General features: G+C 42.5%; 2 protein-coding genes across 2 annotated transcripts; both read left to right on the top strand.

Moving 5' to 3' along the window:
* The first annotated feature begins 4,745 nt into the window (after positions 1-4,745).
* Positions 4,746-15,602, top strand: LOC146609197 (cell division control protein 42 homolog). The gene is made up of 5 exons (XM_085346474.1): positions 4,746-4,850; positions 10,768-10,840; positions 11,374-11,483; positions 11,659-11,835; positions 15,513-15,602. The coding sequence occupies exons 1-5, from the start codon at positions 4,746-4,748 to the stop codon at positions 15,600-15,602; spliced, it is 555 nt and encodes a 184-aa protein (XP_085202600.1).
* A 17,719-nt stretch (positions 15,603-33,321) lies between these two features.
* On the top strand, positions 33,322-60,066 carry chd4a (chromodomain helicase DNA binding protein 4a). Its single transcript, XM_085346948.1, has 41 exons — positions 33,322-33,498; positions 33,916-34,067; positions 37,412-37,521; positions 37,715-37,957; positions 41,750-41,868; positions 42,449-42,714; positions 42,825-42,955; positions 43,381-43,519; positions 45,223-45,392; positions 45,759-45,992; positions 46,664-46,867; positions 46,949-47,157; positions 47,951-48,082; positions 48,159-48,258; positions 50,181-50,372; positions 51,086-51,286; positions 51,403-51,540; positions 51,823-51,944; positions 52,047-52,220; positions 52,308-52,449; positions 52,578-52,709; positions 52,804-52,921; positions 53,221-53,345; positions 53,423-53,515; positions 53,607-53,745; positions 53,829-53,998; positions 54,087-54,264; positions 55,094-55,183; positions 55,574-55,665; positions 55,851-55,984; positions 56,119-56,263; positions 57,296-57,449; positions 57,571-57,662; positions 57,745-57,991; positions 58,126-58,191; positions 58,279-58,458; positions 58,535-58,643; positions 58,752-58,884; positions 59,078-59,273; positions 59,433-59,602; positions 59,727-60,066. The coding sequence occupies exons 2-41, from the start codon at positions 34,007-34,009 to the stop codon at positions 59,739-59,741; spliced, it is 5,865 nt and encodes a 1,954-aa protein (XP_085203074.1). The 5' UTR covers positions 33,322-33,498; positions 33,916-34,006; the 3' UTR covers positions 59,742-60,066.
* Positions 60,067-60,948: the final 882 nt, after the last annotated feature.

Genomic DNA, 60,948 nt, shown 5'->3' on the forward strand with positions numbered 1-60,948 from the left:
AGCCTCCAGAACATGAGGAAAACGGCTGGACGGGCTCACCTGCTGGGTCCATGTAATGGCCGTGATCTTCTGTCATGTGAAGGCTGTGTGCAAGTAGGACAGGGCCCAAAGTGCAGACACACAGCTGCAGCTTTAATGCTAACTCAAAAAGTAACAAAACTGAAAATGCAAAATAAACTTACGCAATACAGACAGTGAGAACACACAGCAGAGGATGAGGGTAGACTGCAACGCAGACCAAAGAAAACACAGGGCTTAATACACAGGAAGCAATCAGGGAATGAGAGACAGGAGGGAAACACAGCTGGGACCAGGAGCGATTCAAGGATCAGAGCTTTGGGGATGTTGAGCACCCAGAGAGCTGCCCAGCCAGGCAACATAACCTTTACTCATCACGATGAGACTTCTTCCCTGTCTCTGTCAGTCCCTGCATCCTTAAATGTCTCCAGTTGTCCCGAGTTCCCTCTGACTGTCTCCTTGGTGCATTTAAACCCCTGTTCCTCCCTGTCCTCATCGTCTGTTATCTTCGTCTCCGTTATCAGTCGTCATAAATTTACCCTCTCTGTGCAAGTCTGCAAATTTCTTTATTAAATCATAAGATTCTTAAATGCATCAAGTCTCTCTGTGCCTGGGTCCTCATCACTGACATCACTGTCTTGTACATTTTAACACAATTTAATCCCCACATTTGTGAAAGAAAAGCAAAACACTTTTTTGAAAAGTCTGTAACAGAACCATTAAATCTGATAAAGGTTATTTAAATGCTGAATGGATTGGAATAAAAAAAATACATATCCTAACCTTAATTACTGGCAGAGAATAATGAGTGATGCTCATAATGGGTAAAAAGTAAACGGGCACTTGTCTGAGAGAATCGTTTGTATAATAATCAACAAACTAAAATGTGAAATTCTTCTCCTCAGTTCAAAGACTCGTCCAAAAATACACTCAGCTTGCTTTTAAATTCAAATTTGGTCTTGACAAACTCAAAGTTAATTTTGTTTGGTTTCTAACTTCAGAGATATTCGCGCACACACAGAGCTACAGGTCAGTTGTTGCAGTAAAAGCCCATCAAACCTGACCTTGATTTTTCCACAGTGGGTGCCAGAGATTTCACACCACTGCCCGGGGACGCCCTTCCTGTTGGTCGGGACTCAGGTGCATTTAAGAGATGACAGCCACACCCTGGAGAAGCTGGCCCAGAGAAACCAACACGCTGTGACCTTCACGAGTGGAAAGGAACTGACTCGTAAGCTTAAGACTGTTGCACAAAGCCAGCGTACAGCTGGTAAATCCTAGCTGCCTTGATGTGCCCTTTCATTCATTTTTATTGCCCACACTCAATTGTCCAGTCAGATCTCCTAATGCAACCAGCCCCTCGTATACCTTCGCTGAGTGCTCATGCAGCTGAAGGAAAAGGTCAAAAGCTGAAGAAAATGTTAGCTGAATTGAATTTAATCGAATCAAATCGAATTGAATTGAGCAGCACGGTGGTTAGCACTGTTGCCGCACAGCAAGAAGGTCCTGAGTTCAATTCCACCATCAGGCCGGGGTCTTTCTGTGTGGAGTTTGCATGTTCTCCCCGTGTCTGCGTGGGTTCCCTCCGGGTACTCTGGCTTCCTCCCCATATGGAAAAGAAATAGTAAAAACTTATATGTGATTACTCATGAAAGTGGCCACTTTCTCATTACTTTCATACATTGTTTTAGTAAGTATCCAAAACATACAAGTTTCATTATATAATTTTTCAAGGGATCTTATATCTGTTTTCATTCTTATATGCTTTTCATACAAATTTCACACAAGACAGATACAAACTTTATAAGATTTATATACATCTTTTCCATATGGGTCCCACCGTCCAAAGACATACAACTTGTGGGGATAGGTTAATTGGATAATCCAAATTGCCACTAGGTGTGAATGTGAGTGTGAATGGTTGTCTGTCTCTGTGTGTTGGCCCTGCGACAGACTGGCGACCTGTCCAGGGTGTACCCCGCCTCTCGCCCTATGACAGCTGGGATGGGCTCCAGCGCCCCCCGCGACCCTGAAAAGGATAAGCGGAAGCGAATGGATGGATGGATTTAATTGAATTGAATTGAACAGGCGAACCTAATAAAGTGGCTGCTGAATGTATGTGGTGTGACTTAAGTGAACTGCACAGTAGTTGGTTACGCATTGTCTTTGTCGTTATTATGATTTGAAATAAATCTTTCACACTTCATTTTTGTGTCTGAACACTTTTACTGTACATTAGGCCAATATTTTTGCAGTTTTCTGTCCAAGGTCAGGACGTTTTCAATAAAATTAAAAAAACAACAACATTTTAACCACTTGAGAGCTGAGTTAAGAGTGGTGAGAATGACATTCCTGCTGTGAGATTTGCACAGCGACTGAGGAAGCAGGGCTGCAGATACCATCCACTGGGAGTCACCGGGATGGACAGAATTAGAAATGAGTATAATAGAGGGAGACAAAGTTAGAGAGGCAAGGATGAAGTGGTTTGAACATGTCCAGAGGAGGGATAGTGGATATACTGGGCAAAGGATGTTGAAGATAGAGCTGCCAGGCAGGAGATGGTCTTGGTTTCCTTTCTTAAAAGCAAAATTAAAACCTTATGTACACATTTCACAAAAATGAAGAGAAACTTTTATAGATCAAAAGCACTAAAATGTTTATACCTCATGCAATAAGGGAGGAAGGGAACTTGAATGCGTCACACTCCAGCAGGTGTGAACAGGTAGAACATAAGGTGACACTGACTCAAGGTCAGTGTCACCATGGCAAACAAAGAACCTGAGCTCTGTGACAATGATTGTAATTTAACCCAAAACCATAATCTAAATAATATCGATCAGTTTTCACTTCCTGAATGTTTTTTTCTTTTCTTTTCTTTTCTTTTCTTTTTTTTTTTTTTTTACAAAATTCTTCCTACAAAGTATAAAAGAAAACAGAAAGTAAGTAAGTAAACAAAATGTAGATTAGATTATGCGTTGTTGGTTTGATCCACGTGAGATAAAACTGGAATGAACTGAAATAGTTTCGTTTTTGAAAAGAGTGCAGAACAGGACCGACTGGATGATCAAACAGTAGCACACTCAGAAGATTTCCTCTGAGTCATTATTATTACTGAGAGTATATTCTGACCCGGAGAAGATACTGAGGTAGGCCACAAATCTCCTCTGTGAATATATCAGGCAAGCATTTGTTTATTTTGTATTATTTGAATTCTGCATATTGTATTTTATAACCAGTTACATCTTGTGTAGACTTTTATCTAACACTGTGCAGTCAGTCATCAGTTTTTGACTGACACAAGAAGAGTTAGAGAAGAGAGGGAGACTTAAGTTAACTGGAAACCCAAAATCTTTACAAGCTTGTTTGATCTTTTTTTTCATATGCTTTACAATCATTTTACTTTAAAAGTAAAATGTATTTAAAACTAGCAATAAATTCAATGACCTCTCATTTAATGTCGTGTTTTGTTGTTTTATGTTATTTGTTAGAACAGAAGTAATGCTAACTCCCAAAAGGTTGATTCTGTTCATCTGGACGTAGAAACGTTTCGTCACTCATCCAACTGACTTCTTCGGTCTCAGCTGACTGCAGGTTTCCCCAAACCTTATTAACAGTACATTTACACAGTGACTGAAACTAGCACCACTGAATGACCAATGGGCTGTGAAGTCAGTTCCTTGATCTGATCAATGGCCATGAGTACCATTCACAGAGAATTGCTGCAATCACAGCATTGTAAGATGAAGAAAGATGTAGCCTCCCCATGATGAGGATTTACACATCCTGGACAGGGAAGAACGCTGGTATGAGCAGGGAGTCAAGAAGGCCATTTACATAAATCTCTGAATCGAGGAGGGGGCCTAAGGGTACATTTTTGTTGATTAGAGAATATTAACTCAAATAGGACTAGAGCGTTAAGTCTAGTGATTTAACTTGGGTTACTCACATCTTGAGACTGTTGCAGAAACCCAGAGTACCCAGAGAGCAAATAAGTCAGTGGATAAGATAAGTCAAAGCTAATGTCGATCACAGAGGACATAAATGAAAAGGCTGTTATTCTCGGGAGGATATGACAAACTAATCCTCTGCTTGCTGTTGACACTGTTTCCGTGAATCGCTCAACAGCGACATCTGCTCGGTTTAAAAAGTAATTGCAGGAAACCTGGAGACAGACTGAAGTTCGTTCACTTTGACATGTGGACAGCAAACGAGTGATGAGTAATCCTGTTTAGTTAACCAAGTGATGATAGAGTTCTAACTGGACAAAATAGAATAACACGGAGCAGAACAAAAATAATAGGAATGACTAATACGTGCTTGTAAAAGTGGGAGTTCATGTGTATCTGTGTGTGAGGGGAGAAGACAGGCTTTACGGTTTATTATTAATAAGAAAGAAGACGAATGTCGCATTTTGCGGCCAAGGTGACATCCTACAGATATCGCTGGAATTCATTCATGACGAGTGAAACCCGTAAACACACAAACGGCACTGTTAACGCGCTCCTATCGTCCTCCTAGCTTCAGTCACGTGGTTTTTCTTAAAGCCATACACGCACCGGTGCGAGGTGTGTGTTTGACACATGCACCGATGCTTCGGTATTGTTTGATCCATCACTGTCGAGTCGAGGCGAGTCGCGCCGAGCCGAGTAAGTGCTAGTGGAAAAGAGGTGTTATTTCCTCATATTGTCCTTTTTATTTCTTTAATTCTGTGTCTTCCTTCTCCTCAGATGAAAGACATTAAATGTGTGGTGGTGGGTGACTATGAAGCAGGAAAGACCTGCCTGCTCAATTCCTACACAACTGACAAGCTTCCCATTGGAGATTTCCCCACGGTGAGTATCCGAAAACAGCACAGAGTCAAGTGGCTTCCATTCACCAGCTGTGAAACGGCTCAAAAGCCAGCTTGTTATTAACTTAAGAGTGTTCTCTGGAATACTCGGTGTTTGGCTCCATGCTGTCACACAGGAAGTGGTAAATGGTTGTAACTATCTAATCTCTGCAGGTAGAAGAGTGAAAGCAAGGCTCTGTGCAGTCATTGTAATGCTGACAAAGGGCTGGACTGGGGATCATTTCTGTTGATTGACGGATATAATACACTTGACAATAACTTAAAGTTACACTTTCGCTATTAGCGATGGCTCATGGTCAGAGTAGCCATTGGTTTTACCTGAAATCTCTCCCTTCCTAATTGTCCCTCCATCTATTTTCTTAACACATGAATTCATCTTCCTCTGTCTCTTCCTCACTTCTCCACAGCTGGTGCCAGCAGCAGCCTCCTGTGACTGTGAGGTCTGTTTTCTAGTTGTTACTGGTAATAAAGTTCATCAGCACCCTGACAGCTAACATTGTCTCTCAGCTTTTCACCACTTCTTCAACACTGAAACTTAAGCAGCGTGAGCGCACAGGTGGGCGAAGGGACAGTGTAGTGCCAAAAAGTGATCGCCTGCCAAAAACTGATTTCCAATGTTTCCGTGTGTTTTTTATGTGTGATATCTTTACGTATGTTGGTAAATAGAGTTTGGTGAACAGAGTTTACAAAGGGGTTATATATACAATTTAAAAATTACCTGTTTTTTAAGTATCTTTATAACTCTGTGTTATTGTACTTACATTATAACCAATTCAGTCCTTTTTGTCCACTTAAAATATGTTTACAGAACTAATATTTGTTGCACTTTCTGCTGTCGTCTTGGCCAGATTACTCTTACAAAAGACATTTTTAATGTCAACAGGATTTTTTTTAACTGCATAAATAAATGATATATAACAATCACTGCCAAAAACTGATCGTGGCTTCTACCTTGTTACAGGAATGTTGTTTGTGGCTCAAGATGACTTGGTATCATTCATGTGGGATATGTTTGACATATGTTTCACATATTATAGACCAACAAGTTATTTATAGCAGTTTAAATACGAGCAATCTTTTTTTGGCAAATACCAGAAATCAGTTTTTGGCAGACAATCACTTTTTGGCACAACACCGCTCGCATTAGGAGATTTGATTGGGCAATCCAGTGTCAGCAATGAAAATGAACGAATGGGCGAATAGGTCAGTCTGTGTTTAGTTTAACTTCCATCAAGGTTCACTGTGTGGTGGACGGCAATGGGACCAAAAGTGAAGGACACTGAAGATATAAAACTCAAAAACCTGTTTTATTATTTATAAGCGCTTACAAAAATGCATCAAAAAGGCAGGTCAGGGGTGCCGGTTTAGATCACTGGGATGAGCAGGTGACCATGTGCTGAGTGGCAGGAAGTGGCCAGCCTGGGTTGGAGTCTGACCCACAGCTCTTCGGTGCATTTATTTCCTTTCTCTTTGTCGCTATTTACTGAAAGGGCCAAAAAGATTTTTATTTTTTATATTTTAAAGCAAAAAATGCTTCTTAGAAAATGCGTGACAATGGAGGGCAAAACAAAGAACAGAAACAAAATGAGGGGTTAAATACACAAGAGGAGATGAGGGCAGAGTGGAGACGACTCGGGCAAAACTGAACATAACGCACATGAGACGAAAGACTATCAAAATAAAACGAGATGTTATCGAACACGGAAACAGAAGAACGCAAAGACAGAAGGGAAACCAACACGGAGAGAAGACTGACATCATACATGAGGCACAAAACACAGAGAAGAAACTAGGACAGACTGGAAGAGAAAGGAAACTGCTGTCATCTGAAGACCATAGAAAACAAAACTGAAAAGCACTAGGAAATAATATAATACTCACAAGCACGAAGCAGAGCTTGAACACAGATCACATCATGAGCACACAAAAACTCAAGACACTGGGTCAAAGATGCAGGACCATGACGACTTCCTCCCAAATCATGATGTTAGTTTCCCTCAGCTGTGTTCCTACTTGTTTCCTCTCCCCTCGTTATCTTGTAAGTATTTTTTGTCTCCCCCTGTCCTTTGTCACATCCTCATTCATGGTCCTGTGTCTCCCTGCTCTGTGTTTCAGAGTTTTCAGTTTCCCCTTTCCTGCCCTGCTTCTGTGTTGGCCTTTTGTATTCTGTTAAAACAGCAGCATTAAAGCTCTTTTTCCATTAGTACCTATTTGGATCGGCTCGAAGCGGCACAACTCGTTTTCCATTACAGTGGGATACCACCTAATGCGCGTGGGGTTATTAAAGCAGCGCGGCCGACAGTCTCACGATGTGATTAGTATGTGACACGAACGCCACAACAAAGGCGGACGTCGAGGCAACGATCTACCTGCCGCACAGTCTGTGGCTTTTTTTCAGACTCGAGAACCACAATGTTGTTTTTTGGTGACATGAAGTCTTCTGACGTCACATTTTCAGGTCGCCTTGGATCGCTCAAAACCCCATGGAGTAGGTATTTAAAAAGTAGCTGGTACCAGGTACTATGACCTACAGGAAAAACCCTGAAAACACAAGTAGGTACTAATGGAAAAGGGGCTTAAGAATGATTTTGAGTTCTTTCTTCCTGCCACACAGCCGTACCTGGACAAAAACAAACACGGTGTTCACCTTACGGCTCTTCACCTAAATTGTGCTCAGTGTCAAGGTCACATTCGTTTCCTGGGCAATAACCTGTGAATTGTGATGGGCTGTGACTACATCACTGCCACTCTTAATTGCTTATTGTCTCATTGATTGTATAAATATTAACCTTCTTGTTCCTGCCTATATTTTCCTGTTGTTATTAACTATCTAACAACTCGTTGTCAGTGCTGTAGTTGTATCTTAAACCTTTAAGTCATCAGGCCTTAAGTTGAATAACCAGAGTGTCCTCTCTAATCTCCCAGCTGTGCCCTGCATACTTTCTTTAATCTTTGCTTTGTGTTGAGCTGTTTCATGCCAGTGCTGGCTCTTGTGGTGGTGTTTCCTGTCACTCATCTAACAAATAACCACCGCAGTAAGAAAACAGGTCACCTGTAACATTGTTTTTCCAGAGTATTTCTGACTCTTGTTTCACGCCATAACTAAAACATAGCATACAGTTGAGAATGAGTACATATAAATACATTTAAAAACATGCTCTAGGGTATACGTCTGTTTTCCTCCAGTTCTTTTCGATGCGCCTGCAAGATAACCAAAAATGTGGACGACATATTGAAATGCCCTAAAACTAGAAGTGCTACCATTTGGAAGTCAAAGCCAGAATCACAGTGCTGTACTCTGGTTTCTGTGCTTGTTTTGTTAGTGTTAGCAACCATAATAAGTGAAAATCGTCGCTGCAGACAAACCCGTTTGATCTGCTGGCCGTTATCTTGAAAACAAGATGATCACGATCAAAGGATTGGTCACTGGAATTCATTTCACTGCAAAGCTTTTGTTTTGGTAACACAAAACATCTCTTTAGTTGACAGTGGTGCATTTTTACCTCTCACTAAAAAATCTAACTCACTCGATGTTCAGTTCAGTTCCCACCAAAACCACTAAAGAGAGCCTTTCAGCCAAGGATGTCAATCTAAAGGAAGCAGCAGTCACAACATTTAGTCTGTGCGTGACCACGGTGTTGGCATGTGACCAATATATGATTTGACTTTATGTCTATTGCTATCATATTTTTATGCCATCGCCTTCTGATGGGTTGCCCTACGCAGACAGAAGTTTTGAGCACAGGCAGAAGGTTTCCTTTTCTTTTTTGCAAATGGTATAGTTTGGGCTGGAGCCAGTGACCTTGAAACCTCCTTCAGTAGATCTGTGATAGATCTCATCATGCACCGAGTTGTCCTTTAGTCAGCTTTTCACCCACTATGTGTTTTTGCACCACTCTGCATTTAACCTCTTAAGCACCCATGCATAACCGTAAATGTGATCTCCTCCCCTTTGCCCCGTATCTGGGGACATAGGTGCTTAAGAGGGTAATCGATAGTTATTATTAATCTCTGCATCCCACTGAGCCTGGTTCCGCCTGAGGTTTCTACCTATTTAAACAGAGTATTTCCTTCCCAGTGTCTCCAAAGCTCTTGCTCATAGGTCATCAGATTTTGTTTTGTTTTCTTTTTTTTGGGGGGGGGGGGGGGGGGGGGGGGGTTTGGTAGTGGGTTCAGTTTTCTCTGTAGTGTTGCAGGGCCTCTTGCAGTATAAAGTGTAGTGATGATGTGATGAAGCTCTGTGAATGTGTCAAATCTTTCTCCTAGAGCAGGGCTGTCCAACTCCAGTCCTCGAGAGCTACCGTCCTGCAGCTTTTAGATGCATCTTTGTTCTGACACACCTGAATCAGATGAATGGCTTGTTATCAGGCCTTTGCCAAACTTGATGGCATGCTGAAGAGGTAATCCAACCGTTTGTTTCATCTGTGTTGGAGTAGGGATGGATCTAAAAGGTGCAGGACAATAGCTCTCGAGGAGTGGGATTGGGCACCCCGTCACACCATTCAACGGCTTATTTGGAAGTACTACTACTCCGCATTTGTTGTACAGCAGCCCTGCTGTGATAATACATTCATTTATTTATTTATTTAGAAAGAGGGACAATACATATTAATGAATATTTTAACAAATAGCCTTGGGCTAATTTCCATCTGCAGACTCTCTGGCAGGTTGGTGTTAAACACAAGTTAGTAATAACATACAGAGACAATATTTACAGGTCATGTGACAAGGACAAAAACAGTGATCACATTATACTAGAACAAACAATGACAAGAACTTTGTATATTAGACAGGCAGATTTAAATAATTTGAAATTAGTAAAATTTTGAAACTTGTATTTATCTAAAATTTGACAATGGTGATATGAAAAAGGTTCCTTATCTAATATTTTCAATGATCTTTGTAGCACACTTCGATTGGCCCGATAGCAGCAAAGCTTGTATAGGACCAACTTGTAATACAGTATTCAATATGAGCCGGTATCATAGAGCGCAGGAATGTAATCGCTGCTGTCTGTTAATGATGTGCGGATATGTCTAAAGTTCTGTGTATTAACATTTACAGTTTTCACTACATATGGTCTACGTAACAGTTGATATATAAACGTATTGATGTATCAATTGCAGAATACCCATACGAGGTCCTGTATAATATAAATATATACATGCACACTCACCCCTCACTAACCATCCCCTTTGAGACTGATTTAAGACTTAAGACTTGAACAGAAGAGCAGGTATAACGTAACAGCTATAGCTTTGAATTTAGAGGATCTGCTGGGGATCAGTATGAGCCGGAGTGCTGCCAAGCTTGTTATACAGAGGGAGAACCCTGCTGCTCCCTCTCGACAGCTATGTCCTCACACAATATGCTCAGGTGTTATAGTGACTTTGTGCTAAAGACCTGGCAGGTTGCAGACCACTGAGTATCTGATCCAACACTGCTCAAGATCTACTTACAGTTCTGTGAAAACGAAAGGTCAGGGATTCAATCTCTGGCTGCTCTAGTTCATGGGTGTCCTTTGTCAAGATGATGAACCTCCAACTCGTTGACGCATTTATGTGAGTGTGTGGAACGTATGAGCACCTTTAAGGTTTAATAAGAGTGGGAAACTTTTCGTGTATTTATGGCACTTAAACAAAACTTGGTCAGATTTCACCAGTTTATTCTGTCAGCATCCACAAACATGTTTTGTTTCAGCAGTGTAATCTTTGTTTAACACTGGAACTACGTGGCTTTGGTTCAGCTCCACAGACTAACTGAGACGACACTCGTTCAGAGGTTTAACTAGTCCAGAAGTCTACTTCCAGTTTTGTTTGGAGTACATCTGCAATCAAGGTTTTTCACAGGTTTACTGTCTTTTTCTTTGTTTCCTCACTCCTTGCCTTCTGTCCCCCCAGTCGTTTGCTACCTGTGTGAAGACAGTGAAGATCAATGACGAGGAGTACAATCTGCAACTGTGTGACACTTCAGGTAAAAAATACACATAAACTGAAACAAAACAGATACTAATAGCAACAGCTGTAGCATATTTATATTAGTAGCAGTATTTCCTGTAATGTTCGGAGCTGCTGGTGATGGATAGGATCCTATAGCAATTTGAAATCTTACTACACTGTCCTTATGAAGTTCCTTATGAAATCTTTATTTTTGGGTTGCGGCACTTATGAAACACGAACAGTTATCTGGCAACAGCTGTCAATCAAAGCAGCCATGCCACTGACTTTAAGCCTCACCAGTATCTTGATGGGTGATTTAGAAAAACATTACCCACCATACAGTTTCTATGAGGGAATAAATCAGTCCAGAGATGACAAAACTGTGTTTTGTATCAGGTTGAGAATGTAATTATTTCTGCTGTAAAGTTTTAGCCCCAAGTGGATATTAAAGGAACTGCAGTGTTTCTTTTTTCACATTTTTCAGCCTCGGAGATAACTGCTTAAATTTGCCTTGCTTTGGTTGCACTGTTTGTTGCGGATCTTTTTCGTGTGTGTCTGCCTCTGCAGGTCAGGAGAACTACGAAAACATCCGACTTAACACGTACACTGACACTGACGTCTTCCTTGTCTGTTTCTCTGTCGTATCGCCCTCAACCTTTGAGAACGTCACAGACAAGGTTCGTTTAGATGGTTTGTGTGTTTTATTTCTAATTTGATGCTCATGTCCTTCACTTTAATTACTTCCATAACTAGAAATATAATGAGCCAAACTCTAAGGATAAACACACACAGAGCAGAGATCGTTAGGGTTGCAGTGAAACTGCATCAAACCTTTAGCTTGTCTTTTTACAGTGGGTGCCAGAGATTTTACGCTTCTCTCCAAAGACGCCATTCCTGCTGGTTGGGACTCAGGTGGATCTGAGAGATAACGAGAACACCCTGGAACAAGCCCTGACCTTTACGAGTGGCGAGGAACTGGCTCATGAGCTGAAGGCCGTTAAATACATGGAGTGTTCGGCTCGGACTCAGGTACAGAGAGAGAAAAATAAGTCTGCTGGTGGGATTCTCTGTTGAGAAAGAAGCCTTGGTATCTATACGTTTTGGGCAATAAGAATAAAAGAAATATGAACATCATCATTACTCACAGAGTCACAGGAAGTCTTTACACTTAATAAAAAGGCATCAAAAGCCATTTGTCAGAACCTAGTGGAAGTAAAAAATAACTACAAAACATCTCAGGTCGGGGTCCTGGTTACATACTCCTGATATATCTAAAACAATCACCACCACGGGGGGTCGTGGTCTGGTCCCGCCTTCGCCATTGTGGTTAATGTGGAGGTAGGGACGGGCTTACGGGGTCTGGAGAATCCCTAGGGACGTTATCCCTGGAGGACTTAACCCAGGGGTTGTGGTCATAACCTGGTTAGTGCCCCCCCCCCCCCCCCCCCCTTTTTGGCCACTTGTGCCTCAATTTTATTCCACAACTTAGACATCCACATTACTCACACTCTCATAACACATACATATAGGGCCTTGAAGGTGGGCACATTAACAGCGTCTAGTGGACGGTCTGTGTATTCAACCCCACCTCTGGCGCCGGTGCCCACCTCTCAGTTTTAAATCCATGTAGACATGGAGGGTTCTCAGGAGGGGCCGTGCTAACACCTGCTGCTCTCTGGCAGCAGCACCATGCTCTCCCGTGTTTTAAATGCACCTTCGAACAACACGCAGCAACACTACACATGAGCGAGAGGAGGGAGGTGTGGGGTCTTCACACACTCCTGTTCTCTGCTGGCCATTGGGGCGGGGGGGCTGGGAGGAGGTGTTGGCCGTCCAATTGGGATCTAGGATGCGGGGCCTCCCTGCTGCTGCGGAGCCTGGAGCGGTCTGCTTGCCTCCACCCCGGGGGAAAGGGTAACTGGTCTAGGTGCCGTTTCCACCTCTAGGGGCGAGGGTACCTGGACCTGGGGTATAGAGTTTGTTTGGGGAGTGGCCTCTGGGCCTGCGGCTCGGTTCACTCTGGCACAGCTGGCTGCCGGCAGAGCCGGCGGGCACGCCACTGCAGCCCCCTCTGGCTTCTGCTCCGTGGCTACTGGGTGACCCCTCATCTGGGCTCTCCTCAGCTCTTCCCAGGAGGGTGACACGGATGCCCCTCCGGTGGTCCTCCTTGGGCTCTCGCACTCTGGGGCCTCTGGATGTCTGGGGCCTGGATCTCTTCTATGCCTGCTTCATGCCCTGGGGGACGGGGCTATGGCTCGCTACATCCTCTAGCAGACCATTGCATGGAGAAACCTTTTGAATACAAGCGCGCTGATCCACACAGGTGTGCACACGGGTGTTCACTGTTCATAGACATAAACTACACCTTCATTGGCTGCTATTTCCAAGCACATTGTGCGCTGTCGGTCCTGCTTGCTACACAACAACATTCAATATTTAGTATTTACTGCTGTTTACACTTAGCTAGATTAAAGTGATGGTGTTGTGTTTAGTATGTTGCTCTGGTTTTTTTTGGTTTTTTTTTTGTTGCTTGTTTTCTATTCTCTCTCTCAACAGGTGATCCAGGAGATTTTTATTTTTTTTCTCCCCCCCTTTCTCACTGTCCCTCTCCCCTTCTGTTTTTCTTTTCCTTCCTCTTTCTTTCTCCCTTTCCTATCCCTCACTCATGTCTCTCCTGTCTGTAACAACTGAAAATAAAATAAAATAAATAATAACAACAAAGGTCGATCAAAAGGACCAATACGGCAAGGCCGTGATGATCCATTTGGCAAAGTAAATCCATTGGCGATCCTTGTTGGTCTTCAGACAACAATTCTGACGGCTAAAGAACCAAATGGGACAGGCAAAAAAACAAAACAAAACAAAAAAACAATCACCACATGGAGGCTCAACGTGCACCCGTTTTACGACATCTACCAACTTAAAACAGAATAGATCAGCAAAGCATGGTGAATTTACCGATGATACTGTTTAAAATTGCAACATAAACTAAATAATTAAGATAAAAAAAATTACAATTCACAAAAATTAAAGATCATAACAAAATTTTTAAGTATGGCTCAACATATTTGAGTAAAATACTGGCCTCTATGACTCTAATACCCGCAGCACCTCACCCAGAAGGCTTCGGCATCCCCTCTCTGTGGGTGAGCCCAGACCCCACAGGGGAAGCTCATTTCCACTGCTTGTATCTGCAGCCACTGCCCTACAAATCAGTCTGCCAACCTCCTGCTCCACTCTCACCTCACACCTGTTCTTAGGCAGCAGCTCCTCTCCCATTTCTAACTGAGAACAGTGGCCTTAGTTGCGAGCTGCAGTTCATCACGCAGTGAAGCCAAAATAACCAAAGCATCCTCAGCAGGGAAAGAGGAAACCCTCTGTGCCTAAAAATTAATAACAATTATGAACAGAACCTTTCTCAGAGTGACACTAAAAACTAGTTCATGCATGTATTACTTCTAGGCTAGACTACAGTAATTCGTTACTATCAGGATGTCCTGAAAACTCCCTGAGACGGCTTCAGTACTCTTGCTGCAGGGACTAGAAAGAGAGCATATTTCTCCTGTTTTGGCTTCCCTTCAATGGCTTCCTGTTAAATCCAGAATTGAATTCAAAGTCCTGCTCCTCACATACAAGGTCTTAAATAATCAGGCCCCACCTTATCTTAATGACCTTGTAGTACCATATCACCCTATTAGAGCACTTGGCTCTCGCTCTGCAGGCCTACTTGTTGTTCCTAGAGTATTTAAAAGTAGAATGGGAGGCAGAGCTTTCAGTTTTCAGGCCCCTCTTCTGTGGAACCAGCTTCCAGTTTGGATTCAGGAGACAGACACTATCTCTACTTTCAAGATTAGGCTTCAAACTTTCCTTTTATTAAAGCATATAGTTAGTGCTGGAACAGGTGACCTTGAATCCCCCCTTAGTTACACTACAATAGGTCGAGGGTGCTGGGGGATTCCCATGATGCATTTAGTGTTTCTTCTTCACTCACTATGCCTCTCTGGATTGAATCATTAGTTATTATTAATCTCTGGTTCTCTTTCACAGCATGTCTTTTGTCCTGTCTTCCTTCTCTCACCCCAATTGGCCACGGCAGATGGCCCCGCCCCTCCCTGACCCTGGTTCTGCTGAAGGTTTCTTCCTGTTAAAAGGGAGTTTTTCCTTCTGTCATCAAAGTGCTTGCTCATAGGGGCTCATATGACTGTTGGGGTTTTCTTTGTATTTCTCTGTTTTCTTTGTATTATTGTCAGGTCTCTACCTTACAATATAAAACTGCCACGCACCTTTGAATATGTTCAGAGGATAAATACTTGATGCAGTGTGTTCAAGGACCAGGATAAAAACTGCCTTTCTCTTCCTGAATCTGAGGTTTGATCAGTGCCTTTCAAGGAAGGAACAGTCTGTGGCAAACAGGGGAGCCACCTCCCCAGTGTGCCAGCACAGAGGCGCTGTACTCAACGTCCATGCAATGTTTCAGAGGCACGTCAGCAGGACTGCAGAGACCATCATGATTTCTCACATCTTAGATTTTTCCTTGTAGAGTATCAAAATAAACAGTTTATATTCACAATATTTCCTGTTTATCTTGATACTCTGCTAGGAAATAGATCTTTATTTTGATCTGATAACTCCTCCACCTCTCTCTGAAGTAGAAATCTTTTTTTCCTCTTGTTAAATTTGAGTGTCTCTTTCTGTCTCGTTTTCAGGAAGGAGTGAGGGAGGTGTTTGAAGAGGCCATCCTGGCAACTCGAAATCCTACAGATAAAAAATCCACTTACTTCTGTGTTCTGCTATAAACGGAAAAGGAGAAGGAGAAGTAGAAGAGGAAAAGAGGGTTTAGGAGGAAGAAGGGGAGGTGGACCCGGAATCATTAGCCCATATGAGTGTTCAGCCATAATGGCATAGGCTGGAGTCTGTGAATCGACATCATAATTTATTAATTAATTTTAAATTTAAAATGTTTTACATTTTAAAATAGATGTGTGTGTGTGTGTGGGGGGGGGGGGGGGGTTAAGTTAGGAAGAGAATTAAACAGTTTTACAGCAGTAATCTTTTGCCTGCTATGGACCGTTTTCCCTCCTCCATTTGGGATGGAGGCTGCACAGCATCCTGGTGAGGCCGAAGAATTGCTGCTTTTCTGGATACTGTGACAATGTTAAACTGTGCTAAACCTCCACATCTCTGAAATGATTTAATAGGTAATATATTTATTTACTTGTTTATTTCATATATAAATGATTATATTTTTAGTTGGCTGTTTACTATTTTTGATTGTTAGTCAGAGAACTGAGTAACTGCACTGTCGTGTTTTCTTTGTGGTGAATGACAATAAAGAATCCTTGAATCCTTTAAACTGTACATTGTAAAGCTTCTCTTAAATTATCTGAATTCATTTCCTGGTTAGAGCTAAACATTTAAAAGTGCTTAATACATTTGACACATTTAGTACTCGATACATGAGAGAGCACACATCCCTGCTGTGTCTCTGTTAAATCAGGGTTCTGGAACTTTTTCCTCCCTAAATAAGAGTCAGGCAAGGTTATTTTTTTAAAGTTCCTCTCTAATAATGTCTGAATTCATTTACTGATTATAAGTAAACATTTGAAATGTGTTTAATTCAATCTGCAGATCAAATGCTCCCTACATGAGAGTGGACACGTGGTTTACGTCTGCAGAGCAGATGCAGTGTCCACTCACAGAACTCTAGGGGGAGCTGCTCCACAGGTTTTCAGTGGGCCCTGGTGGATCTGGTATGTAAATGACCTGGGTTCATTTTGATTGGCAGACTAAAATGGATCCTTCAGACCAACATGGCATGGAGGCTGAGACCCGTTCACTCCTTTGTCTGACTAACAGCAGCAGCCAGGCGTGAACCAGACGGAAAAGAAAAAATGAATTAGCCCTTCATTCACAGCACAGCCCGATCTCTCTCTCCTACTCCCATCCTCTTCTTCAATGCCTTCTCCCATCAGCCTTTTCTCCGTGCGTCTTTGTGTCTTTTGTCTGAGCCTTTGAGGTCTTTGTGTTTGAGTCCTCTCAGCTCATCTAAAAACTTGAGTCATCATCCTTTCGCAACAGTTTCTAACCACAGTGATCACTGATACAAACTGCAGGAGCAACATGTTTACAGTTGTCTTATGTGGAGCTCTACCCTCATCATGTTCGAGACATAAACCACTCAAATGAGCTTAAAGGCCATTTATCAGATCTCATTTAATACACTGTTATATGCAGTTACACCTCTGGATAAAAATAACCTGAACACAATCCCATCCACATAAACATGCAGATTTTTATCCACCGAAAAACTTTCAAGTGAGACTTCCCAGAGGTGAGGAAATAGAAAAAGTAGAAAATCAGTGTATAAAATGTTGGTTTTCAGGCTTATATGCAGAAATGTGTCCTTGTTGTGCAGATGATAATAAATTAAAGGTCATTCCACACCAGGTAGTTTGCAAGGAGGTAAAAGATGCATTAATGCTCATTTAAATCCATTTAAAGTATCTGGAGCAAAAGTACTTATCATGCAGAATAATGTACATGATATTAATGACTTTATATGATACAGGGACTAAATACAGCCTGAGGGTCAGAGATGGCCTGCAAACCAACATCAATAAGATGTAGCAATATGTCAAGAGGAGTGACAACAGTGAGTCTGCACTGCTTTGACTCAGCGAACTTTGCTCTGGCTCATATCAGTCCTTTGGCGAGAGGGAGCTGTATTGCGGTTGTAAATAAATGTAAGGGACAGAGACTGGTGAAAAAACTGTCATTTACAGGAAAGTATTACAACGATGAGACTTCATGTGGAAGCTGCAACAATGTGTGGAAACTAAGTTTGGTATCTTTCTTTGTCTGTAGTTAATAAGGACAAAGTTAATACATTTGCAAACATGCAGTAAGATTACAGAGAGGCAGAGCGATCTCAGTGTATCACCTGATGAATATGAGTGGCTGCCAGCATGGAGGTGAAGGGGACCACCTTTGCAGACTTCTAATGCTGGAGATTTTTTATCCCCTCTAGTGCATGGCCCTTTTCTCACCTTAAAGCTGGTGCCACCTCATTTTCCCCTTTGTGCACTCACCTGTGCACCAAAGTGCTTTACAGAAGACAAAGTTATTATTTGGTGTTTTTTTTTTTTAATTATGTTGTTTAGAATTTTTACACTGCAATGTGAGTGCACCACTTTAATCTACAATAAGTCTACAATAAACTGCCTTTTTGAGTTGATTCCCGTGTTGCGAGTGCTGCATCTGTTGCCTGCACACAGCGATTCATGACAGAATCCGCCAGTATGAATTTTTCATGTGTAATGGCGATACATGACTTTGATCTTCTCTGGGATAGCACAGCATTGCAGTGGTTTCTGTGCAGCGTTTGCATGTTTTCCTTGTATCTGCCTGGATATTCTCCAAAGTAGATGTATTTGCATTTATATAGTCACATTTAGTCACATTTTAACCACACATTCATGCCGCGTGTTTTTCTGTACACTTCCAGCACTTTATCTACATCACATTCATGGCCACCTTAGAATGAGCAACTAACCTAACCCGTGCATGTCCTTGGACTGTGGGGGGAAGCCAAAATACCCACACAAGCATGGGGAGAACATGCAAACTCCACACAGAAAGCCCAGGAACCAGAAACGTGTGGTTAAATGCAGCTTGTGATGTAGAGCACCTTGTTTGGCCAGTAAGACTGGAAAAGTACTTTGCAATTGTGCAGATATCACAAAATAAACCAGAACTGAACTGAATAGATCAGCAAACTGTGACCAGTATCGGACTCGAACATTAGATAGAACCCTCTGTTTGTAAATAGCAACCATTCATAAGAGATTTAGCTTCTGCAACAGCTTGTTTCATACAACAAAACAGATGAACTGAGAAGATAAATAAGGATTATTTTTGTAGGCCATGCAAAGCTACTCTAATACAAACAGAGCTGAAAAAATTAGTAGACTTTAAATTTACTGACAGTTGATCGTTTGATTAATCTTTTTAACTTTGATAACTAAAAACAAGTTTTTGTGAGTGGAATAACTGCAGCTCAGTATCGTTGTAGGTAAAATAAAATCAAATATTTTTTAAATGAATAATTTTCACATCATGTCTGTGAAGGTTCTCAGTCATCCAGGTCATCGTAGTCAAAGGAGCTTGCAAAGAAAAGCGTCTGGACTTCTTTAAGTTACTTGAAGACGTTTCACCTCTCATCCGAGAAGCTTCTTCAGTTCTAAGGACTTTTGACTTTAGTTGCCTTTTACAGCGAGCGCTGCCTTTCTTCTTCAGGTATTCTGAAGTTTTTGTTCATATTTTGTAAACACAGCAACATCTCATCCAAACTTTTTTTTTTCCATTTTCAGAGAATTTAAGTCCCGATCAACGTGAAAACCCACATCAAACTGTTTCCAGATCAGTTTCACTTTTACTTTGAGGAACTTGATGATTTATTACATTTGTGTGGCGGCCATCTTGCCTCTGACACTTTGACTGCTGTCTGTCCCAAAGTGCCTCTCTCACTGCCGCTACTGCTTGGTAGTGTGGCTGGTGAATATTATTGGATGTCCATCTGACCTCATTATAAGTGTGTTGCTATGGGCAACCAGCATGGAGAACAAGGAGGGGAGAGAGAGAGAGAGAGAGTTGCATCATGGGATAGAAACCTGACCTCTGCCTGTTTTTTTGTTTTTTTCTTCTTCTTCTCTCTGTGGACGCACATGTGCAGCCATGCACACACGCGCACACAAACACACACACACACACACGGTTTGTTTGAACATAGATACATAAAAGAGGAGGAGGAAAAACATAATATCCGTTTACTGCTGAATGTAAAGAAAAAACCACAAGACTCGTGATGAACTTGCACACAGTGGACACTTCTGTTGAAGGAAACCAGCACTGTTTGTGGTTTGTCAGGTTCATTTACACCATGCAAAATATAGCTAAGAGAGGTGAGTTATGTGTACATTGTTACAACATGACTAAAGTTTCTAATAGTGAGGTCAGTGTATGCACAAGGCCAAAAACTTAGGCTTGAAGCTGATCTGAACACTCAATTTTATGTTTAGATGAAGTTATAAAGAGGGAAATCTTGGATTTCCGAGGGGCAGCCAATCAGAAGACTTAAAACATAAAACATAAATCTAAACATTTTGAATCTGGATGTCAGGAGCACAGGGTGGATCAGATTGTGAAATAGAGGGACGCTGTGTGTTTGTTTCTCCCACTGACCATTTCTTATTGTTTATATGTCACTGCTGCGTTGATTCCCAATGGTGTGTCCAGTGCAAAGTCCAGGTGTGCTTTTGGCTTTTGTGTCAACCATACATCACTCTTTGAACTGCTTAGAGAGTAACGAACAAGGTTGAAATTAGCACATTTCAAAGGGTCTTATTGATAATGAGGCGGTAAAACAGATCGTTCTCAAGCGCGGTGCGAACCACAGCTAATTAAATAGTCGCTGTTATAGTCGGTTCAAACGAGCTATTAAAAGTCCCTTCATCTGACAAAATAGAAATAAAAGAAGAACTGAAGAGGTTTCAGATGACAGTTATACTCTCGGTGTTGTAATGTGTGTATTTTTATATTACATGGCAATAAAGCTGCTTCTGTTTTTGAGTTTTATGTTTCAATGTGTGTGTGTGTGTGTGTGTGTGTGTGTGTGTGTGTGTGTGTGTGTTTACCGTTTTTAGTGTGTGTTAACATTTTGTGCTTGTATTTAAATTTTTTTGTCTCTTTATTGTACTTACTCCAGCGATACTGTGTAGTGTATCGGTGCTGTAGTGTTATTGAACCACATACCTTGTGCACGTTTATTCATCCATATCATGTTTGCATATAAAGTTTGGTGTATTTTTGTACGTCTTTCCAAATATTGTGTTTCTATCATTTTATTTTGTGTGTTTACCTTCAGATTTTATTGTTAAAAAAACATGTGTGTTATAGTGTTATAGTGATTTCATGTTGGTGTGTCTAATTTTTGTCTGCACTCAGGTGTATTTTTGCATTATTTCTTTTTATTTGGTGTGTTTCGTTTTTTCTTTGATGGAGTACATGTTGGCGTATCCACAGTGCGTTTCATTTTGTGTTTCCATGTTTGTGTCTCCTGTTTTTTAATTCATCTTCCATGTTTCTTTGTGTCTACTTCTTTATCTTTACTCCATACTTCCTCGTTTTTGTGCTCACATGTTAAATCTTGCGTCTTTCTTTGTGTCTGTGCCTCCATATTCTTGCTCATGTGAGTCATTATTTATGTGCAGTGTACTTTTTTATGGGTGTGTGTGTCTGTGTCTGGGTGTGTACATGCTGCATGTGTGTGTGTGTGTGTGTGTGTGTGGATACGAACCCGTCGGCCTGTAATTTTGTGTGTGTATGTGTGTGTATGTGCTTACTTGCGTGCGTGCGTGCGTGGGAGGTGTATATATGTGGGTTTGTGGAATGTTTGTGTGTTTATTTCTGTATGAACTATCTGCAGACACACTGCTGTATGTGTGTGTGTGCGTGTGTGTTCATATGCAGTATACAGTAAGATTCACAGACACAGAGATTGCCTTCATCTCTGACATAACTGGTTACCATGCATACTGTGCGACTCTGACTATTATGGGGTGTTCTTTGTTTTGTCACGACGTGCCCTGGTATGGAATGGGAGGGGGGAAGGGATCAGGGTGTGTGTTGGCGTGCACAAGTGTGCGCGCGCGAAGTATGTGTGTGTTTGGGGGAGTGTTGCAGGGAAAGCGTGTCGGGTTTGTGTATGTGTGTGTTGAGCAGAAGATTGTGTGGGGGTTGGGCGTGCGTGTCTGCGCAGACGTGTGAGCTTATAATAAGTGCATGAGAGAGAGAGAGAGAGTGAGTGCACGCATATGTGTTTGAGAAGGTAAGATAAAATGGCAGCTCCTGTGTGTGCGTGCGCAAGGCTGGTTGTAAAGTTTACTTTTGCTGCTTTCACACCCAGAAGTCAGTTTGTACAGTCAGAATTACCCTGTTTTTGATATTTTGGCTCCTCATTTTCCTCCTGAAATTAGTTAATCCAGGACTGTGGGGGTTTGGATATATTCAAAAGGTGACCCTTGATTGAATTCAACTTTGTTTATATAGCACTAATTCACAGCAGCAGTCAAAGACCCTTCAGTATTACAGAGAAAACCTCATCTATTAACACAACTAGAATGAACGACCACTTGGTGATGGCAGGGAGGAAGAAATCCATTTTAACAGGAACAAACCTCCAACAGAACAAGAGAGGGGGAGTCATCTATATAACAATAACTATGGAAGAGGGAAGATCAAATTAATGACACGGGGAGTGAAATAATCAGAATTGGGGGGGTTTACCCTGTTTTCTTATATATTGTGCTTTGTTATCATATATTTATTTATTTAATGTTTTTGCTTCACTGATAGTGTTTCCTCTGTTCGGTTTTTAATGTTTTATGGTGGGCTCAGCAGTGATTTTTGTCTTTACGTATGAGAGAAAGTGAAAGAGAGGCTATGCTGTTGTGTTTCCTTTAAGTAACTTGGGCTGCAAAGTTCTATAAAAAGTGCTATACAAATAAAGTTTTCATTGATTTGATTGATTGAAAAGAATTAAGAAGAGAAGAAATGATAAGTGTATGATGGAAAGTACCTCAGCAATCTGAGCCTGCACCAGCATAACCAGGGGAGGGTTCAGGGTCATCTGATCCAGCCGTAACTATGAGCTTTATCAAAAGGGAACGTTTAAGCCTGATCTTAAAAGTAGAGACAGTATCTGCCTTGTGAATTCAAACTGGAAGCTGGTTCCATAGAAGAAGGCCTGAAAGCTGAAGGCTCTGCCTCGCATTCGACTTTTAAATATCCTAGGAACCACAGCTAATCCAGCAGTCTGAGAGTGAAGCACTGTGCTGTGATAATATGGTACGATGAGGTGTTTATGTCAAAAGAAGGATTTTGGTCCAGTGATGAGAGGAATTGTTTTTGTGACATTACACTGAGTCCATTGGATTTTTCTGAAGATATTGTTTGTGTTTATCAATCATTCAATTGTTGATTCTGGAAGTTGTGATCAGTTAATATCAGTTATTACATAGTCCCTCTCACACACATCTGACATCATGCATATATGGCGTGACTCGCTTTAATAGATTTTGCTTTGTTTTTAAAATTTTCACTCTTTAACGTGTCTTTACAAAAGAAATTACTTACTTATTTTTCATGAAGTTCCAGCTGGCACTAAATATACAGACTGTAATGTATTTTTTTTTTTCAAGGTTAAAAGTACTTTTTTAAAAATTAACCTCTGCACATTTTCAGCATTATATAATGTTGCTATTGTTATTATAACTGTTGGTATTTCTCTTTACATCCTCGCCAGGCTACTATAAAGAAAAAGGTGTTTTATTTACTTACTTAACTGGTATATAAAGTTTACCTGTCTCACTACACCATCTCCTGGTACAAACTGGTATTACAAGAAAGTACAGCCTAGCCCTACTTCAACTTTAGTTGATATCCCGTTAATGTAAGACATTTTTGCATTCAGCTCATCTACCACCCAGTCTCCTTTCAAAATTCAAGACTGGCACTCAACCTTAATGTCCTAAGTGTAAAATAAATACCACCGGGTTAACGCGCTGCCTTTGGTCCTGCCGTTGATTGCAGAAATATTGGGATTTAGTGCTCTCCAAATTGCAGAAGATCTGAGGAATTGGACTTAACTTTGTCCCTCTTGGTCTCTCGCATACTTACCTATTTTTCTGGACATTCTGTGCCAGAACAATGAACTACTTCAGCAGTATATTTTATATTGTATATTTTATTTTCTCCCATAAAACTCCCACAATCTCCAGGTGGCACATATAGCATTGGAACACATCCCATTGGACTTCATGACTTGCCTGATTGATCCATATGGAAACAGTTTTTACAAACTGTGACGACCATTTCATGAGCATGTTAATGTAAATGTTAATGCGTCTGCTATTTTCCTGATAGCTTTTTGTTTTTGCATAAGAAAAAACTATCAGCATAAAACATTGAGGTCATATTTTGACATGGTGATGATCACCGATTCCTTCGTCTTATACAATGAATATGTAGCTTGCAAAGAAGAATAAAAATATGTTTAGGTATCATATGGCATAATATGATAGGTTAGTATCATTTGACCTACTAGCCAAACCTGAATGGGTTAATAATGTTGAATTGTAGCATTTTTTCACTTATACACACTGATTTTCCACTCAATCTTCTCTGTGAGGTCATATTAACCTGTAACGTTACATTCAGGGATTAATCGAGTTGTGGAATAGCAGTACTGGAATCAAAAGTGTATTTATAAGTTTCATACTTATGTTGATGAGTTGCTCAGTTTTATTTTTGCAGACTGGAAAATCTGAAGAGAATATTAGAAACCAAGTTTTCTCCCAGAGCAACTCTCTGGCAGGTCCTAACAAAGAACACAATCTGTAAATATTAATAAGGGATCTGAAAATGGGGCAGAAAGAAGCCCGATAACCAAAACATACATGTCAAAGAATAAACTGTCAATGCTAGAAGGGACGGCGTCCAAGTGGAAGGTCTCACTCTGCATTGACAAAATAGGTGATCAAATTTCCATCGGACTTCTAAAGGCTCCACTAAGACTAACAGTTTTTCAGGACTTCTCAAACATTGGGACATTTTCAGATAGTACAGTTAACACCAAATAAATCCCATGGACTCTTGCAAGAGAATGAAACAGTGAAATGTGAATAGAGCAGCATATGATACCTGGTTCAGTAGGAAGCCTCACAGACGGCATCTGTGACCAACATCCAATTTGGCCTAATAATAACGTTCCTGTTTGACATCACGCTCGACACAGGACACCTCACGGATTTACAGCAAAGGTGCCGTTGACACTGACTCTTCCTTCAGCTGTTGTACAGCGTCAGAGCTCAATGTTTAAGTAATTTCCCACGAGCAGCTCTGCCATTGATTGGCTCAGTAATCAATGTGTATACCTCCAAACATCCTTGCACCATGACTTTGACATTTTGATCTAAGTGCAAACATAGGACTGAGTTGCAGTCTGTTTGTGGTCCCAGCATCGAGGACTTCCATTTCTCAGTTGTTCCAAGTTTTAGTTTGACATTTAAATTCCTCAGCAAACATGAGAACACACACACAGAGAAATAGGTGTCAAACCCAATTTAGCCTGGAGCTTCAAATTGTTCCAGCTTCTTCTAGTGCAATACCTTCTGAAAATGTTCTCATTTAATAGCCCCCATTTATAAAACTGATGATGAAATCTTAAGAAAAGAACTGCAAGTCCAAAATTTATGCCCTCCTTTGTAATTTCACATATTCATCCAGTGGGCCGGATGAAACCCTTTGGGAAGTCGATTCTGGCCCTGATGTCCAGCTGAGGATCCTCTGACCCTAAAGTATATATAAAAGTATATTTATGTTTAGTGTTAAAGGTCATTACTCAAAAACAATAAAAGACATTTTTATCTTCTACTTTTTAAGTAATGTATTACTTTACATGTTCTTTGTTTTCTTATTCTTATTCTTCTTTACTTCTGTGTTTCTTCTATCAAGGATGACAAACATCTTTCTTTCAGTAACATATTTAAGTTTTACTACAAAGCTGACAGAGAGGGTGAAAAACAGCTCATAGAGGACTTGACAGAAAAATGTTGTGGTTTTATGCAGTAAATTAAATGTAATCATCACTCCTCAAAAGTTGTAAATCACGCTTTATTTTTGTCCTCCTTCTCACTTCAACTGATGTCAACCAATTGTTGCACAAGCTCAAGTGGGTCATGCAGATAATTGAAGAACATAACTGCCAGATAAACTGCCTCCTGCCTCACCCCAAACAAACAAGGTGTACTTTGGTATCGTGCATGTAAAACCTGCTGCAGTCCAGTTTTACGATCCACATCAAGAGATTAGAGAGATGGATTGTGGTGGTCGGTTTTGTCAGCCAGAAGAATGAAAGATGTCCCACTTGACCTTTGTGTTGTTCACCTTGTTTCACTGTTATTTGCTTTTTACTTTTATGTTAATACTTTTCAGGGTGTACTCCACCTCTCGAACTATGACGACTAGAATCCAACTCCAACTTGGACGGATGGGTGAAAAGTACTGGCAAATGTAATGTGATTATAGTAATGCATTACGCCTTACACTACCAAACATGGCATAACAATAGACAATAATACATCTGTTAATAAGACAATTGTGTATAACTGAACTTGACATTTAAAAAAGATGTGTGGGAGTGACTTTTTTCCAGTCCTTTGTTGATTTTGGTGAACTTTCCTTCTGTGGTTAGAACCAAATAAATACACAGTTTATCATATCTGTTTGTGATGATCTGCAGCTCCGTGAGGCTGTGGGGGAGAAAGGAAGAGAGCGAGAGGAACCCCGGCCTGACGAAGTGCGACAAAGACGTCACAGATGGGAAGGCTGGGTATTTTGAGCAGCGGTGGCTGCCGTTTAGAGAGACATAATATACTGTGCACTTGAGGAACCTATAAGCTATAAGACAGGAAGTGATGATGGTGTTAGTGGAGGGGGAGGAGGAAGGGGCTGAGAGTGAGAGAAAGAGAGAGAGAGAGGAGGAGAATTAGCCATGTGATTATTATGGACTGGCAGGCCAAGCGCTGAAGAAAGGAGGAGGAGGAGGAAGTGGTGGTGGCGAGGAGGGTGGGGGGGCAGGCAAATGCTTATTATGGGATGTCTGTGTTGTCAGATGGGGGGAGGGGGTATTATGTTGTGGCCTAGGCCTGTTTTTGTGAGCAGTGCAATCCCGCCAAACCCCTCCAGGCGCGTGTTGACATCACAGCCCGACGTGCACAGACTTTGCATATTTGCTGGTGGTGGCGGTGGTGGGTGGGCAAGTGAGGGTGGAGGGGGCATCTATCTTCAGGTGACTCAAGAAGGGAGTGAGACCCGAGAGAGGAGGCAGCACAAAGGCAGTGAGGCGAAGTAGCAGCAGCTGGGAATTCATCAAAAAACTTCATTGGCAAAGTATCTGAGCAGCACAATACACTCCCTGTCCACCATAATGAAAATTACTGAGGCAGCAGTGGAGCACGCACCGTGTTTATGTGCAGCGATTTGCTGTGTTTACTGCCTAAACTCTTGCAGATTTGCATTGTCCTTCTGCTCGGGAAATATATTATTTATATATACAGCAGCAGGCTGTCAGACCAATTAAGTGACGGCACTTGTCTGTAACATCACACAGGAGTTGTTGGCGTTTTTCTTGGTCAGCATGAACTCAAAACTGCACAAAAATTATTTGTCACAACTGGATTTTGGCTCTCGGCCCTGCTCACTATTGTTCCCTCCTTCGCCACTGGAAGCAGGCCGACTGTGACAAGAAGGGACAAGTGGGAACAGAGAGATGAACTGGAAGATTTTCATCTTTGTGTAATTGTGTGACAAATTCCTGAAGATGCGCTCTGCAGACTTTTTTGTAGTTTACAGCTTTATAAATCTGAGAAATCATTCAAGAACCTGGCATCTCTTAGCTCACTTTACAATGCCATCTGCCAGTTTGGTAAAGGCTCTCAAGCTCTTTTGCTAATGTTTGCACCACTATATCTGCAAAAAAAAAAAAAAAGAGTTTTCCACACAGCTGGCATATGACTCCACTTTGAAGTGTGGCATTTTGAACCATCTGTAAACACCTCTTTTCCAACATGGTCAGACAAAATGGCATTTGAACCTTCCCTTTTTCTAGCACAACCTGGCCCTTAGCCATGCTAGTAGCCTAGCCATTCGAAAGGCAATGCCAGCTGGTCGGTCGCCCAGACTATCCTTACTTTGGTCATCCTCTCGTGTTTTCTCTTGCGCCAACAGCAGTTTGACATTTGCATTTCTAACTGAGATGTCTCAACAATTGATGGATGCACTGTCACAATATTTGGTGCATGTTCTCCTCAGGATGAAATGTTATAACCTCTGTGATGGTCTGTCCGGGGTGTATCCTATTTCTTGCAACATCAGTTGGGATAGACTCCAGCTTACATTCCTTTTTTGTGTCTCAGTCCGCCAAATACTCCACCTCATCATCAGCGCAGACAAAAAAGTCTCTGGTTTTATATTTTTGCCACTGCTGTCCCTCTGTATTTTCTACAAGCAGCCAATCCTCTGTTTCCTGTTTACAATGGCACAAACATATCCAGTCTGTAAGAACGGTCAGTGCTCAATGTGATATGGTTTGGTAAGTCAGCACAGAGAAATTCTGAATCTAAGACATGAGTCTACATCAGGGGCATCAAACATAAAGCCTGGGGGCCTGACAAAGACTCTGACCGCTGGACTGCTTTGGAAAATGTGAAGGACCCAGGAATGGACTTTTAACTGTATTTTCATAAGTTTTACACCTTTTCCTACTGATAAAGACCTCTTCCATGGCCATTGATACTACATAATAATAGATAAGCAATTATATGACACAAAAGTTCCATTTTTTTCACTATCTATCAGGTTTATCTATTAGTTTTAGAATTACAGGAAGGTTGCAACAATAACCTACCAGAACTTTTAGTAATTTTGACAGATTTCTTTAATTTACTACAGGAGCATTTCTCTGTCATGTAGAAAAATGACATAGTAATTATGCTTCTTTTTCTTTTATTAAGATTTCTCCAGGATTAAATGTGCAATTAAACTTCTGTACAGTGACAGAAAGAAGAGTTTCACTGGTCTGGCCCACTTAAGATTAAAGTGGGATCACGATGTAAAATGAGTTTGACATCCCTGATCGAGAAGAAAGTTTTAAGGGGAGTAGTCATTGAGGATTGAGAGAGTGAGTGTTTCCAGTGTAGCTTCTCACTTACAGCACTGGTAGCCAGTCAGGATGTGGATGTTGGGAAGGCCCAGGAGGAGGACGTGCTGTTGAAACATGACGCAGACGACTGGGACATAAACACTGCATCTACAGAATTATCAGAAAGTTTGCTGACTTTGTCCCAAAGAAGATATACTTCTACAAAAACCTTGGCTGTGTTAAATTTCTCTCATAGATTTCAATTCAGGATTCTTCAATGTCTCTCTTACAACAGCTATGTTCCTGTTAATAGCTAATTTATTCACAGGGGATCTATTACACTCCATATTTTAGCTCTATCTTTTAATTCTTGGATTTAACTGGAGCAGCTTTGCATGATTCATAGTTCAAAATAATCCTATTTTATACCAAACTCCCTTTTAAGCCAACCTTTTTTTGATTGGTTGCCCCTCACAGTCAAAGCTTTTTGTTCTATACAACCATATTAGGGATATGCACCCCCATGACATATCTGAGAGCAGAAAAAAAGAGCCTGAAACAGGATTTAGGGCAGTTTGAACCCTGAGCTTTTGGCTCACAGTAATTACTTCTAAATACTATGCATAGTTGCACACTTTATATGTGATGAGACAGGTCTAACAGATCTGTCAGTAATATATTAAAGCGATCAATGAGTTTCTATCAGTGAACTTCCTGTTTTAAGTCACACGATTGGCTGAAATATGGCAGATAAAAAGATGTGAACTCCAGACCATCACAGACTGCCCCGTCCTACAAATCTCATCATCGTTGTTTCTCCATGTGTCAGCCTCTCTGTAGTGGTGTGTGTTATCTCATATGGCTGACATGTTGGGGCTGATCAAATCCATTTCCACTTTTCTTTCTGGTGCTTCGGAGGAGCAGGACGGGTGGAGCAGAGATGGTGTCTAACGGAGGGAATGGCGTGGGGGGGGGGGGTCAAGAAGTAGTATGGTATGTATTTTGACATACATGGTAATCTGACCCCGCCTGTTACCCTCCTCCCCTCCACCACCACCACCACCCTCTTTGCTTATCTCCATGGCGACCAGCCGAACAGGAACACTATTATGGTCTGTACCTTCCCTCCCTCCTCCTTTTCTTTTTTCCTTTTGCCTCAGATATGATATTATTATCATTATGAGATATGCAATTCTGCCAGTGTGATGGCGGCGTTAAGGGGTGGGAGGAGCGTCAAGAGCCGTGCACGAGGTTTCTATGACAACTGCCCCCAGGAACCTTCTGATTGGTGATTATGGGATATGCCCCCCCCCCCCCCCCCCCCAAAAAAAAAAAAAAATCCTACACCCTCCAAATGCACACATGAACACTGTGTCCACAGTCAAGGAAGGGAAAAGTGTGGGGGAGGGGGGAAGATGCAAAGCATGGGGGAGAGAAAACGAGGCAGAAATGGACGGAAATAAAGTTGCTCTTTGTTTAGGCCAGAGGCGTAAGGGACAAAGGAAAGGAAAGAAGAGTCAAAATAAAGGTGTGCTGAGTCAGATGCAACTGTAAGACAAAAAAAACAAAAAACCAGGGGAGAGAGAGAGCCCTCCAGCTGAATCTAAAGAAACAGGGACAGCTTGAAGTGGGTGAAAAGCCAAAGGGTTAGGGCACTGCAACAATATGCTGACATGAATCATGTGTGAAGCCATTCATAAATCCTCCATTGATTGAATCTGTCACATAATAGCACCAATTTTCCAATTTCACGGGGAAAAATTATGCAGACATTTTTTTTTTCATGCCTTGCAACATTACGATGAATCCTTCTTTATCCCGCTGAAGCAGTGACCGCTCAACGACAAGATGTTGTTCCTAACGGATGAATAATTCACGCTTACCTTTGGAAAATATCAGCTAATGTTTAGCAGCTTTGCGCCAAACAAGATTTTTGTCTTTTATATTTTAAAACGTACTTAGTAATCAAAGGTTTGGGGGAATCTCTGGGTCTGAGAATGTTTTTTAGAATTTGAACTAAGCAACTTTGTCCATCAATCCCTTTTCTTAACTGCTTATTCGGTTCAAAGTGGCCGGATCTTGCTCTTTTATTTATCTCATTTTATTTTTTTCAGAAATTTTAACACACAGAAAGGCCAACTTCTTATGCACTGGACCAGTGGTTTGTAATTGCCTCACATAAAGTTCATACTTTGTACAAACTGTGGAAGCAGGTAGTCTGTTGTATTAGGTAGTAAAATGTTATGTTGTACTATTTAGGTGCTTTTACATCCCTATCCAACCCTACCTGTACTGAAACACTGTGCTGAACGGTTTTATTTGCACCTATATATGATGTAGCAACCATGATGTCACCCTCTGGTTTCAAATTCTTGTTTTGAAGACTCAAAGAGATGGATTTTACCGTTACCATCTTGTTGGTGGTGGATCTGACTGTGGAACTGCACGCTCATTGGCTTGATTACATTAGCAGCCGGGAGGATATCCAGGATAATCCTCTTTTCTAACACTTGGAATGACCAAAATTGACCTCACCTTATTCAATATGACCCAAAATGACTGACTGAGCTCATAAACTCACCAGGAAAGTGCTTACAGGGGTTCAGCCAGAGGCTTGCTTCTCCAATAGACTTATATAGGACTGTAAGTGTTTCTGCATCCACAAGTACTGCCCTCTGGAGGCCACTGAAAAAATACAGGTTTTAGGTAAGCTTGACTTTTCAGATTTGGAAGCTATGTCTGTTTTTTATACTTACTATTTATCTCTTAAGAATCAATAGATTGCAGGTATCTGTATTCAATGAGGGTTTGGGGTCTAACATCATCATTTATGCTGGGTGTGCTTTAGGTAGACTATAATTGCAGACCTCTCTAAAACTGTAAGCTATAACTCATGATGTAACTTGATGTGCACCTTTATACTTCAGCACTGAATCTATCTCGAGCCTATTATGTAACAACTACACATTGCATCGGTGAAGCTCACAGTGACTGTGATCGGCACACTCAGTACCATTGTGTCCTCGTATGCATTTTCAGCTTTCTCAGACTCTACTGAGATTCAATGCAGAAGAAGAAATCACACATAAAGGGTTCCCTGCCAACCGAGTTTGTAGCTGACGGTTGTTTGCTCGAGGACACTGGTCTCTTGCTGGTAGGTAACTCTCTAAGGTATTTCCCACTCCCATTGATAGCTGTCTAAATCACTCAGCTCAGTGTTGAGATAAGTTTAAGACGAAGTTATCAGTCTCTAGTGTCTCCCTCTGTGGACACCCCTTCAGGCAACAAGACAACTTGATGAGATTTAGGGAAAATCAGATTTGGATGAAAACACTTTTTAAAACACTAACTTCATCTTAGAAAGCATGCCTTCCAGAAAGCTTTGAGTTCAAACTACACAGCTGTATTTCTTGAAACTTGGTAAAGAGACAGAGCAATGAAAAAGGAAGAATCTGTGAAATTTTAGTAAGGATCGGAATAACTTTATTTGAAATTGTATAACAGGCCATTGGCCTTGGCAGAGGCTCCATGATGATCATGCAGTAAAAATCTAATATTGTTACAACCCTAGTTATTAGCCTCTGGGACCCATACCCATGGTTCTACAATAAATAACAGCACATCTCTTATCTTCATGCTTCACAAGGGACCCCCCCGCCCCCCCCCCCCCCCCCCAAAAAAAAAACCCAAAATAAACAAACCAACAAAAAAAAACAAAAACAAAAAACAGCTCCTCATTAGCCCACATCTGCACATTTTATTTCCCATGTGGAAAACCATCATGCACAAGCTCGTGTGGATGCACAAGCACCTCTAAATGAAACACAGGCAGTCAATGGTGGGAAAAATCTGTCTAGGACCCAGACATTTTTCCCACCATTGACTGTAATGCATTTCCAGCCTGTGTGTGTGAGAGCAGCTGCTGCCTTCACCACTGCACTCCTGAGTGCCTTCTTCTCAGTTTTAAGCTGCAAACGTCAAAGTTTTGACTACAGTTTGACCCCTCTGACCTTCTTCTAATGGCTGACTTTTTAACCCCACACTGACCTGCTCACAAGTTTTTATTCTTTGGTCTGCATGTGTTAAAAAGTAATGTGGCCTTCTTTGTGTATATAAAGAAGTTAAACAAGTGTAATACTACAGCTGTTATAAAGGCGGGGAGGGGGGTAACACCTGGACTCACCTGGTGTCACCCCTACTTTTATTTTTTATTTTTTTGCTGCTTTATACCAGCCTCCCCCCCTGCTGCACCTACAACCTGTGCACTGGCTCATATACAGTACAGCGCGTGCGCATACATGCAAACGTGCACGCTCAAGTTAAGCAGCAAGTCATGTGGCACACACAGTTGCCATGTGACGCCTTTTCCTTTTTTTTCTCTTTTTGGAGTTATGCTTATTGTGGGATGTCAGTGACTGTGCTCATTACTATTATGGGATGCCACACGGGGGTGGGAGGGGGACGTCTCCATGGTAACCCCGGTTGCTAAGGGAGGGGTGTAGGTGTGTGTGTGGAAGGAGGGGGGTGTGTGTTCGTGTATGCATAGAGGAATGGGGAAGAGGGGGGGGGGGTGGATTGACTATTATGGTCTGTACGTTGCAAGGTAACTATGCAGAGTGGGGGAGGGGTCAGTGAAGTGTGTGTGTATGTGTGGTAGTGGTGGAGGAGGGGGGGCATATTATGGGATGCCTGCCCCCTGATCTCTTTGTGTATGTGTGCGCGCGCGCGCGAGCGGGGTGTGTGTAGTGTGCAAGGAAGAGAAAGAGGAGACGGCGTCGTGCGCACACGCTGCTGCTACACACAAAAAACCACGGAAATATATTTAAATTGTTAAGATAACGGTGTACATACAAGAAAAAAGAGCCTCTAAGTGCTGACCGGCGAACAAACTGAGCCGGAGTTACTGTTTTTGGAGCCGGTGTGGGACTCAAGTTGTGAGTATCAGTTTTTATTGTTTGTGGGTTTTACTTGAGTCAGGCTGGTTGGGATGCCGGGTGGTTATAAAAGAACCCACCGTGAGGTATTTTATGGGGTAGATATGAGCGTGTGAGGGGGTCTTGTGTTTGATCTGAACCTGGCCGCCGGTCAAGCTCGGCTAGCACGCATGCTAATGAGACGGAAACTAACGATAATGGCAAGATGGCATGTTAGCGGAGATGGAGTGTGGGCTAATCTTTACGAGCTGTCCAAAGTTAGAGTTATTGTCCAAAAAGAAACCTCGTGTGGGGATTGTTTATTGTCCTGATTGCTGTCTTATGTATATTCACTTCCTTCCGCTCTCTTTTTTTTGTTCTTCTCTGCCCCCCACCCCCCCTACACTACAACACCTCCTCGACTTGGACGGACTCAAGCCTGGGTCAGAACTCTGGATTACCCTGGAAACTTTATTTAGTTAGCTAAACTGCTAGCTAACTAAAGAAAGAAAGTTTTCTGTTGTCCGCTATGTCTGCAAGCGACGATGAGAGGGATGAATACGGAGCCCCCGAGGACCGGTTAATGCACGGTAAGGCGAGGCTCATTTGTTAGCAGAGAATGCTAATGTTCACGCTGGGTTATGCGCTAGCATGAGCAGATGTTTTTGACATTCACATCAATCATGTTTGTTAGCATAATGCTAACTGCACAATGCGGCTAACTACCGGGTTGCTAACAGTAGCAAACCGGCTTCATTCGCGGCTGAGTATCGTTTTAGAAAGAAGTCCAGTTTTTACCACAACCTGAGACGGCATGGCTGGTGGTTGCATCGGAGTGAAGTCACGCCGACAAACCGGCATGTTCCCGGGGCCTAGCGTTAGCCAGCTACCGGTATTTTTACGTGTCGATGACAAGATGGAGGCAGCCAGTTAGCTTGAAAGCTGGCGGATGACGTTCAGCGGCGTCCCCCTCCTCATGGCCGGCGCCTTCGGTTTGAGTGTGCAAGGGGGGGAAAGTAATAATAATAATCATACGGAAAGGAAAAAACAACACCCAGCTTCTTATTTAACCGTTATTTATCCCCGATCACCTTTTAGTTTTTACGTGCAGGTGTGGCCGATGTTTACAGTGTGCTTAACGCGCACCGTCCGCGATAGAACCGTTGAGAACAAACATTCAGCAAGTTAGCCGCAAATGCTAAAAATCGATCAAAAACGGTCCACTTTTTGTTCACGTGTTTTAAAGCTTTATAACAGCAATAAAACAAACGGTGCAAAAGACAACACACTGTAAAATCATTCTTCTTTTCATTAATAGCCATACAGAAACCAATTATTCAGGCTAGCCTTTATGCTCAGATGTCTTACAAAGGTCAAACATTTTCTAATAATTTTGTCTTTTAATTCATATTTTGTTGTTTCTAGTGTCAGTACCTGCTAACTGGTTCTGAAGTACCGCAACACGTTTTAACTATTTTTTTTTTGGGTCTAATACTGCATAAGCTAAAACTGTGGAAAATCGTTTCCATTTTAGTAAAAAAACATGTCAGCATTCAGCTTTTATTAATAGATGCTGCAGCTGAAAAGACGGTTAAAAATTGCACAGCTTATAAGATATAGTGATCAACCATGGTTTCTAATTGATTGTCAGCAAAGGTGCCAAACAAGTAAAAGACAAGTGGGGAAAAAATCACCAGTGCAATTAATCGAAAATTACCATTAGTTGAAGCTTTCAAAAATGACAAAAACAAAATAATGTGGTTCAAAAATGTTTTTCTGATAAACACATCTTGATTCATGAGAGTAAAAGTAAAATCTCTGCAGCTGTAAAGAAAAATGACAGATAATCAACAAAGGGAGGACAAAAACAGAGTCCAGAAATATGCCTTTGAATTACTCATGCACAATCAACAGCCAGTTATTAATTTTGCACTGGAATTGTATATAGGATGTATAATAATGTAGCTGAATAGCTGGTGAGTTATTTTCTATTGACTGCAGTAGAGTTTGGTGCAATTTATAGATTAAAAAAAAACTGTGTCAAGAACTTAAATTCAATCTGTCAAAGTTCCTTTTGTGTCTTTGTTAGTGTCCTTTTTTGCACAGCTCAGAATGAATGTCATATGCAGTCTTTAGATTTTCAAACTTCTGAGTTTCTATTAAGTGAAAATCTTCTAATTTAAAATTTGTTTTCCATCAGGAGTCATATTAGGTCTTCACAAGCACAGATCCCACAGGGATAAATCAGAGTACACAAAATTAGGTCTTTATATCTGTGGAGTAAAATCATCTGTGACGCAAAATCTGGTCTTTGTCCATAAAACATGCTTTTCTCACGCTTTGCATCAAATAGAAAATTCTATCACTGTGCTCATAAGGAGCTCTTTGTGTTAAACACTTGAATCAGATTCGAATAATTTTTCTTATCAGCTACAGCTGTTTCCACCTACCTACACAAAGCTCAGTTACCTCTATTGACCCAAAAAGTCCCATCTCATTAAATTGTCTTCCTTTCCAGGTGCATCTTTGATGGCGACTTGCCATTTGCTTCTTACTGTAGTCCATTACATTAATAAGCGCTCAGTGCCAGATACTGGATCGAGATTTTTGCTGTTTGTGAGGCCTGCAGGGGTGTGGTTAAATCATCCTGATGAATCAGTTGTAAATTATGTTTTTAACCTCTAGAGCCAAACTCATTAGTCACTCCCCCTCTGAGGGCAACTTGTGTAACTGGAAAGTAACTCAGATTACTAGTTTAACTGCTAACATCACAGGTCTTTAATTCCAGACATCTAACTGTGGATAACTTAAATGCTTTCTGACACTGAGTGAGACAGATGAAAACCCAGACTTTATTTTTTGTTTTTGATTACTGCAAAAAGGAGAAATTTGGTTACTTTCTATTTTATTGTACAAATAGAAACAATCAAGTCTTCTCAACACTTTTGTCCTTTTGTTAACACGACTGTTGAGCCAAGGGTCAAGTGTTCAGTGTACAGGGTGATAAGTAAACAAAACAAGACCCAGATGAAAATGACCTTAAATCTCACTAGCACCCCAGAAATAATTTGAACTGTTACAGCAAGTTGCAGGTTACTCATTGGCTACTCAAACCTCAGATGTTTCTGCACCCTGAAGCTTGAGATCATCGTTTAGATGAGCTGGTGCCAGAGATTCAGTTGTGACAATCTGCTGCTGATCGATAGGTGTTGCTTCTCTGAAAACTGTAGCTGATCAGTGTTGTTGTAGAAAATGTTGAAACGGAAAACCCAATGATTGTTTGTTTATTGTTTTATTTTTCTCCAAAGTAAATTGTTGTATTAGCCCTCCTCTATCAGTTACAAATCTCTTTGCTTCTGCATTGATTGAAACAACTGTACGCAAAGATCAAACTGCGCAGACACCTGCATCTGTCACCTGGTTACAAAAATCAAGAGTTGCACAAAAAAACACACCAAACGGCACCAACAAGGGAACTTGCCAGCATGAAGGTGGCATAAGCGAGCATAAACTAAGAGTAGCGTAGCAGACTCAAACATGTTCCAGAGAATATAAATCTGCCTTGTGGGAAGCAGTTAAAGGGGAATTCCCTCTAGTTTTAAGATATTTGAATTTCAGGCCCTGGGATCATAAAAGTCGACATCCGGAAACAAAGCTTCTTTACAAATTCTGTCATTTCATAGTTCCACTGTGATCTGTAACACGTGCCGTTTACCTGTGAAATAGCTGAATCAAGAATTAAACAGTCGATGCAAGTATTTAGCAGCCTACAGCTGGTGTTGAGTTTCCAGCAGGATATGCAAGTGTCCTCCGATACGCATGTCATCTTCACGGCCAGCTGTTCATTGTTGTTATCTCTCGGCACAAACACTGACACACAGTTGCTCCTTTGTACACCTTAACAATGAAATTTCTCTGTTGGCCTGATCTGCAGATGACGAGGAAGGAGAGATCTCTGAGAATGAGACTCCGAAGGTGAGGAAGAAAAAGAAGGCAAAGAAGAGCAGAGAGAGCAAGGGCAGCAAGCGGCGGTCGCGCAGAGAGGTGAGGGGATTATCCAATTAATCTGGGGTGTTTGTATATATGGGGGTCTCTGGAGATCTAGTTTCAGTTCTGGATTAGAAAGATAAACATGTGATGCTGAGTAACTCTAGAACAGAAACCTACTAAAAGTTGACGATTTGTTTTCCGGTCATTTTGGGTCTCTGTTTGCTCACTGCCTTTCTCCTTTTTCCAGGAGCTGCCCATTAGCTCCCCAGAGCCCATGGACTTGGGCGGCGTAGATGATGGTGAAGATGGCGGCCCTGGCCAGCGCTCAGAGAGCGAGGGCAGCGACTACACTCCCGGGCGCAAGAAGAAGAAGAGAGCCAGCAGCGGCAAGGACAAGAAGAGGAACAGCGCCGCAGCGGAGAGGAGCGCCTCCAAGAAGAAAGAACCAGAACCAGAGGAGGATGAGGATGACGATGATGATGACGGCATGGTAAGAAAGGCGAGCAAAGAAGGTCCATGCACTTATAACACATTTAGTGCTTGTTGAAATTTTTGGTCACTTTGAAATACTTTGTTACAAAAATAATGCTGCTGACAACAGCTCTGTTATTCATCGCTGTTATGAGTAACAGAGTAAAAAACAAAACTTGCTATAGTTTCTCTGTACAGTTAAAAGGTTTGTTATTGGTTTAAAGTACCCTTCTCTCCTCTGCGAAGAGCAGGTATTGATAGTTGTACCTGTAATGGAGTCAGCAGCTGTTTAACAAACAGATTTGATGTAAGACGTGCTCAAACAAAGAGCCGATTCTGGCCAGTTCTGAGGCCGCCAGCCAATCGGGGTCCTTGTAGTTAATGACACTCAGTGCAACATAAGAGAGGGTGGATTGGGGTGTGTGAAGACATATGCTGTTACTATGGCAACATCACCTAACGCTGCACTACGCACTTGACCCTGCTTCTTTGTGGTTAGATAAACACAATTTGATTCATTGGGAGAGCTGCCCTGCATCAGGTCTGCAGCTCAGGCTGTGAGATGGGAAGCGAACGGAGCCAGGTGTTTTTATCAAACTGTTCACCTTTTTATTAGCATTTAAACTTCAAAAGAAACTGGCTTTAGAAGACAGCAGTTTAGAAGTTAAATTTCACTTATGATTCTGGCTTTAAAGAAAGAGAACATCTTTAGACAACAGAAGAAAAGGCTTTAAACTTTTGGAGGGATCATTAGCAGCTGCCTGCAGATGGAGTTATTTTTATTGGTTTGCGCTTTGCAGCGACCACAGTGTGCAGCTTCGGAGCTTTTCGGACATCTTGTTCAAAGTTCAGCAGATCTAAACTTCGACCTCTGCTGATGGAAAGGAGCCATCCAGCAGGCAGGGAAGACAAAATGGAGAAAAATCAGTTGTCTGAATTAACTGAATTTCTATCAACCTTAAGAGGGGAAAAAACATTAAAGATCTGGTGATATTCAGTACTGGTTTCCTGAGGTGTGGGAGTACTGTGCTGCACAAGCCTTGTGGCCTCCCCATAACTTGGTGGAAGCTGAACATAAAGCCCAGCTCCCTATGGGGCTGCCCTGTGTCCCCCACCACTCTAATAATTGGATTAAATACTTGATTAGCATTTTTGCCATAATTGCCTGAAGTCTGCTTGCTGTAGAGATGAAATGGTTTACCTACTGTGATGAGCGATTTCCAGTCCCTTTTCTGGAAAAATGAGCCAAACATTTTGTGATTCCAGCTTCTAAATTGTGAAAAGTTCTGCTTTTCGTCGTCTTATATGATAGACGCCTGAACTCTTAGATTTGCACCATTAAACAGTTTGTATTTTAAGCAATCAAAGGGATCAACGTCACCTCATGAATGGCCTCATTGCCCTGGGCCAGTAAAGAAGTACAGTGATCCTGTGCAGCAAACTCACTGAAATGAAGCCTCTCCAAGTAACTTCTTCTCCCACCTGGTGTTCTCACATTAAAATACCACTGAACGTCTTTCATTAAACCACCTGTGCGGGTAGTTTAAATCTGAAAAGTATTGTTTGTTGTTTTTTTGCTCCCATCCACTGTTGATGTTTTCAGTTTTCACCCACCATAAAAGCTGTTTGAATGCAGATGAACTGCTTCAAATTTCTTAGAAACTTTGCAGTATCCAGCTGCAGCATACAGGAGGCAGTGTTTACTCCACTGTGCTTATTTCAAGGCTTTAGTTACTTGTTTTCCTTGAAGTATACAAATTGCGTACAAATTTATTAAAATGTCCATTTCTGTGGTCCAGAAAAAGCCTGATCTATTTGCCCAGAGGCCTTTTTCAGGGAAAAATCATGTTTGATGCTGAAACTCTCTAGTAATAGTTTGTTTATTTTGATAAAACAGGCTCTTGGTAGGATAAGAGTTGGACAGCAGGGGCAAAACTTCAGTGACAGTGTTTACTGTTGTCATCCTTCCGAACAGTGGCACAGGCCAAAAGGGACTTAGGACTCCCACCATGTGGTTCCCTTTGATGTTGTTTTGGTTTGCTGTGCACCTCCTGATTTTTGTAACCTTTCCAAGACAAATGGTTGATCTGCAGGTATTTGAATGGGAGGAGAAAACCTTAAAGAAAGCTTTGCAGTTTTGAATTCTTTTATTCATATTTCTGCAATGAAGGGATTTGTCTTTTAATACATTTAATCACACATCATTTAAAAGAAGACTGAGGAGACTAAGTATCAGAATCAGAATATTTTAATAAGTTCAACAGGGCTGTAATGATGTGGAGTGATCAGTGAGTCAGCTGTAACCACAGCATCACACTGCAACTAATGATTATTTTTCATTTATCATTTAGTCATCAAAGGATCAAAGTAAGGACAAATTTCCATCAAACTCTTAAATCGCGTACACAAGTTATGATTGAGGTTTGTTTAACAAGGACAGGAAAGTGAGGAAAAAAACCAGCAGAACAACTAATAAATGAGTAAATTGTAAAGATTCTCATCAGGTTGGTGGTGATCTAATGGATTGACTCTACTCACACTGAATTATCAGCTTAATTAACAAACAGTCTGATGTAATTAAGTTTAATGGTCAGTGTCACTTTTGTTTCAGCATTTCGGTTGCTTGCTCGATGCTCATTTTGGAGCTTCTTCACGGGCCACTCAAACCCCTCGGGTCAGTGGAGTTGTTATTTCAGTTGCTGTGAAAAGGATGTTATTCCATGGATAATGTAAAAGTCTGTGGAATAATAATTTTGTATGTTGTGGGGTAAAATAAAGCCACAAACCACCTACTGGACTCTTTCTGATGTGCAGAAAGGGAACAAAAGTGCTTTTTTGTAGGAGGGGGGCTTTTTATGATGCTTAAGGGCACAGCAGCACCTTTTTTAAAAATCAAATTGAAACCCTGCTGGTTGGTTTTATGCTTCAGATTCATAAGTCACAGATGGTCCCACATGTTGGTCACTCGGTCTGTGTGTGATCAGTTGATGCCGTCCTCGTTCAGCAGGAGTTTATTGCGTAAAGCTTCTTTTTTTGGGAATAATGATGTTCCGAAATAAACACGCCTCCCGTTGTGTTGTGTCTGTGGCATGTACTGAATTGTGGTCGCTCTATTCAGCGGGTGCTTGATCTGCGCGCTCTGTTATCTGATCAGATCCATATTGATAACACTTTACAGCGCTAACGTGGTTTTGAGAAAACAGGAAGTTCTGGTCTTTGCATTATGCCAGGTTTTGAGACACTGTGGGCTTTTTTACCTGCGTCACAGGATGTTAGCAATAATGTTTTGTTCTTTTTTTTTTTAATTTTATTTTTTTGTAATGAAGAATGAATTTTGTTTCAATAAAGGCACCAAGTGGACCTGACTCATTGTTGTTTGCATATCAAAATGATTACGTTTTCATAGTTTTACCTGTCAGAGTAATGGCTCATTCCCACTCAAGGTATTTGTCATATTAAATAAAGAGCACAGGTGGTGTCGTCTGCGACCCAAACCCAATTCGCAGGATGGATACAACCATTTTGTTTTTTTGTTTTATTTTTTTGTTTTTATTGTGTGGTGTTATTAAAGTGCACATTAAGCATTTCCTTGTGTGATACACTAACAGGGAACAGGCCTTTACTGTGTGGGGAGATCTTTTCTTTTGAATAGACTTTAGCGTTTCCCACAGTTGGATTCATTTTGTGGCGAGTGTGGGACATTAAAACAAAACATGTGAGAGGCATTAATACATTATCTTGTGTTTTCATTTGTGTCCATTTGTTTTTTATTTGATTTTAACAATTTGTTTTTGTATTTTTGTTTCTGCAGGAGCCAAAGTCGTCATCTCAGCTGCTGGATGACTGGGGCATGGAGGATATTGACCACGTCTTCACCGAGGAAGACTACCGCTCTCTGACTAACTACAAAGCCTTCAGCCAGTTTGTCAGGTACATGGACGGATGTGATATAAAGTGCTAGATAAATAAAAGTTCAAGTATATGGTATCGAGAGCTCGTACACGGTGCAGGTGTAACTGTTTGTTGACTTAGGGTTTTAAAGGGATGTTGGAGAAGAGTGCAACAAAAAGGTGGCAAAGTTAATTTTACCATCTCACGGAAAGTTGCCACTTCCACAGTCCAGGATCACCTGCATGGACTCGTCCAGTTGCAGGGAAAGAAGGAACAGCAAAAATATAAATAATGATAATTCAGTTTCCTGCTAATTTACACCGTAAATGCACAGAAACAACAGAAACCATCTCTAACTCCCAGCATTGCTTCTGTTACTCACTGTTCAGGATGTAACCGTGCAGACTTGTCTGCACAGCAGCTGATACCTAGTGAACACATGTGACCCACAGCAGCATCAAAACCACCAAAACATTGAACTTTGACTAAAATAAACTCTGTTAAAGAAACCCATCATGATCAGTAATCAGCGTGCAATCAGCTGTATGTGTACCATTCGTTTGATGCTAAATGAACTCGTACCCATTCTTAAAATTTTATTTCCTGACACCCGTCTCAGGCCCCTCATCGCTGCCAAGAACCCAAAGATCGCCGTGTCTAAGATGATGATGGTTCTGGGCGCAAAGTGGCGCGAGTTCAGCACCAACAACCCTCTGAGGGGAGCTGCTGCTGCCAACGCTGCCCTGGCTACCGCCAACGTGCCGGCTGCTGTTGACACCATGGTAGCAGAGGTCACGCCGCCTGCCGCAGCACAGCCACCTCCGGCGGAGCCTCCTCAGGCTCCTGCTCCCCCGCTCCGCAAGGCCAAGACCAAGGAAGGCAAAGGTATCCTGAGCAGGAGAGGTCACATGAAAGGCTAAAATATCAGCCTCCTGTATCTGTGTGACGCTAAACTGAGTTTTTCTTCTCTTCTTTTTTTTTTCTCCCCCCGGCAGGTCCCAACGCCCGCAGGAAGTCAAAACCTGCACCAAAACCACAAGAGAAGAAGAATAATACGAAAACAAAGAAAGTGGCTCCTCTCAAAATCAAACTGGGGGGCCTCAACAGCAAGAGGAAACGCTCATCAGTAAGTATCAAAATATCATCATCATCATCATCTGCGTTTTTTGTTATTAAGCCCACCACTGTGCCCAGTATAGAATAGTGTTTTTAACCAGTTTATTAAAAAAGTGGGGAATGGGTATTAGTTGGAAAATTAGCTGTTCAATAAGGTAGTGCAGTAAGAGGCACAGGTCAAAGTTCATTCAAGCATTTCCGACGAGTCAGGTTACATCAGCTTGTTTAATGATACCCTGAAGCCAAGAACAAAGCTGTCTGTGCCTCTAACCATGAGGAATTTATTTTGCTTTTGCGTTTATTCGTTTTAATTAACTTTGTGTTACACGTTACTCCACGTAGCTTCAGAAGAAATCGTAAATCTTATTCTCTTAAGCTGAGGGAACCCTGTTGTATCCTAAACGTATCTTAAAATCTTTTGTCCCGTGTGCACAGAGCGAGGAGGATGAGCCCGACGTGGACAGTGATTTTGATAACGGCAGCATCAACAGTGTGGCGGTCTCCGAGGGGTCAAACAGTCGCAGCAGCCGCAGCAAAAAGAAGCCATCCAAGAGCAAACCCAAGAAGAAGAAAGGTGCGTCTTTAAGACTGAAACTAAGCTCAGGTGTGATGAGCCAGTGCTCCTGTGCTTGCTTAAACAGTTGCTGATGGGGCGTAGCGATTGAAGATTGCTGGTTAGCTGTGCGGTAATGACTGCGTTCGGGGTGAAGTATTAGAAGCGTGTGGCCTTCTTGACGACATGAGGAGGAGTGTGCACACACACACACATTAATCACTGCGACTGAGTCAGAGGAGTTTGGTATATTTAGAAGGACGATGTCTTCATCAGGCCTGTCGCCTGCTGATGCCTCTTCTGTAGCTGTTGTCACCGGTCGGATGACGTAGTGGATGGAGTCACATGAACTGAAAGAGGACGGAGTCCTCGCAGACACCCTGCTGCGTAGGCGTGGAAACGCTTTTAACTGGTTAAGGTTTTAGCTGCAGATGGAAAGTAAAATTTGCACTGGGAGATTATTGGATTACAGTTTTTGGCCGCGAGTGATTATGAAGGTAAGATAGTCGGAATATAATTATTACAACCTTTCATTTTCACTAAAAAGCAGTTTTGTTTTTGTTTTTTCCTTATAAATCTAATGCACAGATTTCTTGTAGAGCTGTGTGGTTCTGGCTGTAGAAACTCAGACTTGTGAGCACTTTTGATCATCTTGAGGACATTTGCCAGATGAGAAGGAGAGCCTGTTTCTGTAGGGGACGTAAGACTCCTGTAGAAGAACCTGTGGACAAATTACAAAGGCTGCCTGTAGCTCCTTTTTTTCCCCCCATCTGGATGTCTAAAGATCCTCAGAAACCACCGTGCTCTATGGTTGGTCCTGTGTTATCTAGGCCTCTTGTCGGCTCATCTCCATCCACAGATGCCCCGGTGGAGACCAGCGAGACACCTTCCTGTCAAAAACATCCTTATTTGAACCTTCAATCTTAAACTGGGAGACTTTGTCTCCTACTATGTGTACTATGTATTTCATTTGAATGTCCAAGGATAACTTTGGCGTGCTGACTGGAGTAGCCAGGAATCGAATCAATCAAATCAACCTCCTGTAGACCGTTTCTCCCTACTGATTTATAACTGTTTAACTATGTTTTATATCAAGATTAGTTATTTATCAAAATAATGATCATTGGGGTTCTACCATATTTGAGCAGCCCTACCCTAAGTGTACTGAAATACAAATGGTCAGTTTATTTATTTTATTTAATTTCACTGTTGTCCGTCGAAGGCACTGCAACTTTTCTTTGGCTTTTGTTCAGCCAGATTCAGGCGAGTGAGGTTTAACACACTCCTGTAGTTTGCGCAAATGTTTTGTTTTTGGTGACACTTTAGATTTTGATCAAACACTTTTAGCTCTTTTTTTTTTTTTTTTTTTTCTTTCCTCCCCACTAACCCAAACTTCATGTTACTGTTGACTTTGGTCAGCAGGCTGAAAATCTGAGTGTTTTTGTTTCTGGCTGTGTTTAGGTGTTTCGGTGGGATCTCTGTCTAAAACAGATAGTTACTTCATCCTAGTGAAGCCCGTCAGTTTCAGTCTGTTGGTGTCATTGAGAGAATCTGAGCTTGAGGGGAAAGAGTGACTCACTGAGTAGTTTTTTCTCTGACAAGCAACATAAACACACAGCTCGGTGTCATAAACACCGATCACGGATCACAGCGCGTATCACTTCCTGACTCTCTGTTAACGTGAGACGTTAGTGGGTGTAATACTTTTTGTCCTTCCTCATCAGACGTAGAAGATGGTGACGGCTATGAGACGGACCACCAGGACTACTGTGAGGTGTGCCAGCAGGGTGGGGAGATCATCCTGTGCGACACCTGTCCCAGAGCGTACCACATGGTCTGCCTGGACCCTGACATGGAGAAAGCACCGGAGGGCACCTGGAGCTGCCCGCACTGTGTAAGAAACTTCTTGACAACTTACTCCACCTTAAAAAAAAAAATTACCCTTCTGAAGGTCAGACAAAGCACATAAAGTGGCTTCAGTTGCTTAATAATGGACATTTTATTTTATAGTGGTAACATCAGGAGGTTCTAGCTTTCTGATGTTTAAATAAAAGTGCATCTGTTCGATCACAAAGTCTGGGTTCAAACATTTAAGCGACTTAAAAAATACCCAGATTTTCAGTGTGGAACGGTTACCATTTTTCTTTAATTTGTCACTGGTAACACAGTTTCATTTTTTTAAATCATTAGACACCAGTTAAAATAGTTGGAAACTGTTGTGATTAAAGGTCATAAAGCATAAACTGTCCTGCGATTGCAGGAAAAGGAGGGCATCCAGTGGGAAGCCAGAGAAGACGGCTCCGATGGTGAGGAGGACAACGGAGACGCGGGTGACATGGAGGAGGACGACCACCACATGGAGTTCTGCAGAGTTTGTAAAGATGGCGGAGAGCTGCTCTGCTGCGACTCGTGCCCCTCGTCGTACCACATCCACTGCCTCAACCCACCGCTCCCCGAGATCCCCAACGGGGAGTGGATCTGCCCCCGCTGCATGGTGAGCGACAGGACGGTCAGGGTTAAACGTGGTGATTGTACTAACATGCGTTATTATTATTTATTGATCATGTGGTCAGTTATGGGATTCTTTAAGTCACAGTGGTTTTAAAAATAAAAGAGAGAGAAGGAGGAAGGATTTGATAATATATAATACCTTGTGCATTATGTTAATATACTAGTTTCCTGTCAGTACCCTTGTTGAGTTTTGGCATAGTGGCACAAGTTCTCCACCAGTGCAGGTTTTGGTTGGGGAGATCTTCCAGAACACAAGGGAACAAGAACTACAGCGGTGGCCCAAAACGGCAGAGGTGGAGTTTGTTTGTTGGATACTCAAAGCCAATGAGTGACATCAGGGACCACAACAATAGTGACCTGACTAACCTGCCAGTAGGAAAACACTAGATGGGATGAAGTGGTGTTAGCTGGTTAGCAGTGATTGAGGGGATTGTCCACTAGTAAACCGATCATGTTGTTGTCATAGGCATTAAAAAAACATCTGTCCTCTCAAAAGTTCTTTGAAGTTTGAAGTTTTTTGTAGCGATAACTTATTTTTAAAGCTGAAACTGTTTTTAAATTTTAGTGGCTCAACTGAATTTTTTTTCTTTTTCACCAGTTTTAATTAAAAGCATCCATAAAGACTTAAACCTTTACTGTCCCCCTCCCCTCCAGTGTCCACCCATGAAGGGGAAGGTCCAGAAAATCTTGACATGGCGCTGGGGAGACCCCCCTCCTCCCACACCGGTTCCCCGTCCCCCAGACCTCCCAGCCGATGCCCCCGACCCCGCCCCGCTGGCAGGGCGGCCCGAGAGGGAGTTCTTCGCCAAATGGTGCAACATGTCCTACTGGCACTGCTCGTGGGTCACGGAGCTCCAGGTGTGTACAGCTTCAGGAAAGCTTTAAATCTCTCTGATAGCTGAACCTCATCCTAAACTTTTTCTCGTGCATGTTGTGTAGCTGGAGCTGCACTGCCAAGTGATGTTCAGGAACTACCAGAGGAAGAACGACATGGAGGAGCCGCCCCCCATCGACTTTGGGGAAGGAGAGGAGGACAAGTGTGTCAAGAGGAAGAGCAAGGACCCCATGTATAAACATCTGGAGGAGAAATACCTCCGCTTTGGGATTAAGATGGAGTGGCTGATGGTTCATCGAATCCTTAACCACAGGTCAGTCTGACCTTCTTACAGACACAATGTTACACAGATTAGACTTCAGCTCTGATTCTGTACTATTCATAAACCATCAAAAAGAGTCACTTTTTCTATCAGAATAAATTATTTTGATTTAATTATAAACTTTTTTAGATTTTAGATTTTTAATTCAATTCAGTTCAATTCAATTTTATTTATATAGCGCCAAATCACAACAAAAGTCGCCTCAAGGCGCTTCATAGATACAGAGAAAAACCCAACAATCATATGACCCCCTGTGAGCAAGCACTTTGGCGATAGTGGGAAGGAAAAACTCCCTTTTTAACAGGAAGAAACCTCCGGCAGAACCAGGCTCAGGGAGGGGTGGGGCCATCTGCGGCGATCGGTTGGGGTGAGAGAAGGAAGACAGGATAAAAGACATGCTGTGGAAGAGAGACAGAGGTTAATAACAGATATGATTCAATGCAGAGAGGTCTGTTAACACATAGTGAGTGAGGAAGGTGACTGGAAAGGAAAAACTCAATGCATCATGGGAATCCCCGGCAGCCTACGTCTATTGCAGCATAACTAAGGGAGGATTCAGGATCACCTGGTCCAGCCTTTCCTTTTTGCTAAAGCATATAGTTAAGTTTGAAGCCTAATCTTAAAAGTAGAGATTGTGTAAACACTAATGAAGTAATCACACTATCTCTAAACTTATTCTATTCAATCTTAATTTTTGTCATTCTCACTGTTCTGGAGTGAACAATGTACTAAAGACAACAAGTAACTTTGATTAAATCTTCTGTGCCGGCTCTTCCCCCCCCAGTGTGGACAGAAAAAATAACGTCCACTACCTGATCAAGTGGAGAGAGCTGCCGTACGACCAGGCGACCTGGGAGGCCGAGGACATGGACATACCCGAGTATGACCCGTACAAACAGCAGTACTGGAACCACAGGTGAGTTAAGTTCTGCACAGCTGTGTTAACAACCTGAAACTTGCCGCTTTTTACTCATAGTGCGTGTTTGTTCCAGAGAGCTGATGATGGGAGAGGAGGGAAGACCTGGGAAGAAGATAAAGGTGAAAGGAAGAGTGAAGCGGCCTGAAAGGCCTCCTGAGAACCCGGTGATCGATGTAAGTTGGAATTAATGAGTCTTTGTGAGGGAATGAGTCCTAAAACTCAGACATTACCAAGAGTCAGTGGGTTTTAGGTGACTTTATGCTCGCTGCACTGGTCACAACTAGAGCAGGGCAATATGGCCAAAAAAATTTATCACGATATAGATTTGAAAATTTGCGATAACGATATAACTGACTATATAATTGATGCGAGACAAATTACAACTCCACAACTTTACTAGCGCAAACCCCCCACCCCCCCCCCACCCCCCCCTCCCATCCATTTATTTTCACTTAAACAAGCAGCTGTTTTTATGTGCATTAAAGCTCTATAAAAAGTAGAAATGGGCTGACATATCCTGAGCATAATCATATATAATATCCACTGAAGTTAAAACAAGGTGCTTTGCAACAATAAACTGCAGTGTGCCAAATAAAAAATAAAAAAAAGTCCAATACATATTTGTCGGACCATAAGCTGCACGGGATTATAAGACACATTAAGAGAAACAAAGCAGTCAGATAAATCTTTATTATACTTTATTAAACTCATTCTTCTTGCTTCCTCCACTTCTGTACCATTGATTCATTGATGCTGTATTCTATCACAGCTGCTCTGTTCCCATGTGGTTGCAGTATGTTAATGACTAACCTCGTATTGTGGATGGATTATCTCAGTTGTTCTCCTGACTGAAGTTTGGTCCGTTTACAGCATCCTGCCATGCGATTGTATTTGTCTCTAACCATCAGGAACCTTCACGTTAACTTTTATTGAGTGGAAAAAAGTTAGTGTTCATCCTCCAGCTTCACTGTTTATGTTATGCTAACATAGCTGTGTCGCTAGCGATCACGTAGCACATCATTATATACCAGCTAGCCCAACTTCAGTAACCCTACAAACGTCACTGCTGTTTAGTTTTCTGTCTTCATTTATGTTGGAAGTGATAGCAGAGCTGTACCTTTTAATTTTTTCAGAAATCTCTCTGTCAGAACATGCTATATCATGTTTAGGTAACTAACAAAACAAGCGAGCTAACTTCCTGCTAACTTCTAACTCCGTTAAATGTAATAAATGCTGTTTCCATGGATGCCTGGATGTTAAACTTCATAGTTACACCTGGTAAACCAGCAATGCTGATCGTTTTTTAAAAGGTGAAAGAATTTAGTTGGTCTTTCTAAGTTCTGGTTACCATTTACTGGAACATTTGGGAATTCAAATTCAACAACAATTATCTAAAAGCACAAAAATAACCCTGATGCATGAACATCCTCCAAAACTGCTCAGTTTGCCTCTAAAATGGACTGTTTTTTTAATACAGTAAAACTAAATGGCACTCAACTAGGAAGTGTTTTCTTTCTACCATTGACATCCATCAACTGACATCTTCGTGGTTGGTTTTTAGCAACTTTGAGGTCAATTGCCATTTAGTTCCATATGATTCATGAGAAAGCCAGTACCTCCAGAACTGGATGAGCCGCATTCCAAAATGCAGATGAATAAATCCCTACAAGAACCAGAGGGAAGAAAATGTTTAAATGAGGTTATGTGCCCTCAAACTCTTCCTGACATTCCTGAGGCCTGGCTGTCTTTGGTGAGGTGGGCTTCTTTTCCTCTGTTGTGGGAGCGTGGGGGTCGGGCATCAGCTCTTTGGAGCTGGGCTGTCCTGTGCCACCGCGGCTGTGTCCTGGCACCCCAATGGTGCCAGCTGGTTTCAGTTCTGGGCTGTGGGTCTGTTCATTGTCCCTCAGCTCCTACACTACTGTGGGTCCCTGCTGTGCCCACGTAGAGTTTCTGGGTGGCCTTGATGTCAGACTTCCTGTAGTTATAAATTTATATTTTCTTTAAATAAAATAAAAAAAATTCCTGATATTCCTGATTGTAGGGCGCCTTGATTGCGTCTGCCCTTGTTTATAAATTGTAATTCTTCCGTTTCCAGCCCACCATCAAATTTGAGCGTCAGCCAGAATATCTGGACAGCACGGGGGGGACGCTGCACCCCTACCAGCTGGAGGGTCTCAACTGGCTGCGGTTCTCGTGGGCTCAGGGCACCGACACCATCCTGGCCGATGAGATGGGTCTGGGCAAGACGGTGCAGACCGCCGTCTTCCTTTACTCGCTGTATAAAGAGGTGAGTGGCTGTGAGAAGCTGGATTCTGTTATACCCCTGTGGCGCCGCACATGCTGAAGCTGTAACTGTATATCTTCTTCTGTGGTTAGAAAGCTTTGGGTCTAGCTCTTCTCCGCCTTTTTGTTGGAAATTTGAGCTTCTACTCGAACTAGACTTAAACAGTTTTACTTATGTGATTTTTATTTCTTTTTTTTGTTGAATTTAGTTTGAGATGAATTAATGAAATGAATTTTTCGTTCAGTGCTACAACTCAGCGGTGCTCTGTGTGGCTACGTTATGTCTGTAGGTGGCTGTCATCCTATTGGCTAGCAGCCATCCAGCCATTTTGTATAAACCAGGTGAAATCTGACGACATTAAGCTGGATCAGAAACTGTAAACCACCACTCATCATATGTGCGGCTGCTGCCACCTGAAGGTGGGAGGCCAGAATGCACTTCCTGCAAACTTCCTCCAACTGAACTTACTAGGATTTTATTGACAATATTTTTAGTTTCTTTATTGATTTGTGGGAAAAGCAGCTTAAATATGCTGTAATGCACAGAATATTTTACAGATTAGTTAAATTTGGGAATCCCAAGAGTTTGAACACTTTTATTTACCAGGTGGAGTTAAGACCAGTGGGTCTGGGGCAAAGGTCGTTGGTCATTAAGTGAAGCGCTGGTGACCTTCATCTGTATGATGCTTTACACTCACTTCTCGTCTCCTCATCCAGGGTCACTCCAAAGGGCCGTTCCTGGTCAGCGCGCCCCTCTCCACCATCATCAACTGGGAGAGAGAGTTTGAGATGTGGGCGCCTGACATGTACGTAGTGACATACATCGGAGACAAGGACAGCAGAGCCGTCATCCGGGAGAACGAGTTCTCCTTCGAGGATAACGCCGTCCGAGGAGGCAAGAAGGCCTCCAGGATGAAGGTAAGGAGATGGCGGCGTGAGTGGAAATCCGTAAAACAAATAGCAAAAAAAAAAGAAACCGCAGAAAAAAAGTGTGTTCAAACTTGAGTTTGAGTTTTGGCGATTTCCTCCAACAGAAAGATGTATCCATCAAGTTCCACGTTCTGCTGACGTCCTACGAGTTGATCACCATCGACATGGCCGTCCTGGGCTCCATAGATTGGGCCTGTCTGGTGGTGGACGAGGCCCACAGGCTAAAAAACAACCAATCAAAGGTACAACACACAGGGGATGGGCGCTTTCGCACAAGCGAATCATTTTTCAGCAACAACGCGGGCAATAAAAATCCCAGACTGTAATAACAAAACAAAGAAAAGCTGTTCTGTGGTTGAATCAGAAGTTTATCTGAATCATCGGTCTGCTTGTCGGCATGGTTACTTGAAACAGCTGTAATAAATCTGTTGTGAGTGCGTCTGAATTGAAAACATGTGCAGCTGCCTGTGAATTCTCACTCAGCCTGATCCTGTTATAAACATTTTTGTTTCCCCCTGCTGTAGTTTTTCCGGGTGTTGAACAACTACTCCCTGCAGCACAAACTGCTGCTGACTGGAACTCCTCTGCAGAACAACCTCGAGGAGCTTTTCCACCTGCTCAACTTCCTCACGCCCGAGAGGTTCAGGTGAGCCTGAGCTCTGTTGTAAAAATGTATCGCTTTACTGTCAGATAAGTAAAGGAATACCTCACGTGTGATCTGGTTTCTCTGTCATTTCTTTTTCTGCAGTAAGTTGGAGATCTTCTTGGAGGAGTTTGCCGACATTGCCAAGGAGGACCAGATCAAGAAGCTACACGACATGCTGGGTCCGCACATGCTCAGGAGGCTGAAGGCTGACGTCTTCAAGCACATGCCCTCCAAGACCGAGCTCATCGTCAGAGTGGAGCTCAGCCAGCTGCAGAAGTGAGTGGGGTGGTTGGTACAGCAGCAGCTGTAGAAGAGAGGTCAGAGGAGTGGACATGAGGCTGAATGTTTGTGGTCTGTTTGCAGGAAATATTACAAATTTATCCTGACGAAAAACTTTGAGGCTTTGAACACCAAAGGAGGAGGAAACCAGGTTTCACTGCTCAACGTCGTCATGGACCTCAAAAAATGCTGCAACCACCCCTACCTCTTCCCCGGGGCTGCTATGGTACGACCCAAACACCAGGGAGAGACCATTTATTTAAGAAGGAGGCTGTGGACGGCTCCTACTGTTCTACCTTTGGACAAACCTTTTATGCAATTTATGAAACCTTAACATTTGATTGGTCCCAACAGGAAGCTCCAAAGATGCCCAACGGGATGTATGATGGAAATGCTCTCATCAAGTCTTCAGGGAAACTGATGTTACTGCAAAAGATGATGAGGAAGCTGAAGGAGGGAGGACACAGAGTGCTAGTTTTCTCTCAGGTACAACGCCGGACGTCTCAAACAATCTGATACTAAAGATAAATCAACTTGGAAGTCTTTATCTTAAACTAACCTTTCTATTTTTTTTCTGTAGATGACTAAAATGTTGGACTTGCTAGAAGACTTCCTGGAGAACGAAGGCTACAAGTACGAGAGGATTGACGGAGGAATCACAGGAGGGATGAGACAGGAGGCCATTGACAGATTCAATGGTGAGTTGATCCTTATCTCACCTGCTCTCTTCTCTTCCTTCACCTTTCATATCTTTTCCACTCCTGTGTATCAACGCTGGATTCATCACACCTGGAAAAAACTGCTTTCCTATTGGAAAAACTGGAATAACGAATGAAAGCTTTGCAGGTTTTTTTTTTGGAACGCTGTCCAGGGGGTCGAATTGGGTCCTTTTATAGGGGGCAGAATGTAAACATCACCGGCTTTAGGATTGTTCCAGTTGATTCACTAAATCTGATTCTTGAAGCAACTTTATTCTCTTTCCTACTTCATCCTTCAGCTCCTGGTGCTCAGCAATTTGCCTTCCTGCTGTCGACGAGAGCCGGAGGGTTGGGAATCAATCTGGCTACTGCCGACACCGTCATCATCTACGACTCGGACTGGAATCCGCACAATGACATCCAGGTACAGTCGCAGAGACATTAGTCATCACTCACACATTCACCCAAACTGCTTATTCATACGTGTATTTTTGCTTTCAGGCCTTCAGCAGAGCTCATCGTATCGGTCAAAACAAGAAGGTGATGATCTACCGATTCGTCACCAAGGCCTCAGTGGAGGAGAGGATTACTCAGGTAAATATAAGCAGAGTCCCACAGAGTTGAAATCTTGGCTGGTTGCTCTTATAAAATTTCCCTCTCTCCTTACCTGCTCTGCTCTCTCCAGGTTGCCAAGAAGAAGATGATGCTGACTCACCTGGTGGTCCGGCCTGGCCTCGGATCCAAGACGGGCTCCATGTCCAAGCAGGAGCTGGATGACATCCTCAAGTTTGGAACAGAAGAGCTGTTCAAGGATGAGGGAGAAGGTGAGGGTGGAGGAAAGCTTGGGAGAAGACAACAGAAAGAGAGGGAGGGAAAATTATGTGAACTGAAGTCTGTGCGTCTGCAGGTGAGAACAAAGAGGAGGACAGCAGCATCATTCACTACGATGACAAAGCCATAGAGCGACTACTGGACAGGAACCAGGACGCCACTGACGACACGGAGCTGCAGAGCATGAATGAATACCTGAGCTCCTTCAAAGTGGCTCAATATGTGGTGAAAGATGAGGAGGAGGAGGTGAGCGCCTGAGCCCATCAGGAGTGACCTTCATACACCCAGCTCCCCTTTTGTCCTTTTAACCACCTTCGTCCTTCTTGTTGCTCAGGAGGAGGAGGTGCAGCGGGAGATCATTAAGCAGGAGGAGAGCGTGGATCCAGACTACTGGGAGAAGCTGCTGCGTCACCATTACGAGCAGCAGCAGGAGGATCTGGCCCGAAACCTGGGCAAAGGCAAACGTATCCGCAAGCAGGTCAACTACAACGACGGCTCTCAAGAAGACAGAGGTGAGAGGGCGTCTTCTTCTACTCCTCTTACTTTTTAGAGAGGGGAAAACAGTGTTTTATATGTATAAAATAAAATGGTCTAAGAACAGATTTAGTATTTTGTGCTCAAAATATTTGAGGAAAACGCACGGGTGTATTAGAGTTCAGAGTTTTCAGTGAGGAGTTTCTCCTCTGCTGAGGGGGAAGCTTGAGTTTAAGGTCACTTCTCTCTTCAAGTGTCTCTAATGATGTCGTTGGTCGCTTTACATAAGGAAGAAGGGTTTTCGCTTCTCTTCATGGCTCACTGAAAAAGAAAAACACCTGATGAAATGGATTTTGAACATTTAATGAAAAATAAAAACGGGAACATCCATCCTCCTGTGCTGCCTCCTCACATGCCCCTCCCCCCTTTTCTCCTCCTCCTCACTTTTCACCTTCTTTTTCCATTTCCCCTTTTTCTTCTTCTTCTAACACCCCTCCCCATTACCCATTTCTATGATGAGTCCCCCCCCCCCTTTGACTTCACCTTTGACCTTTGGTTAAAAAAAAAAAAGGAGAACTTTTCTGAAAAACTTGTAGGATTTTCAAATTTATAACATCTACTAGGAGACTGATCACTCCCTCTCCCCAGGGTTTTGCTCTACTGCTTCTTTCTCCTTCCCACCTCCCTCATTTCTCCTGCTCCTCCCCCTTTGAATGGGACTTCTGGTGAAGGGGAGCAGTGCTCAAAGAATCTCAGCCTGATTTATAAGAAACTGTAGATTACATGAAACAAGCTGTGGTTGGTGTGCGTACGTGCAGATAGAGAAATGATGAAATTTAAATCTTCCTTTTTACTTTTGTCTCAAAGCTGATTGGCAGGATGACCAGTCAGATGGCCAATCAGATTACTCGGTGGCATCTGAGGAGGGCGATGAGGACTTTGACGAGAGATCAGAAGGTAAAAACTTGGTTAACTTGTTTCCTGAGGTCCAGGATGAAATGTTTAATATTTGCTCTCTACATTTAAAGCAGTCTAATTAGTGCTGGTTACTTCACAAGTACATAAAAACAGGATCTCCAGCTTCACTTACTCACAAAATTGTTCTGTTTTAAAAAATATTTTTTGGAAAAGTGACTCATGTTAAACCTGCAGAACAGAATAACTAAAGGTTTAAACGACAGACAAGAGAAACTGAATGTATTCTAAGCTTTTAACTCAATAAACTCTGAATGTCATTCTGTAGACAGAAAAGGGAAACATTAATTTTGAGTGTTGCAGCACGGTCTGCCTCCCTGCAGAGTGTTTCTTATCATCTGTAAAATCACCAGCGTTGTTTCCTCTCTGCAGCCAACTCTCGCAGGCCGAGCAGGAAGGGCCTGAGGAACGACAAAGACAAACCGCTGCCTCCCCTGCTGGCCAGGGTGGGGGGCAACATCGAGGTGAGCGTCTCAGAGACTCAAAGCTTCAAACATCTCAGATTATAAGTGTATCAGTGGTGACCTTGTTCTTTGAATAGTCTTTAAGGTATAATGGTGGTATATCTCAAAACTCAACTATCGTGGATCTTATGACTGTTTGTTCTCTGTATGTAAACTCTGATGTTTACCCCTCTGACGTTTCCCAGGTTTTGGGCTTCAACTCTCGGCAGAGGAAGGCCTTCCTGAACGCAGTGATGCGTTATGGGATGCCCCCACAAGACGCCTTCACCACCCAGTGGCTGGTCCGAGACCTGCGAGGGAAATCTGAGAAAGAATTCAAGTGAGGATCGCAGCTTAAATACAAACACGTGGCTTCCACTGAAGACAGTGAAGTGCTCATCAAGGTGGTCTTCTGCCACATTTTAAACTGATGTAATAAAGCTTTTTATTGCTTCATCTTTTAAACTCCCTCAGGGCCTACGTGTCTTTGTTTATGCGTCACCTCTGTGAGCCCGGAGCCGACGGGGCCGAGACCTTTGCGGACGGCGTCCCCAGAGAAGGGCTGTCTCGGCAGCACGTCCTCACCCGCATCGGAGTCATGTCACTTATTCGCAAAAAGGTAATGAAGGCACTCTTTCTTTCATTTTGTAATAAGAGGCTAACAGCTGTAGATCGCCTTAGGGTTGGTTCATACGCTTGTTTTGAAGAACTTGGTTTGTTTGTTTTGTTGGAAATGCATTTGAAGCTAGAAATGAACCAGCAGTCTGCAGCAGGAATTTGATTCTCTGCTGTCTTCATAGTTCCACTTGTGCTTTCAGGCTCTTTCTATGTGTAAAAACTGTTACCAGTCACTTAAAAGTACAGTTAACCTCCGACACTTTGGCTCATCGGACCAAAAACAAAACTTTTTTCCATCTTCAAATAATGAGAGGTATTTGAGGATGAGTGTATGTTTTCTTTTTATTCTCTCTGTAAACTCAGTCAAGCTTTCCTATTTTTTCTTACTAAACTGGGATGACTGGGTTTGTTGGAGTATAGCAGTATAACATTTTATTCAACAGGGTTTTGCAATTTTTGCTTTTAAACACACAAATAACTGAAAAAGAAAAACAAATTATGCTTAAAAGAAACTTTGTCTGAATATTTCTCAGTTTTTTCTTAATTATTTTCTTTAAAAATCATTAACAACCTTTTAGAGTTAAATAAAACTCTGCGCCTGTAACATCTTCACTGTTTTGAACTCCAGAGCTTGTAGGAGATCTGTTGTACTTGTTAGCTGCAGGCTGGGCTCCAGAGACCGTCTTTAGTGAACGAGTGGAGTTGAAGCTTAAATGAGTTAAATCTGGTCTCAGGGGGGAAACTCTGGTTTTGTTTTATAAATGCGGCATTTCTAATGTGTTTGAAGTAAACACTACTTCATTTAGAAGCTGGTAGGCGAAAAGTCAAAACTGAACAATTTCATGCTGCCCCCTGGTGGTGAAAGCTTTGGTTAAAATATACAAAAGTTATTTAGAAAAACAAGGATGAAAATTAACTTGGTAATGTCATGTTCCCCAGAAATGCTTGATTTGAGATTTTTATTTTATTTTGTTTCTATTTAGTTTGAGCAACATGTAGAGACGTCTTGCTGACGCGCTCGCCTGTTTTCCAGGTTCAGGAGTTCGAGCACGTAAACGGCCAGTGGTCGATGCCCTGGATGGCCGAGCTGGAGGAGAACAAGAGGGCCGCGGCTCAGCCCGATTCTCCTGCAAAAACGCCGTCCACCGGCACCCCCGCCGACACGCAGCCCAACACGCCTGTGCCAGGTAACACTCACACTGGAGCTAAACCAACAAACACACAAGTCATACAGGATACTCGATGTGTTTGTGATGAAAAATAAAGCGTATAAAAATAGAACAATATCACGAGATACTTTGTTTGTAGTCGACGACTCCTCGAAGGAGTGTGAGAAGGACGTGAAGAAAGAGGGCGAGGCAGAGAAGAACGGTAAAGAGGCCGGAAAAACCAGCAACGAGGTAAAGACTGAGTGCTGTGAATGAAATCGGGTTTATGGAGTCGGAAGGAGGAAAGATTTTTAATCTTCCACGTCTGCGGCAGGTGATCGCCATCCCAGACGATGACGAGAAGAGTCCGTCAGCCGAGCAGGAGAAGAAGAACGGGGAGCCAATGGAGACGGACAAACCGAGCAATGGCGAAACGGAGGGCGTGAAAGAGAAAGAAGGCGAGAAGATGGAGGAAGGAGAGGGTGAGAAGAAGAGTCCAGAGGGAGCGGAGGAAACGAAGCCCCCCTCAGAGGCAAAGACAGAGGGGTCAGAGGTCAAACCTGAGGATGCAGAGGTCAAAGGTAAAACTAGTCACTCGGGATTCTTCCTGTTTTAATATATTTTTAAATAAAACTTTAGAGAGTAAGTGATAGAGAGATACACCTTGTTATTTGGTTACTAAGTTCTTCCTTTTTTTAAAAAATCTTGATTTCAGCAGAAGAAAAGAAGGAAGAGAAGACAGAAAAGATGGACACCACGCCTCCCGCAGATGAAAAGAAAGGTGCCGATGACGTTTCCTGCAGGGTTTCTCGGCGCTCTCTGACGCTCTGCTGTCGTTAATTGTGATTCCTTTTTCATCCTCCCGCAGATGTGAAGGAGGAGAAGGAGACTCAGAAACCAGTGGAATCGGCGGCCAAACTGCAGAACGGAGACGGCAACAAGGAGGGAACGGCATCGACCGCCGCTGCCACGGCGAGCGGGGCCAGCGAGGAGAAGAAGAAAGCCAAGACTCGGTTCATGTTCAACATCGCAGACGGAGGATTCACAGGTACACGCTGGCTCAGACTCGAGCACAACTCATTCGAATGTTTTCAATTCAATGCTGACTCACGTGTTTCTCTCAGAGCTCCACTCACTGTGGCAGAACGAGGAGCGCGCTGCCACGGTAACCAAGAAAACCAACGAGATCTGGCATCGCCGCCACGACTACTGGCTGCTGGCCGGCATCATACAGTATCCTTTGCACACCTGTCTGTCTGTTTGGCTTCCCTGGAGACTAAAACAATAGCACTTAATGTGAGATCAGAGTCTGTTGTTTCCTTTGACCTCTACCTCCTTCAGACACGGTTACGCCCGCTGGCAGGACATCCAGAACGACGTCAAGTTCGCCATCCTCAACGAGCCTTTTAAAGGAGAGATGAACAGAGGAAACTTCCTGGAAATCAAGAACAAGTTCCTCGCCAGAAGATTCAAGGTATGAAAGATTTGACTTTAAAGATATTTTTTTCTGATAAAGACTTGTTTCAGGTAAAGGACGACATCAACACTGTTTGTGTTTCTGATCGTTTTCTTCCACTCATCTGATATTCGATGTTACAGAGGAGATGGATCTTTGAACTGAGCAGAACATTTAAAATAAAATGACTCTTTGTTCGCCTCCGCTGCAGCTGTTGGAACAGGCGCTGGTGATCGAGGAGCAGCTGCGACGCGCCGCCTACCTCAACATGTCGGAGGACCCCTCCCACCCCTCCATGGCCCTCAACACCCGCTTCAGCGAGGTGGAGTGTCTGGCCGAGTCTCACCAGCACCTCAGCAAGGAGTCCATGTCCGGGAACAAACCGGCCAACGCCGTCCTGCACAAAGGTAACGTCGGCGAGCAGGCTTAGCTGTTTGTTTTTAGAGTCGCGCTGCTAAAAATGTCAACTTTGTCTGATTTTTAAGATAAAAGCACCTTGAGAACATTAAAATAAGTTGTGAAGAACCTCGAAAATAACTCTAATGTATGTGTCTGTCCTCCCTCAGTGCTGAAGCAGTTGGAGGAGCTGCTGAGTGACATGAAGGCGGACGTCACCCGGCTGCCTGCAACCATCGCCCGGATACCGCCGGTTGCAGTCCGACTCCAGATGTCTGAGAGGAACATCCTGAGCCGCTTGGCAAGCCGAGCACCTGAACCACAGCCGCAGACACAGCAGGTAACTAACACACACACACACACACACACACACACACACACACACACACACACACACACACACACACACACACACACACACACGACATCTCTCTGACCCCACCTCTCCGTTCCTCCCCCGGCAGATGTCGCAGCAGTGAGACTGAACGTCGGCTCTTTACCTCGAAAACCACCCCCTGCCTCACCTCGACATTCCTGATTGGTGCACAGGAGTAAGACAGACTTCGCGCCTCAAGCTTGAAGCCACGCCCACTTCACATTTTTTGGTTTTGTTTGTTTGTTTTGATTACCCCCACCCCTGAAAAAAAGGACTTTACAGATTTTTCCCCCCCCCCGGAGGATCAAATCCCCCTCCCCTCCCCACCGAGAACGAGGCTGTGGACAGAAAAGCTGTTTTATTTTTTCCTCCATTTTTTTCAACTTCTGTATTAATATTATTGATATAATGTTATTATGATGGTTTTTTTTGGGACCTAAACAAAATAAAAAAATTAAATGAAGTTTTGTTGGAGCTTAAGTGATCCTCATAAAAACTCTGCCAACTTTTTATATCCGGTATAATTGTTTTTCTCTGTGTTGTAGCAGCAATGATGTTAAAGGAGGAGGTGTGAGTCCTGCACATGTGGCAGCTTTGTGACTTAAAGATGTGATTTGTTTTTGAGAATTTAAAAAATTAATTGGTCGAGTGAAAGAAAATGGAAGGATGAAAGGTGTTTACTGCTGTTGAAGCTTTACACACATTATGACTTTACTGTTTTTGTTCACTTTCTCGCGGTTAAAGTTCCTCCGGCTTGTTGTGATTTGCATTTTTAGCGCTTCACCTCACAGGAGTCTCCACCAGCCAGCAAGCTTAGCTCCAGGTACTTGACGGCAAGCCACTGGCCGCATTGTTGGCTGTACCTGTTCAACTCCTCATTAACACAAATATCAAATTAAATGGCTGCCATGTTATTGGTTGGTGCATTCGGGCATGTACGCGTGGGGAAGAGAGGTGAATGTGGAATGGCGTGAGATGGGCTGTTCTGATTATTTTTAAAGAAATTGCTGATCTGCTTTGGAGAGGCTACGTGGGTAAATCAGAGTCCAAAATGGAGAAAATGTCCAGAGTGCAGCAGAGTACTTGTTGATGTCAGAGGAGCTGGCCTGTTCAAGCTGACAGGAATGCAACAGTGACCTCAAATGACCACCAGATACAACCGAGTGCAGCCTGGAAACAAATGCACGCATGCATCTCTCCCATCAGGAAACGAGTCACAGCCCAAAGACTGAAGAAAAACAGTCCTCAGGTACGTCTCTGTCCACACGTCATCAAACTGGTTTCTCATGACTGAGTTCACTGTACTCGAG

This window comes from Diplotaxodon limnothrissa, linkage group LG22, assembly GCF_057381915.1.
Source record: "Diplotaxodon limnothrissa isolate DT_005_m linkage group LG22, D_limnothrissa_male_GT1.1, whole genome shotgun sequence".
In the NCBI taxonomy this organism is placed as follows: domain Eukaryota; kingdom Metazoa; phylum Chordata; class Actinopteri; order Cichliformes; family Cichlidae; genus Diplotaxodon; species Diplotaxodon limnothrissa.

Excerpts from the sequence above, each read along its gene's own strand:
- LOC146609197 (XM_085346474.1), top strand. The coding sequence starts at position 4,746 with ATGAAAGACATTAAATGTGTGGTGGTGGGTGACTATGAAGCAGGAAAG. Across the intron at positions 10,841-11,373 it reads GCAACTGTGTGACACTTCAG|GTCAGGAGAACTACGAAAAC; the intron begins GTAAAAAATACA and ends CTGCCTCTGCAG. Across the intron at positions 11,484-11,658 it reads TTGAGAACGTCACAGACAAG|TGGGTGCCAGAGATTTTACG; the intron begins GTTCGTTTAGAT and ends GTCTTTTTACAG.
- chd4a (XM_085346948.1), top strand. The coding sequence starts at position 34,007 with ATGTCTGCAAGCGACGATGAGAGGGATGAATACGGAGCCCCCGAGGAC. Across the intron at positions 52,922-53,220 it reads GGCCATTGACAGATTCAATG|CTCCTGGTGCTCAGCAATTT; the intron begins GTGAGTTGATCC and ends TTCATCCTTCAG. Across the intron at positions 56,264-57,295 it reads TGTCACTTATTCGCAAAAAG|GTTCAGGAGTTCGAGCACGT; the intron begins GTAATGAAGGCA and ends CCTGTTTTCCAG.